Here is a 72089-nt window from a genome sequence, read left to right as displayed (position 1 = left end):
CCTTTCCCATCAGTTATGGGGAATATCGATTTGAGGTTCCCCCAACACAAGTCCTTCCTCTCTCGCACTAAGCTCCTCTCAACATCGCCAGAGTTGCGGGTGTCAACTGCCTTACTCCATCAAGAAAATTCTTTCACTGATGTCCCTTTAGTGCAACCTTCACTTTCTGCAGGCACCTGTCCACCCCAGTATGTTTGGTTATTTTGGACAATGAGAGTACACGGGGACACAGGATCTCTGTAACCATCTTCACAAAGTCTCAGTCCCCAAGTTGTTCTCTTGCTCTCATTCTGCCTTGGGCATTACTGGATGTCTCAACAGGTAATCCTCTGGGTTGTTGGCTCCAGGGCAGTAGGTCACCTCGAAGTAGTACTGATGGAATTGGACTCCCTATCTCTCTATTCTCGGAGATCCATTGTGGTCTGTTTCTGCAAATAGCATCACTAGGGGCTTGTGATCAGTTACTACTTGAAACTTTTGCCCGCAGAGAGAGAGGTGGAAATGTTTGCAGGCCCATCCAATGCCGTCAGCAATTGGGATCCACTCGCCTTTCTTTTTCATCTGTAAGCGTACTGCTACTAGCCCTACAGAGCTCACATCTACTATCAGCTCACTTCTTCTGGCTGGATCAAAGTACGCCATGATAAAGTTGTGCAGAAGGGCTTCCTTGACAACACAAAATGCCTTTGCAGCTTTGCTATTCCATTCCTATTTGACATCTTTATTTGTGAGAGCCCTCAGAGGTTCAGAGAGTGTGGGAGCTAGGGAATGAAGTGGTTGCAATAATTGCCCATCCCAAGAAAACTGTGCACTTCTGAAGGGCTTCCTGGGATAGCAACGGTCTTGATGCCCTTGATTTTCTTGGGATCTACCTGGAGTCCTTCTGTCATGAACCTATACCTCAAACATTCTATTTTGTGTATGTAGAACAGGCATTTGCACCTGTGGTGGGTCAATCCACAAAGTGCCTATGAGTCATGTGTGATGGTCCTCTAGGGTGCTGGAGAAGATGACAATGTCATCACTGACATTGATCACACCCACCAAACCAGATTGTGTCTCTATAATAGTGGCCTGAAAGACCTCATCTGATGAGGACACTCCGAAGATGAGTCACTTGAACCGGTGAAGCCCTATATATGTGGAGAATATACTTATGTACCGGCTCAACTCCTCCAATGAAAGTTGATTGTAACCAGAGTTTAGATCCAATTTGGAGAACCATTTTGCACTGTTTTAATTAGCCACAATCTCACTGATGGTAGGGGTTATATGCCACTTCTCAAAATGGCCTTGTTGGGCAGTCTCATATCAATGCAAAGTCTTATTGCCCCAAGCTATTTGGGTTTTGGGGCAATAACCATTGGGAATAGCGTGAGTGTTGGGCCAGTTACCTTCTCATTTACACTCTCTCCTTCTAGATGGTCCAATTCTATCTCCACTTGTGACTTTAGAGGAAACAGCACTCATCGGTGATGCAGGTTACCAGCCTCATGGGTTCATGGATGTGAAGTTTCACTTCCACTCCCTTCAGGCACCCCACCTCTTGAAACCGTTGTGGGAACTCAGAGAGTATATTGTCTGCATGAGATTGATGGATGACTTGCTTGGCGAAATACACTAGCTTCAAGTTTTTGGCAGTGTGAAGCCCTAGCAGGGTTCCGGTGCTGCTCTAAGTCACATGAAATTTGGTCCTCATCCTCGCATCACCACTGGACACTTCCACTTCAATGACCCCTTGCAGCGGAATTGGATCTGTGACTCTGTACATGTATATTCACTATCAACAGGAGAGGAAGGGCATGAGTAGGCACTCCTGTACCCCAATCAAATATATATAAACAACAAAGGAGTGACTGTGATGCAGTAAAAATTAATGTTAAACTAGTGAGGGTAAAATGTTAGCACCGCTGTGTGATGCACGTGTGATCAATGCTCACACACGTGCATGCACACAACGGGACAATCTCAGTCTCCCTAAGTGAGCCCAGTGGGTTGTCTTCAGTAGAAGAAAACCAGAGGGCTAGCTGGTCACCCGATGTCAGGAGGAGGGGAAAAAGAACCTTTCTTGTTTGAAGGACCCTCACTCACCACTAGTTGGTGACATGCTTCATCATTGGGTCCCCGCTGGGGTGACCGAATGTCTCCCCAGCGTGCTACGACGCCTGGTTACAGCGGAGCAGGATGTGGTGAGTGCAAACAGTGCCCAAATTAGGAGGTGACTAAACGTGAGGTGCAAATGTGTTTAATTAAAAAAATGCAGAGGTTGTGCCTTTACAAAAATCTTTAATAATGGCCAGCTTGCATTAGTTAAAAACAAAGTGAGCGGACTCCTCTGGTTCTTAGTTAAGGAACCGGAATCCTAATCAAAGACAGGAATTGGTCAACATGTTTCTGCTGTTAGGATGCGTTTTGCTCAGCATTCGTCAGGACCTACAAAAAAGTCCTCTGGGGAGGTACTCTCCCGAGAGGCTCTAAATGTGAAAAATATATACAGTGAAATTTATCCGGATATTCTCCGTGATTTACCCACTACACAGTTTGGTGGGGATATGTAAAAAAACTGCCTGGGGGACATGGTAACGCCCCTTCGGAAATGACAGCGTGGGATTGCTTCACGCAGCGTTAATTTCAACCTCCGCGGCTCCCCTTGGTGCACCTAATCTGTCGGCGGCTGTCTTCCGGGAGTGCGAGTGTACATGTATATCCTGGCCTATGTTGGGAGAGTCACCGGTCAGAGGTTCAGCTTCTAGATCTGTTGGAAGTCACTAACATTGGGGCCTATTAGGATGGCGGACGGACCAGCGTCCGTCCGCCACCCCCGAGGTGGAGGGACCGCCCGCAGGGGCAGCGGCGGTCCCTCAGTGCGAATTAGGATATGACCGCCACCCTGGCGGTCATATCCTGCATATTTAACATTGCGGCGGATGCTGCTTTAAGCAGCACCCACCGCAAGGTTAAATATGCATGCTTTACATTTGTATGCAAAATACGGCAGGCACCGCGCGGAAACCCACATGGGAAATCACTTTGATACCTGTCTTCCCACAAAAAAACTCACATTGCGTGATTCAATTTCCTTCACGCTTTTTCAATCACAGCTGGATTTAGCGCCCCCTCCAGGTTTTTCTCCACACAAACTCTGTCCAAACAATACATGCTCCTGCAAGATTGCTCTTCATGGCTTGCAAATCATGTTGCATCAAATGTAACAGGGATACACCAGACTGCTTTATCAAGTAATTTTACCCAGATGAAGTACCAACATGTCCGGGCAGCATCTTTGTGCCACTTTCTTCATAAGCCATGCAACAACGCTCCGCAGCGCATCCCTCTCTTCTCCCACCAATGAAGCTCTTGGTGGCTGCTGCGCAGGCCCAGGCTATGGCCGTTTACCTGCCTGTCCGTGTACTTCGAAGCCCAATGTACAAGCTAGTGCCCGACAATCCAGGAAACTGTTGTGGCTCCCAGGCCCCCAACACAACCTACGAAGAAAACGAGTGTTAATACAAACTGCCCCACAAAATACACCAAAACCGTAACTGGTCCTCCCTGTTTCAGACTGTACTCATTGTCGCACATAGCGCTCGAAGAAGCGAGATCTCCACCTCCCAATATGCCGTATCCTATGCCAGGACCATCACAAGCGCGCCGCCCCTGTAGCCGCCCCAATGCGAAAGGAACGTGTAATGTACCTAGGGGGATCCTTGCCCAAAAGCCTCAACGCCATGAGCAACACCGCCAGGAACTGATACGCTGTCACACGCTTTTTGGAATCATGACAGAAAAGCTCACCAGATATACTCCGTGCCTGCTGACAGAAACCCTTCCACTCCATCACGGGGCACGTCCTTCCACAACCTGTCTCGTTCAGCCAGACCCACTCACCCCTATCCACTTGGTCCATTTTTAGAGCAACCCAAACGTTTCCCCTCCAGTCGTACGTCATCATACACTCTTCCCTTCTCCCTCATGCACCCTGTTGAGATATAAAATTATATATGCATTCATGATTGGCCCACTATATACCATATAACCGCATATACGTATGAATAACAGCATAGACCTATTGATATGGTCAGGGCCACTTTGTTTCATTTCCCTTCGTACATGTACTGTTTCCCAGAAGTCACATGGTTTAGCTCATGGTACGAAACCATGCTAAATTACTCAGTCTGCATCTCTGATCTTTTGTGTATAGCTCAGGGAAACCCAAGGTCACACCTGCCCTTCTTGTGGGACGCGTACATTCTAGCAGAGCCCGTTCCTGTACTCCCTGGGTTTTAGATAGATGAGAGGGCGCCTCACTGACCTGCCCCCAGAATAGCTTCAGCTTAGCTACCAACAATTAGTGGTGCCTTATATGGGTTTTCCTGCTGGCTTACTGACAACTTATGTTCTTCCTTCTAGGGTGTTAACCTGAATGTGTGAAAACGTATATATGCTTTGTATCACTTGTATTTCGTCAGTCTCCTCTGCGCACCTCCATGGGTCGTGTAGACCGAGGCTCCCCTGTCAGGGCTTTTATTTGATTGAATAAACGATTCGACCTTCTCCATTGCTGACTGCCTTATTATTCTTTTATGTTATATGTGGGCTATTGGTAAGTATAGTCCGGCTTTGTAAAATTTGATTCCTTCAGTTGGCAACTCCGCCGGGACTCCGCGATAGGGTCGTCCCCTCCTGTAAGCAGGAGCAGAAGGGACAGGGAGGAGTTCAGGCTGAGTGGGTGGACAAGAAGTATTTTGATCCGAAACACCCGCTAGTGGTTAGACAATTGGAGATTCCGCCCTCGAGCCCAGTGTCCCACCCAGCTGTTGAAGACCCTGTGCCGGAGTCCTACGGGCTTAACCCAAGAGAAGAACAGACTGTCGGTCTGTCTAGAAATCGGCAGTGGAGAAGTCGGGATCGGCCTGAGTGCACCAGGTGAGTGAGCCTTTTGATTAGATTTGGAAACGGACGCTTGGAAGGGTGTCCACTTGGAAATAGCAGTCTGCTTTTTGTTGGTGGTCGGGGAAGCCAGTCCACAAGGGAATCAGAAAGGGTCTGACTTTGCGGTCCAGGGGCTGCACGGGCAGACACCTCTTGGATTTGTTTGGTATTGAAAATAATACTTGGTGCCTTGCGGAGCACGGAGTGCTCGCTCAGCCAAATGCACTCCGGGGAAGCCCTGGAAGCAGCTGGGTAAGCTAGGGTTCTGGAGCTTCTTGCCCCGAAACACCGGCCCAACCAGAATGCGACCAGTGGAAATCTAGGGAGTGGGTTTGTGGTTTTCCTACCGAGTGGTTTATTTGTGATTGAATTTCGGAATGGTCTGGAATTCTTTTTGAATTGATTCCCCGAACGAGAGTCGACGGGCTCTGTACGTATCAAAAGACATGTCATTTGCATTTGAATTTGTATTGAGTTCATTTGTAACCCTGACGCACTTTGCAGCACTTTATATGGTTAAAGAATAGGAAGAGTCTAAGAGAGTGAATGGTGAAGAGGGCGCGCCCGCATGAAAGGAATGATTGAAACTTATAAATAAGAATTGTGATATCGTTATCATGCCTTTTTTCAGCAAAATATGTTTTGGGTGCTGCTGTTGGAGAGGTGCTCGGCTGGAAGAAAGACAGCCTGCCCCTCCCGAGAGAAGCCCCAGTTTTGATATGTACGCTAAACATGGTCTTACACCAATTTTGTTTAATACTTTATGGAACAAATATACGAGTGATAATACTGACTTGCAATGGCCTCTAACAGGGTCGTTTGAGGAGAAAAAGATTAATTATTTAGAAAAATAAAATGTTTATGAAGAAAAGTCGCCAATCGATGTTTGACTCCTTGAACCTATGGTTGAAGTAGGCTAAACGACGGCGAATAAGGAAAGAGAAACTGGGAAAGATTAAATCTGGGCAAACTGTAACCCAAAAAGCCATACGTTACGATAATGGAAAGGTGGAAGAAAATATTGCCCAAATGGACAGACAGTTCTGTTTGGAGACAGACAAGAGTTACATGGCCTGACCTGATACTGGAGATGAGATAGAGGATTTATTAGAAACCCATCTGCCTCCTCCTTATGCTCCACAGGATTTATATCCAGCAGTGCCCTTGGCCTGAATAGATCGCCCCTCCGCTGCGTTGGTCATTAAGGACCCTATGGGAGCAGCGGCTACGGCCCCGCCTGACAGGTCTGTACGGAGTGCGCTGCTTCCCCCTCCCTCACTCCGACCAACTACCTCACCCTTGATTTCGTTACAGCCTGACTAAGTCGTCCCTTCTATTTTACACCCAGTATTTCTCTCCCCTCTGGCTCGAAGCGCTATAGATCCTCGAGCTTTGGCTACCTTAGATACTACGCCTAAGCGTCTTGGGTCTGATTTGAGTGACCAACGGATTTTTACTAGATCTTCGTTAGGTATGGAAGAAAGGAAGGCTATAGTAAATCAGGCATCCCAATGGATGCGGAATGCCATTTATACAATGGAGGATATTTGGAGCATTATGAAAGATTTTGAACCCGTTGCCCAGCAACTGGCTTTAGAAAATATGGCGATCCGATTGATTTCGTTATGGGAACAGTTTATTATTATTATTTTTTTTTTTACATTTGTATGGCGCGCAGCTACCCAAGAAGGGTTTCCCGGTGCCTTTGGCATATGGAAGAACAAAGGTATATGCTGGGCATGGTTTTAGCACAGTTGTTTCTGGAAAATCCAGGTTTTTATATTTTTCCGGAAGCTGGCGTAGTTTTCCTCTTTCCGGATATGTAGGGGAAGTGTGTTCCACAGGATAGGCCCTCTGACAGAAAACGATCTTCCACCAGTTCTTTGCAATCTAAACCTGGGAACAGCAAAATTTGCTGCAGTTTGGGAGCGCAGGTTTCTTGTTGGTAGGTAGGGGGTAGCTAACGTTTGCAGATAGGTTGGTGCAGTGTTTTGAGGAAGGGTTCTCTCCTCAAATCTTGAGAGATATAAGAGATCGAGCCCATACATTTCAACTGCAGTCTGATGAAGTATATCAGAATGTAGCAATTCTTTTACAGTAACGAGAACGAATTCATCGGAAATGTGCTGATTGGGGAACACAGAATCCTATGAGAGAGGTACATCCTTTTTTCTTTCCAGAATTACCTGAAATAAAGGACAACGGGGGCAATGTAACTAGAGAAAGGGCAGACGCAAGGCTTCAGGAACAATGGGTTTATGCCCCTTGGAAACGAAGCGAGGTCCTTACATTAAAAGCCCAGCTCCCTGACCCTCGTAAGAATCCCACTGCTTATTATAAGGAATTGGCCGAGGCTGCCAATTCCGCCATTATGACTGTACCAGACAATGAGTTATTTTTTGGCCTTTTGATCCCGGTTGATATTTGGAGACAGATACATTATACTGATCACGCTCCCGAGCTAGGGGGAACATGGGATCAACTGAAGACTTGGGATAAGGAACGAAAGGCTGGAGAAAAACCGTGAGATGAAATTTTAGCAGTACCAGATAAAATTATTGCATACATGCAGACCCTCCTGCCTCCTAAGAAAATAGATTGGGATAAGTTAGCAGCATGTAAACAGAAGAAGGATGAGAGTGTGTTGGATTTCTTCACCAAGTTTGAGAAAACATTCATAGATTTTAGTGGGCAGGATTTATCCACAGATGGGGGAATACGACTGTTTGTAAATAGATTTGTGACAAATTTGTTACCAGAAATTATGTCTCGTCTCCAGGCAGCTGAGAGTACGTGGACTACGGCCACCCCGTCCGTGATCCTCAGTATGGCTCAGTATTATGAGCATCCAGAGAATGAAAGCAAGGAAAGGACTGAAAAGAAAACTAAAGATTTAAAGACTAGAGTCTTGTTGCAGCAAGTTAGTAGAGGACAGAATGCGGGACGAGGTGGGAGTGGTTCCTTCCAAAGGGGAATAACCGGCAGAGGAAGAGGAGGTCTCCCGAATATCGGCCTGAATCAATGCTCGTACTGTAAGCAGGAGGGGCTTTGGAGGGGGGACTGTCCTTTGTTGATGGAAAGAAACAGCCCCAGTAGGGGACGAGACGGGGCCGGGGAAATATTGATCGAAATAGCATGAGAAGGGAAGATGAGGGTTCCCGAAAGAACTATTTTGATAGTCCACAGAATAGGCAGTACTATAATGAGAATTATAGCGACAACGGGTATACGACGGACAAGATTATGCATGAGACAGCCAAGGACAGAGAGGGGGCCACATTACAGTACCAGTTGACCAAGAGGGACCTTATGTACCAGGGGAACTGTTGGGTGCATCAGGAAAATTCCTATTGGATACTGGAGCAATGAATAGTTCAGTTGCCCATACAATGGTCCCAGGGGCTGCCCTGTCTGGCCAAAATAATGTATCAGTAGGATTCTCTGGAATACCTGTGGCAAGCCCAGTTTCTAAGCCTTTGCCTTTCACTGTAGGTCCTATTTCTATTCAGTCACCTTTTCTGTTGACATCCAATTGTGGTGATAACCTTTTGGGTTTAGATATTTTAAAGAAATTACATGCTAGGATTTATTGTTCACCGGACGGTGTATATTTGACAATGCAGAAACCTTCTTTGACGGACGCTCAATATTTTGCGAAAAATGAGCGTCTTCCCCCTGAATTCTCTACATTTCCTCAGACTTTGTGGGCAACAGGCGACACTGATGTTGGTCTGTTAAAGATAGCCCCCATGTCCATTACCCTGAAACCAAATGCGCAGCTGCCTCGCATTCCACAGTATAAAATTTCACCTGAAGGTGAACGGGGTATGTTAAACATTATTCGCGACCTTATTCAAAAGGGGTTAGTAGAAGAAACAGCAGCGAATACCGATTTTACCGATTTTGAAGAAAGCCCCAGTTGATGATGCTCCAGATTATAAGAACACATATCGTTTTGTGATTGACCTTCGAGAGGTTAATAAAATAGCGGTTCCACAGTATCCAGTGGTACCCAATATAACTGCCATTTTGACTATGGTTCCTCCCACAGCTCAGTATTTCTCTGTAATAGATCTGAAGAATGCCTTCTTTAGCATCCCGATTCATCCAGATAGCAGGCATATCTACGGATTCTCATTGGCTGGCCGAAGTTTCAGATTTACACGCGCTTCCCAAGGCTATACTGAAAGTTCCAATATTTATAGCCAAGCTTTAAAAGCAGTTCTTGATGAATTAGTTCTACCAGCCGGAAATACTATTATTCAGTATGTAGATGATATACTAGTGGCCTCTGATACTAAAGAGGGATGCAAAGAGGCTACGGTGAAATTGTTACACCATTTGGCTAAGAAAGGAAATAAAGTGTCCCTTTCTAAATTTCAATATTGTCGACAGGAAGTGACCTACTTAGGCCATTTTCTGTCGAAAGCGGGAAGGCGATTAACTCCTGAACGAATATCTGTTATAACTAGGGCTCCCGGTTTTATGGTATTTATTTTTTTGCCATTTCCGTCTGTATTTATCCATATTTATTCTGTGGGCATTTTATCTGTATTTATCTACATTTATTTTTGCAACAAGCAAAAGACGATGCTACAGCTAGTATTTTTCCACATTTATTTAAATTGAACTCATGTTTATGATGAAAGCGCAGATCCCTGCTTAAATCTTACTTTAGGCTCCCGTTAAATGGCGTTGCTAGTTCATACGAGATGGAATGGGGTTTCCCAGCGCCTGCATACCCTAACGGTTGACCAGAAACACTCTAGAAATGTACCACTGATTGACTGTAAGACGAACTAACAGCTAGGTTCAGAAAGGGCGGATTTCCTCCTTCCCAAGCACATGGCAATGAATATGTTGTTCCAAATTCTGTGATAACAGTGATGGTTTGGAAGTCAGACATCTAGTGCTTATAGCGCAATGCGCCTCGCTTCTGCTATTTCTAGGATATTCAAGTATTATGTCTAGTTTCTCTTCCCCTTTTGCTCTGTGACGATGATGTGCTCTCCACCTGCTACCCTTGGGCACTTGGTTTTATCAAAATTAGTTCTGCCAGTTACTTGATGCCTTCTTGAACAGTGGCGCTCGTACCAGTGCCAAGGTTAGCCCTGCTATTGACCCAGAGTATGGAACATCTGTATCCTATAGTACAGTGGGTTGGTGCGCCTGTTGTGTACACCAAGTGGGAACTCAGGCCATGTGATCAATTTTTAGCAGGGCTACTCTGCCTTTCATCCTTCCAAGATGCCTGCTACTTTCATGTGGTTTACTTTGCTGAAAAATAACATACCAGCATGTTCCTTGGAGCTCTAACACTCCACAGGCTCTCAAAGGGTAACCCCCACCCCCACCTCCCCGTCCTGTGTGGCAGCCCGGTCTTTAAAAGACCATTCACACGTTAACGAGGCTTGTTGTTTTTCACCCCTTAGAGCTCCTGCAGCTACACTCTGCATATTGCAGAAAGTTCACAATTACAGTAGTGGAAACGGGACTGTTGGTGTGATGGGTGTCGTGGGAGATCGAATGAAGCCCCCTTACAATTACTATCTTGTCAAGGCATTCCGGAAATGGCACCTTCTCCTCCAGAAAGTGAGACTCCCCGATCTTAAATGCAGCTCTCCCCGCGATCAGAAGCAAACTTCTCCGCAATCAGAAGCAGGCTCCCACAATTAAACCTGCCATCTTCCAGGAAGGCCAGTGGTGAATTCACAATACACGCTGAAGTACGGCAAACAACAGTGGGCATTCAGGGAGACAGGAGGGGCCCCTGCCTGCCTCCATACTGGGATGAGAGGCACAGGGGACAAGCAGAACCAGGGTAGGGAAGGGCACAGCTGGCAAGTGGAGGCTGGAGTGCGAGGTGCACGAGGCTGACTGCTACGATGTGCACGAGGGCTTGCGAGAGGGTCTGGGAGAGTGGAGTAGAGGCCCAAGCACTTCCTACTCCTCGTTGACACCTGCCGCTGTGCCCTGCACTGCTGCCCTCACACACTGGATACGACCTCTCTTAGGTATATGTATTGTATCAGTCCAAACTTAAATACCATGTTGGTTCTTTCTCCCATCAACCCATGCTGAGTCGGACATATGCTGGAGTAAATGTGACTCTCATGATCTACTTCTCATGGGCAGTGCTACTTGGTTATGCTGTGTGTTCAGTTAGTAAGGTCATGGAAAGAAGAGTCTCAATCCACAGTCGCCATGAATTCACCTTGTTACCCAGAGTAAGAGAGAAGCTGTCAATGTGCAGTTCGGAGAGGCAATCTTCGATGAGCTTTGAGTGATGCGGTTACCTTATGGGTCTAAATTAAGTTTTCTGAGCGCGAGAAAGTTCAAATATATTAAATTGTGCAGCCTAGCAAGGTGTATTTAGATGTTCTACCTGTCTGTGTGCCATTAGCTGCGATAAAGGCAAATCGGTTGAGAAAATTACCTTTTAACATGTCTGTTTCAAGGACTGCTGTGAGCCTACGATGACCAACATGACTGAATCCTTCCAATAAATCAAGCGGGATGAGAAGGCGGATATCACTATTGTGAAACATGCGGGGATTGCCACCCAGAACAGTAATGGGTGCAGATTCAGTGCTGCAACATTAAGAAAACCTGACAGGAACCACTGGTATGGTGCTAGCAACTTACACTGGGGTGTGTCGAAGGTGGCCAGCCACACATTTTTCAATGACTTTATCTAAAAGAGATAGGACACAGGTCAGTAACTGGAAAGTTAATCTGCAATATAGCGAAAGTAGATCCCCCTCGGAGTGAAAATAAACTTGCTGTGCAAATGCACATTCATTTGGGCCTGGTTCCATGTGTTCGAGATTTCCAGATGCACATGTCACAATGGACGGATTGTACGCATACACAAATTCATAATTGCTTTGTGGAATACAGTGCTGCCCACTGAGCCCTGCTTTGTTCATGTTGTTTATTTTGGTATGATAGGTTAATCAGGATGGTATTTTAAGTATTTGATCTCTTCAACTAGAATACTTTTAAGTGCTGAAGTCTGCAGCCACTGTAACTTTCTATCAGTTATCCAATTATAGAACAACAGAGTAAATGGACACAACAGAGGCATGGTTTGCGGGACAAAGGTGATCTTTTCAGGGCTCACAAACGTATGTATTACAAAACATGCATATGGGATAGATGAGGATTACTGAATACAAGTCTAAAATGTCTTTTGGTTACAAAGAATGCAAAAGACGTGACACCATTTGCCCTCCTGGTATCGCTCCGTGCCCCCAGCACTCGACTTTGCGAATTGCCCAGGTTGAAAGTTTCCATAGTGTCATTTAGTTGGCCGTGACATCACTATGCCAGACAATGTGATGGCCAATGCCCATGCTGGGATTCTAGTGTGTCCTGGGGTCCCCTCTCTACTTACCCATGGTGCCCCCCCTTTTCCTTTCGAGCGATCTACACAAACACCGAGTCCAGAGAAAGAGACAGTTAATTACAGCCTAAATAGCCAAGAGTGTACATTAAAAAAAGCTGATAAGCGCTCCTGGACTGCTGCTGTCAGGGCTCCCTGGAAACAAATCACTCAGCAGGGGAGTACTTAGTGTGATTCAGATGGAAGAATAGTGTGCCGGAGAATCTGGAAAAGGTTTCAAATTTCTTTCTGCAGCCCCTGTGAACCTCAGACAAGGATAGACACATCGCTGTTTTGTCAGTATTTTTCCGTATCTATTTATAAATACAGACAAAGGAAAAAATGTTTTCCGTCTGTATTTATGTGTATAAATCCGTTTAAACAGAAAACCGGGAGCCCTAGTTATAACTAACATGTCTGTACCTCGTACTCAACGTGATGTTCGTGCTTTTCTTGGAATAACCTCTTACTATCGTCAATGGATTCCTAACTATTCACTTCTCTTTAAACCCTTGTTGCATTTGACAACCAAAGATGTGCATGAACCCCTGCCCTGGATGGATGAATGTCAAGAAGCCTTTGAATCTTTAAAGTCTGCTCTTTGTTCTGCACCTGTGTTGGGAACTCCAGATTATCGAAAGCCTTTTTCACTTTATGTGCATAAGGTAGACGGTTGTTCATTATCAGTGTTAACACAGACGTTTGGTGGAAAACTGAGACCCTGTGCATTTTTCTCTTCAGTTTTGGATATTGTTGCACGTGCCCTCCCAAGCTGTCTGAGGGCCACTGCTGCAGTTGCACTGGCCATCCGACAGGCAGAAGGAATAGTCCTTAACACTGATCTCACAGTCATGGTACCGCATGCTGTGGATATCCTTTTGAATAGAACCAAGACCCAGCACCTCACGAGTGCCAGATTGACAGGATATGAATTGACATTGTTTGCCCCTCACATTACTATTAAAAGATGCACCACTTTGAATCCCTCCACGTTAATGCCTCTCCCTGAGACAGATGAAAGAGTTGATGTCCATGATTGTGTATTTAGAACAGAAGAAGAAACAAAGAGGCGTGTAGATTTAACTGACACCCCTTTACTTGAACCAGACGGGGAATTGTGTGTGGATGGCTCTTGTTTTAAGTTACCAGATGGCACAGCCGCATATGCCATTACCACTTTGAAGACGGTAGTGTAAACCGCAAGGATTTCACACCACTCAGTCCAATCAGCTGAACTAATAGCTTTGTTGAGAGCCTGTGAACTGAGTGAAGGTCTGAGGGTGAATATTTTTACAGACAGCCAGTACGCCTTTGGCGTTGCTCATAGTTTTGGAGGCTGTGGAGGGAGCGGGGTTTCTTTACTACGCATGGCCAGAAAATTCAACATGGTCCCTTGATTGATCGATTGTTATTTACCTTAACTTTACCAAAGAAGTTAGCCATTATTAAATGCAGTGCACACAAAAAGGTTGTAGATTCTACTGGAAAGGGGAACGCCTTTGCCGATTCAGTAACAAAAGAAACAGCTCAGGCTAAAGGAAGTCCCATGTTTCTTAATACATCTGCCCGATGGCCCACCAAAACATCCTTTTTTGATAATACCATTGAAAGTGTGAAAGAATTACAGAAGGAAGCGACTGTTGAAGAGATGCAGAGGTGGGAACAGGAGATTGGGAAACTAGATGAAAATGGATGTTGGATAGATCGATCTGAGAGGCAGCGATGGTTGCTCCCCAATGCATTGGTATATGCAGTAGTCACCATGGCGCATGGCCCGGCCCATATCAGCGCTAAAGGAATTAGCGCAGTATTAGACCCAGTATGGAATAACCCCAACATTTCCAAAATAGCAGCCCACATTGTTAAATATTGCCCGGTGTGTTTACGACATAACCCTGGAGGTGGAGAATCTGTTTTGTGTGGCAATATTGCCCCGCCATCCTTGCCTTTTGAAGTCCTACAGATAGATTACATACAAATGGAACGTGTGAATAATTTGAAGTATGTATTGGTGGTGGTATGTGCTTTCAGTAAATGGGTCGAGGCTTACCCCACCAAAGATGCCACTGCAATTACTATTGCCAAGGTCCTAATCAAGGAAGTTTTCCCTAGATTTTGTTTGCCCCGAATTATCTGGTCGGACAACGAGCCCCATTTTAATGCCTTACCTGTACAAAGTGTTTGTGAAGGATTAAAAATAAGGCAAAACTTCCATGCTGCTAGACACCCACAATCAGCAGGCCTGGTCAAAAAATATAATGGCATTCTGAAGCTCAAGATGGCCAAAATCTGTGCAGACACTAGATTGAAGTGGCCCGATGCCCTCCCATTAGCTTTGCTATCCCTTAGAACGACTCCTCATTCTAGAACTAGCCTGTCTCCGTACAAAGTGATATTTGGCCGTCCCGCAAATGTGTGGGGAGTCCCTAGGCCCAGATCTTTTAGGTATATTGATTATCCGTTGATGACAGATTACCTTTATGCTTTGACTTAAGATCTGCGTTCTGTTCATCAACAGGTATTGGACACATTGCAGCCACTACCGGACCTCCATGGGTCGTGTAGACAGAGGCTCACCTGTCAGGGCTTGTATTTGATTGAATAAACGATTCGACCTTCTCCATTGCCTACTTGCTTATTATTCTTTTATGTTATATGTGGGCTATTGGTAAGTATAGCCCGGCCTTGTAAAATTTGATTCCTTCAACCCAACAATTCAGACACTCAGAAGGCCCCAAAAAACATCTATACCATACATAAACGGAACAACGCAACTTTGTGTTCACCATAACAACAATGTGGCCACTCCACCAACAACCCTTCCAAAAGCTCAAAAGTAATCGGCTCCCTAGGCGCCTAACTCCCCCCTGACTCCGCTCCCGACTCGAGAGTTTCAACATTCTGCTCAACAACTCACTCTTGGCTGGATCATAACCCATATACAACGTGCTGTAAAAAGAAATTCCCACCAGTCTGCCCCCAATCGTCATCGGAGACAACCCCCTGTCAATGCAATCCAAAACAAAATGAATAACTCCCTGTTCACAGTCCTGCAGAGACATGCGCCAGGTGTCACTGGTCCATCCCAGAAACGCTCTGAATTCAGACCACGCCAATCTGTATGTATGCCTTGTGGAGTCAGCTACGGATTTCTGAACGAGGCCCACCACTCTCACTCCCCCCAGGCCCAGATGACATCCGGCACCTTGGTCTTGCAAGCATCCGCTCCAGGTGCCAGCCGACTGAATCGCTGCGGCTGCAAACGAGTCAGTGCATTTGCAACATCATTGCTTGCACCGGGGACATGCTGCATGCTAAACATCACATTCAGTTGCAAGCATTGCAGCATCAAACTTTGCAGCAGGCGCAGTACTCGCAAGTCTCTTGCTTTCTGGTTATTCACTAAGTCCACTACTGTCCTGCTGTCCACATGAAACAACACTGACCTGTCCCTGAGGTCTGTGCCCCACACCTCTAATGCAACCAGCAGTTGAAAAAAATCTAAGAAAGCAAAACTCCTGGCCTGTTCTAGCCAATGTACCGGCCACCGTTCTGCGCACCTCCTCCCGTCAAACAAGATCCCAAAACTGGAAGCCCCTCCGTCGTCAGAGAAAAGTTGCACCGGCCAGACCATCTTGTCATCCACAAAGTCCAGTGACACACCATTGAAATCTGACAGAAACATCTGCCACACACGAAGGTCCGCCCTGACCCCAAATGAGATCCGGACCCTGTGATGTGGGAGTACCGCCCCCGACATGACCATGCTGAGGCTTCTGCAGAAAGTCCTACCAGCACGCACCACCCGGCACGCAAAGTTCACAAAATCCAGGAGTCACTGCACCAACCGCAAGTCAATCTTCCTCTCACCAATCTCGTGTAGTAGAAAAGCCAACATGTCTGTCACCTCCTGCTCCGGTAACCTGGCCACCCACGCTCTGAATCCAACTCAATGCTGGAGTTCTGGACTTTTTGGTTCCGTCCAGAGGTGTCAGGGAACAACACCCAAAGACCCCGGAGTTCCACCTGCCTTGGTGCACAAATGAACAGAAACACAGGCTTCTCGATGGTGGCGTCAAAGACCAAAGGTTTATTACTGCAGGGACACAGAAGTCACAGAAACCACGCATGGGCAGTGTCTAGGAGCCTGTTCGAATTGTACAAAGAGGGTTGCTCCTTATATACTAAATGTTGGCCTTCAGGCGAATTCTTCACATGTTAGTACATTCCCAAAACCTTTGTGTCATAAACAATAAATATTTGGCGTACACAGGAATCGTCGACAATATCTGATGTCAAAACATTACGAACGAGGGGTTCCCACTTTTCCATCATAATCTCATGTCAACTTTTCATTCAAGACCCGGACCGCCTCATCGTAAATTTCGTTACCTCCCCCTAATAAAGGCCCAGAAGGAAAGGAGCAGAGCCAGGTGCAGAAGATAGAAAAGCAGGATAAGGGATGTTTGTAGGTTGTAAATGGGCAAGGCTACCGGCTTCGGCCGCCTAATCGTGATCAGGACAATGGACACGAAGACCAGTTTAGCAGGACTGGCCTCAGGCAGAGGAGGCAGCCTTTGTCGAGTCATGCAGCTACAGCGTGATCTGGTTTAAGGTGCACGTGTCATGAAAGAGGTGAATCTCCGGCTAAGGCTACGTGTCCTTAATCGAAATGAAGTGATCAGAGGTTATTGCGTATGTGAGGGCAAGAAACACAAAATGGCGGCCATGATCTAAGATGGATGCCGTGGGTAGATCAGAAATGTGTTTATAAAAGGAGTGCTCTTGCTCGTAGCGTAGCGAAAACACCAGGATATGCTAAATGGATCATTTGCGGTTCGCTGATACCAATATTATGTATTTCCGACAATATTGAAAACACGGGTTCAAATCGTCACAGAACCTCAGACCCTCCTTTTGCCCTTACATAGGCAATTACTCAGTCTATGTCAGAGTCTAATTCTATGCTCATCAGGTCAGTGACATGCTGTTGTATCATCATCCTTTCTCGTGCCTTTTCTCCAAACGCAGGTGGTTTTCTAAGACAAGTTGCAGCACAAAGACTACACAGAGCAGGACCACACTGGATAATCAGGCAGCATGAGAATAGGAATACTAAGATGACACCAATGACCATTAGAACCTTCCATCCCCACGCTGAGATCAGAGTCCAAAACCACTCCATGAAGGACCAGTTTCCCTTGTCTACATGAATAGAGTCGGAAATCTTGTGTAGCTTAGAGATCGCCTCATAGACTGTTGGAGCATTATTAGGAATAAAGACACAGCAGCTCGATTGGATCATTCTGCATACCCCACCTCGATCTGCAAGTATAACGTCTAGAACCATACGGTTCTGCAACGTCATGAGTCTATCCGCCTGAAGCTCAGCTGTCAAATTGCTAAGGGCACCAGCAGTTTCTGTAATAGTAGATTCAACTACCCGTGTTAGCTGACGTATGTTTCTACTATTGGCCATAGGCCCCCAGAACGGAAGGAAGCCTTTGAAGAAGTCTCCAGCTTCCTGACCAGCAGTATCTTCCTTGCTGAAGACACCTCTCGCTACTCTGGTTCTGTGGTAATCAGATGAAGCAGTGTATGTCGGAGGCAACAATCGAGCAATATAGCATGATCCTGAAAAGTCGGCAGGCAACCATGTATAAGCTCTATCTCGACAGATGAAGTAGGTACCCCTAGCAGTAAGAAAGGCAGGGGAAGAGTTAGCCGGAAACACGTAAGTCTCTACGCACTCACTCCTCCCTAGCTGAGCTCTCGGATTTCTCCCATTCCCTTGCAAACAGACCTGACCTCGGTGAGGTACGACCCAGATTGGAGTTGAGCTTTTGCGCTGGCTTTCTCCCAAACTAAGGCGATACTCTGAAGTATTCCAACTTAAATATACTCGCAATTCGTCTCTAGGGTAAGATGGAGTATTATTGACGTCCTTAATCATGTCAATAATTCCCTGGACTAAAGCTTTGTTGGCAGAGTTATATTTAGTGGAACGTGGTGGACGTGGAGGATAGGTTTCAAGGGCATAAGCAAAGATGGTTTGAAGGGCCTGAAATGATCCATTGTAGCTGAAAGGCAAAACCAGATAGGGAATACCTTTATCCATAGTGTGGGGTATCAAGCCACACACCCAGCAGTCTGTAGTGTTAACTACCAGTTGGTGTTGGTGCAAGAGCTGTACAAAAGTGTTGTTAATGAACTCTGAGCGTCGGGCTTGCTCATGTTCGGGAAACGAATGAAAAGAGTGTATAGAAGAAACAGTAGAAGTAGCAGGATCAAGGGGAGGTACTGTAGTAACTGGCACAAAAATCAAATTTATACTGAAAACGATTCCACCCACCAACGTTATCAAAACCATCAAGAATGTAATGGCACATTGCATTAAAAAGCATTTGCTGTGAAGGATTCTGCAAAGTCTGTTTCTGCGAACATAAATCACATTTTCTCGTTGCAGCGCAGGAAGCTCCATCTTCTACAATCCGCTCGCGACCACTGATGATGTGTACGTAGATGAAAATGCCTCTATCAGCCCTGGGAGTTCCCAGAACCAACAGAAAGATCGACCTTGTGTCAGACCCCTGCAGATTCAACTAGGCACACAGCCACGACCCTACGGCTACCCAGACGGCAAGGCAATTTTAAAAACAATAAAACAATAGCAAACTTCCTGGCTGAAGGCAAAAGTTCAGAATTTCAAAATATCACAATGGGCAGTTGCCTGCTTTATTTGTCCATTTTACGGTTTCGTAAATTGTATCTTTGCTTCGCAGGTACTGTCTGATCGGCAAATAGCGTTTCACTGGTAGCTGTTGTAGTGTTCAGGTTCGCAGATGACAGAGTTCTTTCTGATGCAGGGGACAAATGTTCAGAGTTCAAAGGAGTCTTTTCAGGAGGAAAGTCAGAGCTTGGAGTATCAGTGATCAATTCGGCATCGCTGAAAGGGATGAACTTTGGCGTGCTTTCAAATTCGGAGGAACCAATTCCCTTCTTCACCCAGTCGTCGTAAGGAAGTGGCAAAGGTACACGCTTTACGTGGGATGCATGCACCCAATGCTTGCGACCAGCCACACGAACTGCTGTTCTCGTTGCAAGCAGGACTTGGAATGGGCCGACGTATCTCGGCTGAAGGTTCTTCGTCCTCGCGAAATTCCTGATAACCACAAGATCTCCTGGTTTCAGCTGATGCCCTGGACTCTCCGGAGGCTTTGGTAAAGCATCGAAAACCTGTTGGTGAATAAGACTCAATTTAGCAGTCAAGTCGTAAAGGTAGTCTATCAACATAGGATATTCTAGAGAACAAAACTCCTTAGGCCTCGGCACACCCCAAATATTTGCCGGACGGCCAAACACTATCTCATAAGGGCTAAGCCCCACTCTAGAATGTACAGTTGCTCTCGTTGATAACAAAGCCAAAGGAAGTGCGTCTGGCCAGGCTAAACCTGTGGATGCTTGTATTTTAGCTAGTTTCAGCTTAAGGGTGCCATTGTAACCCTCCACTAAACCAGCAGACTGGGGATGGTTCGCACTGTGGAACTTTTGTTTCAGACCTAGGCCAGCACACACACTCTGCATAACTTTCCCTATAAACTCACTTCCGTTATCTGACCATACAATCCGTGGCATTCCAAATCTAGGGAAATATTCTTTGAGAAGAATTTTGGCAGTTGATAGGGCAGTATTGTCCTTTAGTGGATATGCTTCGATCCATCTGGAAAAAGCACAGACTACCACCAGGACATATTTCAAATTATTACAGCGATCCATGTGAATGAAGTCTAACTGAATCACTTCAAAGGGGCAGGAAGGAGGAGCGAAGTGACCAGCTGGAGTTGGAGTTCCCTTGCCAGGATTATGCATCAGGCATACCATACAATTTTTCACCACTCTCTCTGCACACTTACTGATTCCATCATTCTTCCAGACTGGAGCCAACATCTTACAGATTCCTTTAGAACTTATATGCGCTACTCCATGCGCCATTGTCACCACTGCAAGCACATACGCGTCAGGCAACATCCAACGCTGCTGTTCCGTCAAATCAATCCAACACCCATTCGAATCTAACTTGCCCGTACTTTCTCTCCATACACGTTTTTCCTCCTCAGTTGCTTCTTTCTGAATCTCTTTCACACTTTCCATAGTATCCTCACACATTCCAGAGTCAGCAATCCATCTTGCAGACGTAGCAACATACATTCTGCTCATCGTGTCTCTAGCTGTCTGTTTAGCAGTTTCATCAGCAAAAGCATTCCCGCGACCAACATCATCCGTGATTGCTTTATGAGCACTGCACTTTACAATCGCAACTTCAGTCGGTAAGGTTAGAGATTCCAACAAGTCGTTAACTAACTGACCATGCTGAATCTTAGTCCCATGGGACGTAATGAAACCTCTTTCTCTCCACAAACGGCCAAAACTATGGGCCACGCCAAATGCGTACTGACTATCTGTAAAGACATTCAGTCTCTTTCCCTTAGCTAAAACACACGCTCTTGTTAGAGCTATTAATTCTGCAGCTTGGGCAGAATTCTGACTCACTCTTGCAGTCTCCACAATCGTCTTCAAAGTCGTTACTGCGTAAGCAGCAGTCACATCACCGTTCTCCAATTTAAAGCATGACCCGTCCACATACAGCGTACCATCTGGATCGGATAACGGAGTATCCTTTAAGTCAATACGTCCTTTTGTCTCTTCCTCCGTTTTAAAACAACAATCATGTGGCTCGGAATCACTTGACTCTTGATCAATCGGCAACAGCGTTGCTGGATTCAATACATTACATCTTTTGATCTGAATATGACTTGCTAGTAACGTCAGCTCGTAACCAGATAGTCTCGCACTGGTAAGGTGTTGTGTCTTCGTTCGGTTCATGAGTGTATCCACCGCATGAGGAACCATGACCACTAGCATGTTGTTCATCACCAAACCAGCAGATTGTCGAATGGAAGCCGCAGCTGCCGCTGTAGCTCTCAAACAACTAGGCAACGCTCTAGCTACCGGATCTAGTGTTGATGAAAAATACGCACAAGGGCGTTGTTTATCACCAAACGTCTGTGTCAGAACACTCAACGCGCAACCTTCTCTCTCGTGAACGTAGAGCGTGAATGGCTTACTGTAATCAGGTGTACCCAATACAGGAGCTGAACAAAGTGCATTTCGTAATTCAGAAAAACTCTCCTGACATTCATCAGACCATGGCACCGGACTCGGAACATTTTTCCCAGTCAAAGCTACCAACGGTTTTGCTAAAAGAGAAAAATTTGGGATCCACTGCCTACAGTAAGAGGTAATACCTAGGAAGGCACGTACTTCTCTCTGTGTGCGTGGAACACTCATTTGCGTAATTGCTTTTATTCTCTCTGGGGTCAACTTCCTTCCCTCCTTTGACAAGAGATGACCTAGGTAGGTCACTTCTTGGCAGCAGTATTGCATTTTCGAAGGTGACACCTTGTGATTCAAATTAGACAAATGATGCAATAACGAAATCGTAGCTGCTTTGCAAGTTTCCTTATCATCAGCAGCCACTAAAAGATCGTCTACATACTGTACTAGAGCAGAACCTGGAGGAAGGACAAAGGAATCTAACTGGCTTTTTAATGCTTGACTGTAAATAGATGGGCTCTCACAATAGCCTTGTGGAGCGCGTTTAAATCTGAAACTTCAACCTCTTAGACAGAAGCCAAAAATATCTCTGCTTTCCTCGGCTATCGGAATGCTGAAAAAGGCGTTCTTCAAGTCGATGACTGAGAACCAAGTGGCTGTAGCAGGAATTAATGTTAGCAAGGCAGTAATGTCTGGGACCACAGGAAATTGCGGAACTACAATCTTATTAACTTCTCTGAGGTCAATAACAAACCTATACACTGGAGGTTTTGTAGGATCAGTTTGTTTCAAAATCGGTAGTACAGGACTGTTACAGACATTTCCTCTAGTTTCTTCAACCACACCTTTCTACGCTCACCTTCACTAGATATTTTGTATTGCGGAATTCTTGGAAATTTTACATTCGCTTTCAAAGTTACTACATATGGTGGTATTTCCAAAAGGCCTACATCGTTAGGACCAGTCGCCCAAAGAGTATCAGGGAGTGAACGCAGCTCTGGCGGGAGTGCATCCATTGACAAGTACATCGGAGAGGTGATATTTTTACCCAGTGTAAGCTGTACTCCTTCCGGAGAACAATATAATGTCGCATATAGTCGTTTTAACAAGTCTAAACCAAGCGGATTTTCATTACAACCTGTCGTCAAAATCAGGGGTGCTTTTAATTGACACGGTCCAACAGAAATAGACAAAGGACCAGATATCGGGTTGTAAACAGGGGCGCCTGAAAAACCTACAGAGACATTAGTTGAGCCGGACAAAGGTGCGCCAGGGAGTTTCGCATGAATGATAGAACTTTTTGCGGCACCAGTATCCAACAGAAACGGTTCGACTACACCTGATGTTGCTACTGCGACATAAGGCCCACTCTGATCCACTGGAACTGATACTACTCCCTCTCTCTGTCCATGGCTGTCCTAGTACCCATTTTGCTGAAATCCCTCATCCACTTCACAATAATCTTCAACAAGATATTGTTGAGATCTATTTTGCTGAGTAGACTGTCCATTTCGTTGATCAAAGTGATTGGAAGGACGATCATTCGTTTGTGGAGGCATAGCACCTCGCCCTCGACCTCTAGAATTTTGCACAAAACCACCACGACCTCTCTGAGCTGCTGCTGCATTATTTTGCGCTAAGATCGGACATTCATTCTTGTAGTGACCCTCTTTCTTACAGTATGCACACTGGTTCCACTGATATTGAGGTCTCGATGTACTATAATCTGTCCTTTGATACGAACCCTGTTGCGTATTAGTCTGATTTATGCGAGGCGGATACGCCTGTTGCAAAAGAACTTTAGTTTTTAAGTCTTTCGTTTTCTTGTCTGATTTCTCCTTTTCCTCTTTATCCCTATTTTCGTAGTACTGTGCAGTTGCAAGTATTTGCGCAGTTGTGGAAACAGCCCACGCACTCTCTGAATCCTTTAATTTATTGCATAACTCAGGTAACAAATTATGCACAAATTTATCGACAAACAGTCTTTGTCCTCCTTCTGTGCTCATATCCTGACCACTATGATCTACAAAAGTCTCTTCGAACCTTGTGAAAAAGTCGGAGACACTTTCGTCTTTCTTCTGCCTGCATGCGGACAACTTGTCCCAATTAACACGCAATGCGGGCATCAGAGTTTTCATTAGATCTATTATCCTACCTGGAAGATTAGCAATTAGGGGTTCAGGCTTTGCACCACCTACTTGCTGACCATCCGCTGCAACAATAGCTGCCCAATCACCACCTAGGGCAACTGGATGATTCTCTCTACGAATTTTAGCCCAAACTGGTTGCGGAACTACGTTCCCAAATAACATATCAATGTCTGCTAAGTTCATTATACAAGCCTCAACTGTCTGTGTTAATTCCTTATAGTATCCAGCAGGATTCTTACGCGGATCTGGTAAGGCCTGCTTTACTGCTAGCACTTCAGCTCGCTTCCACGGAATGTGAATCCACACCCTTTGGAATTGCGCTGGAGCAGCTACAATACCATTATTCTGATCAGCTTGCACCGCTTCGCGCCAAATTGGAGGAACCTCCCTCATTGGATATTGGCGACTTAGCTTCGTCTTGCTTTTCTCTAAATCTCTTGGTGAACGAAGTGATGGGTCATTCCTATAACTTAAAATCAGTTCCATCGCTTCTTCTATATTTTCACCTACTATCATTCCTGCAGCAAACTCTTTCTGAACCTTAATTAAATCTTCTAAATTTGATTCAACATCATCTTCTTCTATCTCCTCACGTAACAACGAGCACATCTCATCAAAGACATACCGTTGTGTTGGTTCTTTCCACTGCATAAATGTTTCTAGCACATCTCTCGTACTATATCTCCTACTCTTCGAAATCCATCTGAGAGCCGTGGAATCTAAAATTCCCCGTTCTTCAGTACTCGGAAGCTGACTACGTCTTTGAACAGAGTCAGAAGTAGGAGTCTTGATTAAAGTTTTATAGAAAGGAGACAGAATGTTAGATACAGAATCAGTGATTCTTCGACGAACAGAAAGTGGAGTCAACACACTAGCAGACGCAGAGAACACAGTAGAGGTAGGAACAGATAACGGAACAGTAGAAGTATCGAGAAAGATAGTTTGTGGAACAGTAGGTGTAAGCGAGACAGATACAGGTATAGAAGTCGGCAACCCAGGAGGAGGAGGAGCCGTAGGAACATTCACATTGACCACAGGAGGTACAGGAGCTTGATTCTGAGGGGCAGGAGCAGGAATACCAGGTTGTCCAGCAACCGGCAATTGAACATTTGGCACAAATTGGGCCGTAGCACCTTGTGCATACGGTGGAGGTGACCGTAACAAATAAGACAACAGAGGATCGTTTTCAGAGTCCTCTAGTATCTTAGCTGTTTTCGATGGCAAGGCAGGATAGCACTTGTCAATCGCTAAATTATGCTCTCTAATGGCCACCTCTATGGCCTTCTCTGACTCGTTAACTTGCAGCTGCTTAGCCGCTTGCTCCAGAGTCAACTCTTCTTGCTCTTTTTGTTCTTTCTTTAACCTTTTCATTTCTCTCTGTTTGGATTCTTTTCGCCAGTAACGGAAAGAATCAAACATTGCCGGCCGGGCTTTCTTCCTAAACAATTTCGCTTCTAAATTGTCGAGAATTTCGGGTTCAAAACTACCATGCAGTGGCCAACTAAGGACACCATCTTTCTCAGTGTATCGGACCCACACCTCATTATAAGATATAGGACCCACACCATGTTTACAATACAAGTCATATAGGGGAGTCCCAATCGGAGGAACCAGACATGAGTCCTCCAATCGTGAGTCACTGTTGCAACTAAAACAAGACAACATACAGTTTCTCCGACTTACCATTTTTCAGTTCGGAACACAAAACAAACAAAACACGAAACAGATATGTGCACTTGAACCAAGAACTTAGGCCTACCAAAACGAACTGATGTATCGATACCCAAACTAAACCAAATAGATTATCGTAACCAGAACAACCAGTGATAATCTTACGAAACCAAACCAAACCAAGAACCAAAAAGGATTTTAACAACCCTCACGAAGTAACCAGCTAGCTATCACTAAATACTTAACTGAGGCACTGAAGACGTCACCAAGGAGAAACCCGTCACGTTTCGCTGTACTAAGGACTGCACCTCGGGTCCAAGACAGGGCGACGGTCAAGGCAACGGCCCACTGCAGCCGTCCTGAACGGGAACCCTCGTGGAAGAGAACTTCGGGCCACTTTTGCGATATGCCGGGATCGATGAAGTGGGGCGCCTCCCTCAGGAATCTTCTCACGAAGCTTCTCGAACTCTTCAGGCTTTTGGACCGGTACCGAATGACGTCGCCCCACGTTGGGCGCCAATTGGAGTTCTGGACTTTTTGGTTCCGTCCAGAGGTGTCAGGGAACAACACCCAAAGACCCCGGAGTTCCACCTGCCTTGGTGCACAAATGAACAGAAACACGGGCTTCTCGATGGTGGCGTCAAAGACCAAAGGTTTATTACTGCAGGGACACAGAAGTCACAGAAACCACGCATGGGCAGTGTCTAGGAGCCTGTTCGAATTGTACAAAGAGGGTTGCTCCTTATATACTAAATTTTGGCCTTCAGGCGAATACTTCACATGTTAGTACATTCCCAAAACCTTTGTGTCATAAACAATAAATATTTGGCGTACACAGGAATCGTCGACAATATCTGATGTCAAAACATTACGAACGAGGGGTTCCCACTTTTCCATCATAATCTCATGTCAACTTTTCATTCAAGACCCGGACCGCCTCATCGTAAATTTCGTTACCTCCCCCTAATAAAGGCCCAGAAGGAAAGGAGCAGAGCCAGGTGCAGAAGATAGAAAAGCAGGATAAGGGATGTTTGTAGGTTGTAAATGGGCAAGGCTACCGGCTTCGGCCGCCTAATCGTGATCAGGACAATGGACACGAAGACCAGTTTAGCAGGACTGGCCTCAGGCAGAGGAGGCAGCCTTTGTCGAGTCATGCAGCTACAGCGTGATCTGGTTTAAGGTGCACGTGTCATGAAAGAGGTGAATCTCCGGCTAAGGCTACGTGTCCTTAATCGAAATGAAGTGATCAGAGGTTATTGCGTATGTGAGGGCAAGAAACACAAAATGGCGGCCATGATCTAAGATGGATGCCGTGGGTAGATCAGAAATGTGTTTATAAAAGGAGTGCTCTTGCTCGTAGCATAGCGAAAACACCAGGATATGCTAAATGGATCATTTGCGGTTCGCTGATACCAATATTATGTATTTCCGACAATATTGAAAACACGGGTTCAAATCGTCACGGAACCTCAATGCCTAAAAATGTCTAACTCCAGCTATGCCCATCTGTTTTCTCCGGGACAAATGGAACCCAGAAACCCTGTGCCAGAACCTGGAATTGCCCAAGAGCTCTCTCCCACTCACCAGACCGTGCTGTCCCGATGAACAGAAAATCGTCCAGGTAAAGTGAGACCACTCGATGACCACTCCGGTCTGTGAAGACCTACTGCAAAAAGGAGCTGGAAGCCTCAAATAACGCACAAGAAATGGCACAACCCATAGGCAGAAACTTTTCTACAAAGATGGTACCCTCAAACTGCATTCCCAACTGCAAGAAGTCTGCCGGGAGTATGGGTAGGAGGCGAAAAGCTGACATAATGTCACACTTGGCCAATTTGGCGCCCTGCCCGCACACCCGCACCAAACTGACTGCATCATCCACGAAAGCATACAAAACCCTGGAATCTTCTTCGGCAATTAAATCATTCACAGACCCCCCCCTCCGGCCAGGACAAATGATGGATCTGCCTGAACTCCCCTAGCTCTTTCTTGGGCACCACTCCCAAAGGCGATATGATCAGGTCAGGAACAGGCCAGTGGACAAAAGGGCCAACTATCCTGCCTTCCGCCACCTCCTTTTGCAACTTCGCTGCCACAACACCTGGCAATTCTTTTGCAGACCTCAAATTCTCCGCCCATCTCTGTTACCACATGCCCTGATAACCTAACCAAAAACCCTAAGTGAAACCCCAATGGATCCTCAGTGCGGCCTCCCTGTCAGGATATCGTGAGAGCCACGGACCCATGGCCCCCACCCTAACTGGTGTAGGATCCCTTAAGCCCAGTTTGCCTTTGGTGATTCGCCACTGCTCTAAGGGAGTGGCCAGAGTGAAACATAGAGCACTCATGCTTACATTTACAGTGATGCAGCGTGCAGAAACCCTTGTTGAAGTTCCAACATGCACCTGTACTACCTCCGTGGGCTTGGGAGACTGACCTGTAGACCCAGAGTAACCACTCTGCCCACCAGCTCCGGAGTACGAGCTCTGCCCTCCCACCCCAGTCTGGGCAAGACGAGACTGAAAAGGTCGGGGAGTGCCTGACAAGCCACTGGCCGTGTGCGTGGACGCTGACGACTGAGTGGAGGACATCCACTGCATCCCGAGCTCCTGGTCGACCTCTCCCCCACGGCTTATCAGGATTGGCACTGATCCTAGCCCTAAATTCCTCATAGTAACTGAGCCAAGCAAACCCCCCGAAATGCATCAGCGCTTTTTGAATGATGTTCATGTATTTAAGCAATGTGATAGCACGGTCTAAGTGTTTCTCACAGTATATGCTTGCGTAAATCAAGAAGGCCGAAGTCCGCTTCTCCATGTTGACAGGCACCCACGGCCGCCTCGTCAACTCCCATTCCTCTTCCTCAGAGCCCTCCTTGGCCTGTATCTCCCTATGTAGTAGCTTGAAAACATTCACATACTCGTGTTTCCAAATGCTGGACTTGATTTATTCAGACAAAGGTGACCCTAGCGCCATCGCCAACCCCATATACGGTAGTTTCTTACAGTGTTTGTCTTCACCCTTGTCATCCTTGCCCTCCTGGCCGTCAGTCTTGTATGTCTGGATGCCTGCACCTACCATGTGCTTAACACCCCCCACCAGCTCCACTGCCGCCTTAGCAGGCACTCCTGGGTCCCTCACAGACCTCTCCCCCACACCCACCGACTGGCAGGCTTTCTTCCGCCATATTTATTGCCTGCATCCCATGCCACCCACCAGGCACCCTCACCTGATAGATTTGTGGGCACCTCCCGGTCCATTCTTCGAGCGCCAGCGGATTTCTGGCTCATCTTCTTGGTACCACTGGTTCTGGCTTGTGCGGCCTGTAAGACACCATACTTTCCCTTTGCCACCTGTGGCCGCCCCTACTCTCCGCTGTCACACAATTTGCCCTCTTCCAGGTCATCACTCTCCTTATCATAATCCAGCTGTTTTTCTTGCGCAACTTCAACCGGCATTTCCAACACATCTTGCACCACTCTCTTCAGACCTTTCCCTTTCACACTAGGTACAAAATAACACTCTGGCGCCGCTGATGCATGCTCCCTCGATGGAGGGCACTGCCGCGGACCCCCTGCTGCTTCCACCTGGCATCCAGGGGCCGTCTTGCGCCCCGCCGGCCCACCCATGCCTCTGCCAGCCTCCACCGCTGGCTTGTGCCCCCCACGGTCTGTTAGAACCTGAGGGGACCCCAGCGCCGCCAGGTCTCTGTGCCGTCGTGGCCGTCCCTATTCCTGATGTGGAACCCCCTGCATCCACCCAGACCCACTTGACTCGGTGTTCCTTGGCCCCTCGTCCATACCCAGGACCTGTGCTCTCCATCGCAAAGGGGGCTGGGGCCTCGTTCCCCCAGACCCCGCCCCCAAACCCCACCTCCCTGTCTGCACATAAAACCTGCCACCTCAATTCAGTTTCTTGGATGATGCGACGTTGGTCGTGTATCCTCTCCTCTAGTGACATCTCTTGCCACCTAGGCAACGTGGGGAGGGAAAGTTCCCCAACAGGACCCCAAGCCCCAGCTCCAGAAGGGCTCGGCATGCTGTTCCTGGCTCTGTCCCCTGCCTCAGCTTTCCCCAGGCCTTGCCCCCCCCCCTGACACCCTTCTTAGGTGGCAGGTCCCAACCCACCCCCATTGGAGAGATCAATGGGCGCCTCTGCCCTTAACAACTCCCCCTCCCCTTCCGAGTCCCCACCTAAGAGGATTAGCTGAAAATCCTCAGCTGTGCTCTCCTACAGTTCCGAGCTCTCCTCCCCCCTTCATCCTCCTCTAGTGGGTTTGCGCCAACTTCAAACCACCCTGCTCTGTTGGCAATAACCTGGAAAATCCCCATGTGCAGCTACGGAGGCCGCCGCCTCTGCTACGAGCTGTTGTGTGGGCACACTCCCGCCCCTCCCCCCAGGTCCAAAGGGCACCAGGAGAGCAATCGCGTCTCCCTGCAAATGCGAGGGCAGGTTCTTACGCCACCCCGCGATTCCCTGTCCCTGTTGTCATCAGGCCCCAGCACCGCCCAGACATACCTCAACGCAGTGGCGGGGCCTCGTCCTGGCACGCCACCACCACAGTAGCAACCCCCGCTGACGCCAATCAAGGCGTACCGGTCATCCCGACCCACGCCGCCTCCAGCACTCCAGGCCGCAGGAGATCCGTTCTTCCTGCACGGCCCAGAGTCTGCAACACAGCGCGGCCCTCCTCCGCGCCTGGCTCTGCCATCGTCTCCCAGCAAAGCGTTGCTCCCCTGCAGACACAATCCCGCCACACCGCCGCAATCACTCTGCACCAGGACACCAGCAGCAAACGCCAAGAACCGCCTCAACCGCCAAGTTGAGCCTAACCCTAACTCTCCTAACTACAATCAAATTAAAATCTAATGACCCTTCCCTAGCGGCGCTGAGGACAGGAAGGGACTGAAAATCCTCCCCTGCCCTCTTTAAACCCTACCTAAAACCCCACCCCTAACCCTACATTCAGCCTTGTCCTCTGTCTCGTGCGAACACCTCGGGAGAAGACTGGTCTGCTGACCCTACTTCCCTTGGGGGCCGCATTCGCACACTGATTCCCCGTCACCGCTCCCCACTGAAGCGGGTCATTTGTGCACCACAGTCGGCTTCAGAAATTGCATCAGTGCTATCTACAGGTCGCAAGGCCGATGAGCAGGGTGGTTAGCAGCCGGCGAGGTCCCTCTGCCCTTGCGATGGTTGTGACCTGCCTTGTTTCCAGTGTCAGATCCCTGCTGCCCCACATATCGAGGCCCATTCGGACACCGACGGAGCCGTCTTCCAGGACTCATGTCTGCTGCAGCTTGACGTCGAGGGGTCAGGTGCCCTATATGTAGTCCCTCTGGCTGCGCTCAGCCCTTAAGATGCATGTGACGCACGTAGGGGCAGATTTACAAGTCGCTTGCGCCACTTTTGCGTCATTTGTAACATAGAAAAAGTGCTGCAAAAGTGGCGCACAGGGCTTGTAAATCTGCCCCGTAGTGCCTATTGTGGCCGGGTGGTTGACTACCCCTTCCTCATTCCATCTCTGTAGCTCTCACCTTTCCATTCTCCTTTCACAGAAAGCTTTGAAATGGAGTTACAGCAACATAAAGAGCTAAATACACAATCAGCATAACATGTGCGTGTGTTACTGTCTCTCAGATCGTCTACGTGTCTTCGCATATGATGCTGAAGGTCAGTGTGCCTTGATGTTTTTAGGGATGATGTAATGTCTGCATATTTGTAAATATGCAGTTTCTGTATCAATACATGTGTGGATATTAGGGTGACCAACTGGCATGGGTGCAAATTCAGGACGGTGAGTGTAAAAATTCAGGACAAAGGGTCAAAATTCAGGACAAAAATTCAGGACAAAGGGTAAAAATTCAGGACAAAACTTCGGGACAAAAGGTACGTTTGAAAGAGATATCGGAGGAGGTTGCACTATAGTATATAAGTAATCCCATCTATATCGAAACATATTCATCCATTTGCAAACCTATCCATCATGTCTTCTTCCTTCCATCCAACCCTCCATCCACACTTTCACTCATCCATCCATCCACACTTTCACCCTATCCATCTGTACACTCATCCATCCTGTCTTCCACCCATCAATCCATCCAGCCATTAACCCTTTCAAACCATCCAGTCATTGTGTCACTTACTCATCCATTGACCCAGTCACTAATTTTACCACCCATTCACCTTTTCAGTCATCCATCCTTCCTCCTATTCTCTCTCCATTGACCCTTTCACTTAGCCATCCTTCCTTCCATCCACCCATCTTTCTACTCATCCACTTATGAATACATCCATTAACCCTATCACTCATCCATCCTTTCACTCATTTATCCACCCATTCACTCGCCCATCATCCACCCTTTCACTCATCCATCCATTCACCCTTTAATTCATCCATTCACCCTTTCACTAATGCATCATCCATCCCTTCACTCACTCACCCGCCCACCTTTTCATATTAATTATGAGCTGAGTCTTTATCTGCAGAGTTGCATACAGAAGAGGCCCATCAAGAATTTCACCCTTGTTGTAGTTCCTAAGGCAAGTTCTAGGATAGGCCATGGGACGGATATACCCCTCACCCTCAATCTAAAATGGCGAGCTTCTTCTCCGGATATTGATGAACGGAGAAATTGAGCAGGGAGGTTGAGTTCAGTAACTTGCAGGCAATAAACACGACCCCTTAATCGGCCACAATGGACTGAGAGACTCCTAAAGTTCCAACCAGGCACAGGCTGGCTGCTGGCCGCCTTCAGTACGTGCCGGGGTCCACCTCAGATGCTTACCCCTTTATTGACCGGTGAAAGTCGAGGTGGAGAGCCATAAGGAGTCCTGGGTCAAAGGTATGGGTGCCAGTTGCACAGCAGACTTCTCTATGTATGCGGTGGGGTAGGAGCAACGCAACCGCCATAGCAGTGCTTCCGAAGACCTGCTAAAGCCGGGAAATATCCCAAGCCTTGGAGCCTAAGTGCGGCTCGACCTTCTGTTGGCCATTCGTTGTACAGTGTATATACATGAATAGCCATATGAGCTATAAATTAAACACATGTGAGAGGAGGGCTAAGGAGAGATGAGGGGCACCATGGTGGGTGGTGGTCGGGGAATACATAAAGAAGGTCATGGAAGGGGCACCAACAAAGATTGATGCCTGGGCTCCACTAATGCACATAGTTTAGAGTTCGACAGTTCTTCCAGAGCCTTTGTAGCAACCACCTATAACGTTTTTGTGATACACAGTTACACGAAAACTACGCCTCATTGTTTAAAAAAAGTTTGCCATTAGCAAACAAATACAGAACAGAGACATTTTAAGGCAAGGCCAAAGTGTGCAACTTCCAAGGACAACCAGCTATAAAGCCCGCTCCCTCCCCTAGGAAGAGGATATATTTCTATAATATTTATGTCTATTTATCACAACGTACGCCCCTCTCCTGTGTAGTTTTAAGGCTTATTGGGCCCCAAGGGAACACATTTATCAGCTGTTTCTGCATGATTCAGTTTCTAAAACTTTAACATAGCTTAATATTATTGTACATTAAGTAAGCTTCAATTTTCAGAAATGGTTATTAAAATTCACAAATGTTCCGAACAGGGGGGCTGTAAACATGTCATGCACAGGGCCACGCAAATCATTAAGATGACAATGCTACAGGGCAATACCTATCAACGGTGGATCAGGAGCATCGACACCGGGTCCATTGCACAACAATTACTGCTGCCTTTTACAGTGCAAACAGACAGCGGGGGACATTATCATTGCTTGCACTGGGGCCCAGTGCTCTCGTGTTGCACCACCGCACAGAGACCATATTTGAGCTGTCATTTAATCTATTTAATGTGTCGTGCAATGAAAATTTCTTGAAGAATAGCCAGAACTGCAGGAAAACTAAAAAAAATGCATTAGGCTCGGATTCAGACATTAACAGTCCCGCAGCCTCCCATCCAGCCAAAGGAGCCTTGAGGCCTGGTCCCTTTAGAACGCGTTTTACCGAGTCTACAGGTCAGGGGTCGAGTAAGTGTCCCGAAAAATGTTAAAAGGGAAAGTCAAAACGTGCTTTGCGCGTTTCAGAAGTACCGGGGCTGGTTACCTTAAAGATGCTCTCATTGGCCCTGAATCAGGGCTAATGAGAGCACTCCTGCACGTCACGTGCAGTGTACCTGCGAGCTCTAGGGTTGGCTGATGTCTTTCAAGCCAATCCTAAATCGCTTTGCTTGGTCTCCACAGCAAACGGTTGGGATTAGAAAGGAACATGATTGGCTATGTCTATGACCTAACAGCTGTTAAAACTACGGACAAACGGCGTCCGTTAAAGAAACCTTCACGGACAACGGACAGACGGCCGAAATTACGGACTGTCCGTGAAATTTACGGACGGTTTCTCTGTGTCTGAATGCGCTTTACAAAACTCAACCAATTGCGTGTTATCAGTGCTTGACTTTAGTTCTGATTAGTGCCCATGAAAAGGATCAAAATGGAAAGGAATGAACGTGAAATTGAGGCATGCCATTTTGCTTTATGACTGAAGGTGGCAGTATATCCTTGAAAATGACAAGAGGCTGCTTTTATTTGCTCGGAAACTCTTTGAAGTAGTCAGCATTTGAATGCACCACATTAAACAACATCACAGTCACTCGATCAAATTAAAGCATGGCCCTCTAATCCACAATATCAGTCAGTCTGAATAAAGTATCATGTTTACTATCATCTGACAACTAGTTGTCAACGTTTGATTTATCGTTTGATTTTCATTTCTTCTAGAGTATCCATCCTGCCACCATAGTATCTCTTAGGATAAAACCCCCGAGTTCCGAAGAATGACTATTGAGCCATGATAAGCTACTGACAGTGAACAAACATATTGTTTTGATTCTTACTTTAAGGACAAGAATGAAAGTCTGTTTTCGGTTTTCTCTTTCTTTGGCCTAAGCAAAAAACACGAATTCCCTAAAACTCTCATTACAGGATATGTGTAATTTTCATCAACAGAAGATTCTAGAAGAAAATGCATCACTTCGAGACTTTTTCTGATCGAACCAGTCTCGAGTCAGTGTTTTGTAGGATTTCTTTGTGCAAAGAATGCCCTTTATTAGAAACTGTCACAAAAGATGGCAGAAAACCTTTTTTGTTTTAAAAGCATAATTTCACACATTTTAATGTAATTTCACGAAATAATTAAGGCGATTTTTCACCCCCTCATCTTTCCCTATGTTATGCAAAACAATAGATGTAAGAACGATCCTTCCCACAACCTACATCTCGTAGGGAAAAAAGTCTATCATGGGTAAAACTATTTGAAGCTCCACTCAGCAGTGGGCAGAACACAAATACGACTGCATGCGCCAAGTCCTTGTTCCACGGCTGCATACAAGATTGTATTTGATAGTTTTTATCATTTCCAAGGCATCTTGAAGAAGCTGTGGCATGTGTTATACACCTTAGGGCTTATTTACAAACCCAACGCATTCACTTTTCTTGACGCACAGGCGGTGCAATGGGCTTGAACATATTTACAAGGTGTGACTTTGCATGAACTGGTAAATATGGGCCCTTTCAGGCATTACTCTGTGTGAAAGGGGTGGTCCATGGGTGTAGCTTTGGGTGTTTCCATGCAACATCCATGGAAAGTCTCCCATCCTGCACAGAAACAATCCTCCCTGCAGCACAGGCACCCTTGCAAAATGAGGTATGGGGGCCTGTGTTGGCACACAGCAGCCAATTGTGCGCCAGTGCTGGGGAAAACACAGGGATGCCTTAGATTGTTGTTACTATGACACATCCCTGTGATTTGAAAATGACATGGTACAGTGCAGCTAAATGGCTTGCAGTGCCATGCTTAGTCATTTTCTTGTAGACGAGGCCCCTTGTAATGAGTTTCCTCAAACAGAGGGCGCTCCTAGGGGGGTTTAGGTTGTACGATCCTGAGGACCAGATTTATGAATATTTTGCGTTGGGGTTGCGTCACTTTTTTGATGCTGACCCAACGCAAAATATATTTCCGGATTGATTAAGCCATGCAAAGCCTCATTTAAAGAAAAAAAGTAACGTAATGCATCGCAAAGCGCTTCCTTGCATTATTTCCCATCAATGAGGCTTTTTCAAGCTGATGTGTATGAATTAATGGAAAACGAAAACTGAGAAACCACATCAGAAGAAACAAAGTAATCGAAACACCAATTTTAAGGAAAGTCAATATTAAAGAAATAGAAAAAATAAAAAAATAAAAGAAACATTTTAAAGGAAAACATTCTAAGGAAAAATCCAATATTACATTAAACTTGGATGGAAATTAGGACTGCTGTGGGGCTTTTAGGTTCAGGAATAAGTAATGTTTCGTTTGATGGGGTAATAGTTGGAATTTGATCAGGGAATATTTTGGGTTTGGAGAAGGGTGGAGTATAGGGGCAGTGGGGGAGTTTTAGGGTTCATGAATAGACAGAGTTTAGGGCTGGTGAGGGTTTTTAATCTTCAATTTCGGGTAGCCGCTGCAGTGGTGTGGAGTGTTTAGGGTTTAGGATGGAGAGGAGTTTAGGGTGGTGAGGGGTTTTAAGGAATCAGGGATGGGTGGAGTTTAGATGGAGGGATGAGTAGCTTAAAGTGCTGAGGAGTTTTATGGGTTATGGATGGCTAGTGTTAAAGGCAGTGAGTGTTTTTAAGAGTTCAGGAATGGGTGGAGTTTGGGTCTACTGATCTGTTTTAAGGGATATGCAATGTGTGAGGTTTAGGCATTGAAAAGGGGTTTTAAGGTTCAGGAGGGGGTGAAGTTAGAGGTAGTGGGTGATTTTATGGTTCAGAGATAGTGGATGTTTGGAGTAGAAATGGCTTTTAGGCTTCAGGGGTGAGTGCAGTTTAGGCATGGTGAGAGGTGTCAGAGGCTAGGGATGATGTTTAAGAATTGTAAGAGGTCAGTGATTTAAAAGCATCTGAAGTAATTATTTGACATTGTAAAATATATAAATATGAAATAATGTCCACTGAAGTAAAGCACTGAAATAAATATCTCAGAAAAAAACTGAAAGAAAGACCTTCAGCAATTACGCTGAATAAATAAGCATTCAAAATATAATTGGGACACTATAAATTGGTTTCTACAAAAAGGTAAATGTCATTCATTCTGAAAATTTCCATTAAACAGTTTAGATGAAATGGATTCTCAGTAATTGTATTCTATGAAACAGTTTTTCTATAAAATCACATACATCCGTTCCAATCATCCACACATGGATTTTTATGCAAACTCAGATTTAGTAAACTCTGTAAACGTGGGTTGGAACCAAAATGGTGCGATAACTCGATCCAGGCATAATAGGGAGAAATAGCTATCTTTCTCCTCATTACTTCCTCCCCTTTTTGCTTCCTCCTTCAATTTGGGCTGCCTTTTGCAGCATGCATACAAGGACGAATAAGCATCTAAGGATTGTTTTTGTGCACAAAAAAATCCTGGCCGAAAATCAGGCCCCTTTGCCTCATGGCGCAAGTTAGCCTGTGTTGGGGTTGGGAAGCCACAAGTGTACCAGAGCTTAGAGAGAGCTGAAAAGTGACATCCGTCAGTCAGTAAGAAAACTTTATTTGGTTAATTACAACCTTAAAAGTATACCCTATACATAAAATTACTGTTAAAACTTGAACAAGATCATATTAAAAACATGGCATTTGTACTTCCTGTAAAATAGTACATTCCTTCGTACTAAATACAAAAATACCCCAAGGGGTAATTAAGTCAGGTAATTTCCATCAGCATCAAATCAATTCCAAAGGTTCCAAATCATAACGTTAACCTTTACATGTACAGGCTCATCCTCCCCCCATGAGCGCCGCCTAAGATATTTACTCTGAACACTTTAGAAACAACTTGACTTTACACAAAAATTTCCCCATAGCACAAGCAATATCTAGATACCTCATTTCAGCTATAAAGCTAGCAGCTTGCATCCTATTTCTGATCCTGTATTTTTTAAAAATCGGACATAAAATTTCTTTTCGTAAATCTAAAAACATCATACAATCTAGTAAAATGTGTACAATATCGCAGTGGGTACCCAACCCGCAAGTACAGGTTCCATTATTATTCAACATAAAATTTTTGGCTTCCTTGTTCCCATAGCAGGGGTTTATCCCCATTCGCACTTTTAGGACCTCACGTCTTAGGCGGTAGCTGGGCAATCTGTCTAAATAGGGGTACTGTTGGTTAAGTTCCCAGGCCAGGGTCATATATGACACCGAAACTTTCTGCGAGAGATACTCTCTATCATATGTGTGGGACGTCTCGGCTCCCAGTGACCTCAGTTCCTTCCTAGCTATATGTGGATGACTCAGTTCCGGGCATAGTTTTAAACCCAACACACCATAGGCTTCACTTAGTGCGGCTCTTGTTTCTTTCGCCCAGGTCAGTTCGCTAGCGACAATTTCACTTTTACACCACTGTGAAATTTTTAAGTGCTCTCCAGACCCTAGGCGCTGCCAAAAGCGGATTAGTGCCATACAGGCAGTTACTGCCCAGGAGGTAATTCCCAGCTCCAGTCTTGCAGCATGTACCATAGAAGATTTAGGCAAAGAGAACAGGTTTTTTAAAATATTTCCCTCCTCTTTATCCCACCCTTTTTTCCCACTTAAATAGAGCACTTCTGCCCCATACAGGAATTGGGGGGGGACCATTGCTAGGTAGGCTTTTATGACCGGCCTATCTGAATTTTCCCCGTACACACTATTAAATCTTTTTAGCCCCTTCACAGAGGCAGATGCCCTCATTTTGAGAGCCTCCAGATGGGTATACCATTTAAGGTTACTCATAAACCAGATTCCCAGGTATCTGTATTCGTTCACCCTTTCGAGTGGCTTTGTATCCAGATACCACAGGAAGCTAGTTTTACTCCTACCGAAGCATAAAATTTTAGTTTTATCCATGTTCACTATTAACTTTTTATTCCGGCAGTATTCATTGAACATGTTTAATTTCCTCTGGAGGCCTATCTGTGTCAGGTCCATAATCACTAAATCGTCCACGTATAGTAGGCACGAAACATGATTTCCTCCCAATTTTGGACTCGCCCCTTTAACCTCACTTAGTTTTGCTGGTAGGTCGGCCAAAAACAGAGAAAAAAGCAGTGGGGCGAGTACGCAACCCTGCCTCAAGCCATTTCCAATCTGGATCTTCCCAGACAATCCACCCTCCTCGTCCAAGATTATCTGGGCCCAGTTTTCTGTGTGTAAGGCTTTTATAATGGCCAAAAGGTCTCCGTGTAGATTATATCCTTCCAAGGTTGCCCATAACTGCTCCCTACCCACAAGATCGAAAGCCGCGCGGAAGTCCACAAAACAGCAGAATAAATTACCCCTCTGTTCTATCGACTTCCGCGCGATGGCCCAGAGAGCAAAGCAGTGGTCCACCGTCGAATGCCCTTCTTTGAACCCACCCTGTTCTGGGGGTACTAACTGGTTATCCTCTGCCCAATCCTTTAGCAGGCCTAGGATTACCTTGGAGAATACCTTTTCCCCAATATCGAGGAGATTTATTAGGCGGTAATTTTTTGGGGAATTTACATCGCCTTTTTTATGAACAGGTCTAATGATTGCCCCTTTCCAACTTTCTGGCATGATACCAGTCTTTAATATCCCCTGAAACATATTTGAAAAAAACTCAGCCCACCATTCTGAGTTAGTTTTTATGATAATTGCTGGTAAATTGTCTGGTCCGGCCGCTCGGGTTAGGTTTAAGCCAGCTATTACATTCCTAATATTTCCTGAGGTGAAATGCACTAGTATGTCATCCCTCACTTCTGGCCAGCTTGATGAAATTATTCCCCTTTGCTCGGCCACTTTCCATATATTTCCCCTAGATAGGCTACCCACTTGGCCTCTGGGACGGAGCACAGCATGGATCCCGCCACCTCACCCGTGCATTCCTTAATCAGTTTCCAGAATCCTTTAACATTTTTTTCTTCAATAGTCTCGAGTAAGCTCATCCAACATTTTTCCTTAAATAACCTTTTTTTATATCTAATGGTCGTCTTATATTTTAATCTTAGGTTTTTTAGTTCTGATGATGAAATATCATTATTATTACCCCTAAGGCCTCTTTCGTGTTTCCTGATAACAGCCTTTAAATACCGACATTCATCATCAAACCAAGGATTATTAGTTGGGGGATCCCTAACTCTGCTTTTTTTCTCATACTTTCCCTGTTTGATTTTTATCCTAAGGCATTCCACCATTTGACTTATTGTATCCTCATACCAGGATAAAGCCTCCCCTGGTAGGGGGTTTTCTAACCCAACTAATAATTGGAGAGCTCTCAGTTTCTTTAGAAATTCCTCACTAATCCGGGTTGTAAGCCGCTTTGGGTAATCCACGTCAATTTGTAGCACCCTCTGTCTCGGCGGGTCCCTGTTTATCCGTAATTCCATCAGCAGTGGGAAATGGTCACTACCCTCCACCCCAAGTACTTCAAAGTGGTTTATTAAGTAGAAGCACCAAGCCTGAATAAATACATAATCTATGGGGCACAACTGCTGCCCTATCTTAAAAGTACATTTAGCGGGTCGATCCGTTTCTTTCCTTCCGTTAGCACAGATCAGGCCCATAGCTCCCAACAGCTGCCCAAGCTTTACATCTTGGGTAGAGCTATCACTGTAAGAGAAATTTGCAAATTCTATGTTATAGGCTCTTAGCACGTCACTCTGCCATGAGTCAATTTTATGGGGGTTTAATCTATGATTGAAGTCGCCCAATATTAAGAGCACATCTTTAGGATATATGTCATACAATCCTTCCAAATCCTTCTTTAAGCAATCCAGCTCCACGTTATACTCTTTTAATTTCCCTTTCTGTATGTACACATTGATTATGCATAGCCCTCCCCCACCTGCAAAACTGTTTGATATCAATACTCTGCTGCCTAATGCCCAATTACATTTAAGTTGGAGTGATTGTATGTCTTTTGCTATCCTTGTTGACACAAGGGTCATCAGGCCGCCTGATGGCCTACCTACTTGATTCTTTTTTGCAGGCCTTACATGATGTGCAAAGCCTTCGGTAGCTGGGGTTTCGTCGCACAGCCAAGTCTCCTGGAAACATGCAATGTCAGACTTCCCAAGGATATTTTTAAAACCTTCTTCTAACACTATTCTTTTGTATCCATTTACGTTCCAGGACACAATAGATAGGTTGTGCGACGACCCAGTTTCCTAGTCATTGCTGCTCAGATACCCCTCTTCCTCATGGCCCATATATGCCAGTTCTCTGTATCTAAAAAAAGTGACATATCTTTGTAAATATGGCTCTGTTCAGCTCCCTCCCTTTTACTCAACATAGAGCAACAACTTGTCTGGTTGCGTTGTGCGAAAGATGAGTAAATCTCCTTCTGAGTTTCTACCTTTGTCTCTGAGGTCATACCTCTATTTTAAATGCTGTACCTGACCCTGAAAAAACATTTTCTCAATTCATCTATTATTTAGGTCTTACTTCTCTTGATTGATTCTTTGTAAGCAATTGTTAGTTCCAGCATTTGCCATGCGCTCTCTGAAACCTTGACTGATATCCTCAACTCCTGGTTTATCATTACTAAAGCTAATGTGGGGGCTCCAATCATGTGAAGTACTGCAGAATAATGCAAGAATGCGTAGGTGGGGGATGCTTGTAGGGCCAATGATGTTGGTGCAATTTTGTATGGCTGTACAATAACTTAACTTCCATAGTCTTATGGTGATTAGTGTGCCTTCTCCTTCATAGAATAGTGTAACTCAAGCTTCCTATTCTTATGTCCATTAGTGTATTTCCTCTTTCATGGTGCAGTGTGACTCAATCGCCACATTCTTTTGGTGATTAGTGTATGCCAACGGATTAGAAAACGGGAAAAACAGAGAGCAATTATGGCGAACCCACGAAGACCTAATAAGCAGCCTGGAGTTAGACCTATTTGTCAAAGGAGCAGGCAAATCTAAGGGGACACACAAAAAGTCCTGGTATAATGCCACTTGCCCGGACTCAAAACGAGAACTCCTACTCGCAATAAAGGCGCGTGGATGCCGGGAGATGATACAAGCCAAAAGACGGGCCTATAAGACATTGTTGGCTAATGCTAAGGCAGAATGGGACCAAAAGCACTGGGAGGAACATTCTGGTGCACTAGCCACTAAAGTTTCTCGCAAATTTTGGCGGCTAGTCAATCACGGGTCAGAAGATCTCCCTTCTGCAATCGAACCCAACACTGCACCTCGTATATGGCAAGAGCACTACCAGTCCTTATATGCAATGGAGGAGGCGTCCCAGAGCACCCCCAATTGCACTATTCTGAGTAACTACGAGGGCGAACCCTTCACGGAAAAAGAAGTCATTGTTGCAATTGCAGGGTTGGCAGGAGGGAAAGCACCAGGGCTTGACAGGGTCCCAGGAGATCTTTTCAAGCAGGAGCCGGGGATATGGGCCCCGTATCTCCTGCTGATATTTAATGCTGTTCTCAAGGGTATGGAGGTCCCCGACACTTGGCTGGGCGCAGAGGTGGTCCCAATATTTAAAAAGGGTTCCCCTCTGCTCCCAGCCAGCTATCGTCCAATAAGCCTCATCGATGTTTCACAGAAGCTCTTCGGTAGGCTAATATTGGATCGGTTGCAGACCTGGTTGGAGGAAACAGATACCCTTAGCCCATATAAGGCAGGATTTAGGAGGGGGGTCTCCACAATCAACCAAATATTCAGATTAAACCTCATGTACTGGAGGACTGCACTTATCGAGGGCGGCACCTTGTACACGGTCTTCGTGGACCTACGTGCCGCCTTCGATTTAGTGCCAAGATCAAAACTGTGGGAGGTAATGGCAGAGCTAGGCGTCTACTACATCATAACAACTTTGCAAGGATCGGGTGTGGGAGAAGCGGCAATCTAACTGAAAGATTCCCCGTTCACAGAGGGGTGAGACAGGGCTGTGTGCTCGCACCGACCCTGTTCTGCCTCTTTGTGAACGGGGTAATCGCACACCTGACCGGGATCGCCAACACTGATGCCCCAAAATTGACTGGCAGCAGTGTGCCCGCAATCATGTTTGCGGATGACACCCTGCTGCTGTCTAAATCCCCGATGGGCATACAGAGGGTGCTCGATGGTTTTCTGGAGTTCTGCACAGAAAGGAGTCTTGAAATTAACCCGGAGAAAACGAAATTCATGATTTTAAATCCCAAGTCCTCCAAGCGCCCAAATCCCCTGCTTGGTGCAGTATGCTTGGAAAGGGTTCATACAATAGAGTATCTGGAGATAACCTTAAACCAAAACCTCACGTGGGGGGCTCACCAGACCAAAGCGAACATGAAGTTGGCCCAGAAAGTGGGTGGTGTTATGAGAATTGCGACTAAGTCAACATACCGCCCTCTGAGTCCCGCTATCCAAATATATAAAGCCCAGGCACGGGGGGGAGTAACCTATGGGGGAGAGATGTGGGGCCATTCCTTATCCTCCAACTTGCTGACCACAGAAAACAAATTTTTAAGGCAGCTGACCGCTCTCCCACCAAGTACCCCACTCCTGCCCCTGAGACTGGACCTGGGTTTGAGGACCATTACGGAGGAACTAGGGCTCAAACCTTTAACATTCTGGCGTCGCATCTGGAGTAGCCAAGATCTCACCTCCTACAGAACAGCGCTACAGGAATTCCTATCCTTACCTAATGCCACCAAGACCCCTTGATTAAATTATATTAAGAGAACTTGTGAGACCCTTGGACTACCAGAACTGTGGTCACAAGTACCAGGATCCCAAGGAAAGCGCTCTCTAGAGCATACTATGATAAAATGCTTCTCCGAGCCCTGGACGGTGCACGAGAGGGTTCTCTGACACATCGTTTTATTACAACCAAAGACTTATATCATCTTGAAAGTGTTTTGGACGGCATGACCCCTGTTTTAACAAGAAAATTATTTCTGCAATGGAGGTATGGGACCCTTCCTCTACTGTCTTTCACCAAAGCATGGTCTGGTCGGTCTCCTACAGAGATGTGCCCCGCATGTGCCCACACTAAGGAGAACAAAGTACATGTTGTTTTTTTCTGTCGAGCCTACCAAAAAAGCAGGAAATTTTGGCTCGTCCCCCTCCTTAAAAACCTGGGATTTAGAACATTCACACCTGCATTTAGAGTTCTAAAAACAGACTTACCTCCGCCAATTGTGTTTGCCCTAGCTAAATTTTTAACTACAATGTGGCATGTCCGAACCCGTTACATAAAGATGGCAGGAGACCCTTGAAAATTCCTTTCCCTTGGTCCACTGTCTCTCTTGTTTTAACATTTTTTAACTCATGTATTTAATACTAAATGATATATTGATATTTCGGAATTTTAAATGATGGGTTATATTGTATATCTTTTATGATCACCTGATCGAAATAAAGATTTGAAATGGAAATGGATTAGTGTATGTTGTCCTACTTGATGTAGTGTAACTCATGCTTCCTATTCTTATGGTGATTCAAGTACCTCCTCCTTTATGGTGTAGTGTAACCCAACCTTCCTATTCTTAGGGTGATTCGAGCTCTTCATTATTCATGGTGTAGTGTAACTCAAACTTCCTATTCTTATGGTGATTAGTGTACCTCCTCGTTCATCGTAGTGTAACTCAGCTTTCCTACACTTAAAGTGATTAAATGGGTATCCTCATCGCTCATGGTATTGTAACGCTAGCTTTTTTTTTGCATATTCTTTCAGTGTATCTTAGCAGGTTTGTAGGAGGAAACGTGTGTCCTTCCTATCAGGATGGACTTCAGTAGGCCTTTCAACCTCCATTTTTAATACAAAGTTGCATTCAATATGTCATAGCACTAAGGGCTCTCCCACCAGTGGATGAGGAGGGTGATTTTACATCCCCCAACTCTCAGGAAGTGTCCAGATCAATTGATGCTTTAGGAGGGCCATACAAGTGTGACCAGGGAGTGGTACTTTTATGTGCTGCCTTTCTCTTCAAGTTGGAGTTTGCCCAATAGTTTGATTATCTACAGGCGCTTCCCCTCAGCAATTTCCTTTATAGGTTCTGTTGCTGCTCTACTGCTGACAAGTGGACACTGCAAAGTGACCTAAATGCCCTGCTTTTGATGTGATAGTAGGCTGGTTGTATGGACGATTACAGGTAGAGACAGCCATTTTAGGCTTTTTTATGGTCATTTACTGAATTGCCTCTGTTTGAGTTACAATAGCAGTCAATATTCGTGCACACACGCTCAGTGCTAGCAGGATTTTTTTTTGGTATATGGTTTTTATTTTGTAATGTTTTTACATATGAACCATGATTATTTAGGGACTGATTAGGATGTTGTGTGGAAAGCCTCTCTGCAGACATTCGGATTCCCCTATGACCATGTTGGAACCCATCTGCCCTACCGATTACGATGTTCACAGTCAGAAGGGAAACCGTTTGGTCATTCCGAATCAGTTCCGACAGGCTCTTAGAGAATCCGTCAGTCGGAGCTGAATAGTACAGCTCTACGGACAAAATTTCCGACCGAGCAATTACGATGGCGGTTTCCAATAGCCTTTCTGGTCTGTCCGACATGATAAGGCTGTCAGAAATTGACTTTGGGTGCCCCAAGTAGGCCCCCTAATATCCTGAGGCCTCCAGTTTGGAGCCTAACATGTATCCAAGGGACCCCCCTGTAAAACCATGCATTGTGTGGGAGGCATCATGGGGTGCTTGTGACAGGGAGCAAGGTTTTCCACAAACACCCCTTTTCCCCTGTGGGAGCCTGTGTTGTCGGTCGGAATACGGGTTCCCATAGAAGTTAATGGAAGTCCGACCGAACAGAACCGCCGATCATGAGTCGGTCAGCACCGATTCCGAGGAGTCAGGCAGAAAGTTTCTGCAAGACATCATAATCGGCCCTTGAGTTGTTACTATCCTTTTAGAATTTCAATGTTCTGACAGATATTGCATATTTTGACAATTCTTCATTGTTTTGCACCTTGCAGGAGACTTGTGCTTCAATTATTGTATATTACAATACTTATAAAGCAGGATAGAGCATGGGTGCTGATCATTCACATTTTAGGAGCTTTGCTCCGACACAGTTCTGTTTTAGTTAATTTTTGCTGGAAGTATCAGGTGGTGCAGGCGGTACCATTATCCGATATGTGGGGAAAAGGTGTGCTAAAATATTATTATATCATAGTGTGAAACCATAGACGGTCATCTTATGTAGAGCTCGATGACAAATCTGTGCAAACTGTTTCTAGTATTACATGTTTCAAGCTCTTTCAATTGCTTTCCATAAAGGTATGCAGGAGTGTTGTAAATTATGCATGAAATTACATCCGGCTTTGATAGTGATCATCGAGCACACCACAAACTCTGACTTTGGGGTAAATGGCTGATTTTAGGGGGAGGTATTTAATGTTCGCACTCATCTAATATGGGACTGTCAGGTCAGAGAGCCAGTGTCCCAGTCCCTCCACTGATTTTCCCTGCCTGTGCACAGCATGCCAGGTGTGGAAGACATGGGGAGAGAAAAGGAAGACTGACCCCACCACACAGTTAGCAAAATTACAAAGTCTATCCTCAAATTTCAGCTCTCCATTTTAGTAGCTCCGTGGAGATTTTGTATAAACTCGCTAACAGGTTGTGACCTCTGGCAGATTGTTAATGATTTAATAATATAAGGTCAAACGCAGACGGGTTCTGCCCATTTATAGTTCCACAATTTCTATAGTATTGTATGGAAATTTTCCCTTTCTGAGAGGGGGGGGTCTAATTTACAACCTAATGATATCATGTATAACAAAGGTGAAAATTGGAGTAAATTGTGGGTCTCAAAATGTTGGTTTCTATAGTGATGTTTATAAATGTCAATTGAATTTAGTGTTAAAACTAAAACATATATTTAAAAAATAAATACATTTATATATACATATATTACATCTGTCTGTCTGTCTAGATAGACCATGTTTCCCTAGAAACTTCTTTTTTTCGACATGGCTATATCTTTGGCACCATTTGACGAATCTTAAAAATGTTCCCAAAAATTCTCCAGTTGAGTCTGTTATCCATGGAAAGTTTCCGGGTGATCTGTCAACCAGGGGCAGAGAAAAAGGGGATTCAAAAAAGTGTGTTTCCCATGTTAATTCACTTAGGCCCAGATGTAGGTAAAATAGATTTACCGAATTTTAATTACCGAATTCTACCGAATCGGTAATTAAAAATCGGTAAATCTTAGGGGTGGATATGTAGGAACATCCAGATGTTCCTTTTACCGAATCGGTAAATATCTGTATTTACCGATTCGGTAAATACCGACCGGTAATGCCCCATTCATTCCTATGGGCTTTGAAGCCCATAGGAATGAATGGGGCATTACCGGTCGGTATTTACCGAATCGGTAAATACCGATTTTGACAAGGGTGCAGGGGGTGTCACTTTGACACCCTCTAGCACCCCCAAAAAAGATTTGGGGGCCATGTGGCAGGCATACCTGCCCTAAGGGCAGGTCTGCCTGTCATATGGCACAGGTGTGCATGCACACATGTGCATGCACACCGGAATCGGTATTTTACCATGAAGTTGGATTTCATGGTAAAATACCGATTCTGTAAGGCTTGTGGGACTCAGAAGAGTGCCACCTACATCTCATTGTTACCGAATCGGTAAAAATACCGATTCGGTATTTTACAGATTCGGTAAATTTACCGATCGGTAAATTTACCGAATCTGTAAAATATGTGGCCCTACATACCATTTTGTGAATCTCGGTCGGTAACGGCCGAAAATACCGATTTTCGGCCGTTACCGACCGACCTACATCCGGGCCTTTGAGCCTGATTACAACTCATGAGGCCGCAGCAATGGCGATCTTCCGACTGCTCTATTTCAACTAGGGTCGTCAGAGCACCATTGCACCGCCACAACCACCTGGTGGTGGCGTGATGTTCTTGAGATATCAATATGCTTGGCGGGACTGCACCGATCCCGCCAAGCATATTAAGAGTTTCCTCTCCGCCTCAGTTTTCATTGCCGTTCCTCAAGAAGGGGGGAACATGCTTTGCCTCCCTGTGTGCATGCAACCCAGTACCTGCATGGCATGGACTGTACCAGACCATGCTGAGCAAGTACTGCCTTTAAAGTTCCCATTGCAGTGCCTATTTCATAGGCATCGCCGTTGGAACACCAAAGAACTACCTACCAGTGACTGAAAAGTCAGAATCTGGTGGGCGGTGTGCACATGGGTTTGGCAGTGCAGAAGCGGGAGGGTCCTGCCCGCACACCACCAAACTCCTAATTAGTCCCATAGAGGTTTTATACATGCCTACAGCCTGAACCTCTGGACAGAATTACACCAAAATTGTCGAAAAGGGTTTTTTTGTCAAGAAAGCATGATTTTTGTTATTTGGTGTAGATCTGTTCAGTAGTTTTTAAGACATTAAAGCAAATCCAAAATTCATAATGAAGGTTAATGCATCCTTGATCTATTGGAAAGCAATCTGATCTGGGCTGACTGTGATGAATGATTTTGTTCTTGTCTCCTGGTAAGAGCAGAGTCAATGATACTCCTTTTTAATTACCCTGAGAATGCAAATGCCCAAAATCATTTCCAAGTTCTGCCCGTTTGGCCACACTCCATTTTCTTTAGTGGCGTGCAAAGGTCCTCCATCCTTTTCCCACATTGATGGGCAAATTAACAAAAGCCCCTCAAGGGCATTTTCAGCTGATTTTGGTTGCATGTTATTGAAGTAGAGGAATACAAGGACATCTCCACCAAACAAAGAGGCATTTACTTCATTTAGTTAAGTGGAAGTATCCCTGTTTGGTGGAGATTCACCTCTTTGTAATCTTCTTGTCTTCTCTTGCTGAGGATTCATGTTTTCACATATTTGTGGATGAAGACGCTCAAGGAACAACACATTGGGAAAATTACATGCACACCTTGTGGTCCTTTATGCAGCTGTAGTGGAGAATGCAAAAATACCAGTTGATGGACAGAATGCAGAACAATGTCATATATTCACCCCAGTACAGAGATCTGGGCCTAAATCCATCGTTCTTTTGCACTCCACACCACCCCAGTTCAGATATCGCCATATACAAATCAGCCTTGACCCTGTGCCTCATGGAAACAGTCCAGCCCGAACTGCCAAGCCATGTCTTTCCTGGACCGGAATCAAGCATCCTAGGACCTGTTTCTGGCTATCAGCCGTCTTCAGCCAGGATAGCTTGACTCCAGTGGTGTGGATAGCATGGAACTCACATCTGAGCATACCCATCCCACACGGGGTGACAAATGCAAAAATACCAGTTGATGGACAGAATGCAGAACAATGTCATACATTCACCCCAGTACAGAGATCTGGGCCTAAATCCATTGATCTTTTGCACTCCACACCACCCCAGTTCAGACATGGCCATATGCAAATCAGCCTTGACCCTGTGCCTCATGGGAACAGTCCTGCCCAAACTGCCAAGCCATGTCTTTCCTGGACCGGAATCAAGCATCCTAGGACCGGTTTCTTGCTATCAGCCGTCTTCAGCCAGGATAGCTTGACTCCAGTGGTGTGGAGAGCATATGGCAATGTCTGAACTGGGGTGGTGTGGAGTGCAAAAGAACGATGGATTTAGTCCCAGATCTCTGTACTGGGGTGAATGTATGACATTGTTCTGCATTCTGTCCCTCAGCCATGTCAGAGTCAGGAGGGCTCTGTGCAATCATCTACTCGCTTCATCCGCATCAGAGTCTGTTATTAAAATAGAAAACCTGTTGTGACTTAGTTATGCCCCCGATGCATGCGCAGAACCTCAGTCTGACTTCACACACCAGAGTTTGATGACATGCTTGCTCTCAGTGTGGCTTCCTCCTCTCTCCTGGTGTGCTGGTCCAGTGTGTAGTGCACCATGCTGGTGCTACTGGTGCCTGTCCCGGCTTGACAGGCACTGGGTGGCCGGTACAGTACTGAGCCCCCGACTAACCCCCTCGGGCCGTCTTAAATAATATAACCGCCTGGGCAGTGATGACTCCGTTTTAGAACCTGCTCACTGCTGCCATTGGCTTGACTGTGTTGTCGTGGCCTGGGCTACAGCCTGCCTTTTAACCAAGGGTGCTAGAGCTGTGAGTGCTCCCATCAAGGAGGCAGGTCACAGGTGGAGGCTGGAGCAGGGCTGCTGAATGCAGTGTTGTGGGTGACATGACAACAGCGATATTTCCAGGGCCAAACAGCCGCAGAGTGTAGACTGCAGAGAGAGCCACCTCCACAAAAAAGGTGAGTGCATGCATGTTCCTATAGCCTATGGTTTTGTCTGTTTATATGCACTACACACCAAGTTTGGCATTCCACCCGTTTGCGAAATTCCCCTGAATTTGGCGGAGTTTTCTGGTAACTCTGCAAGCTTCACCCAGGGTTAGTAAAAAGTTTAAAGCAATGTAGAAATCATTAAAAAAACAAAGGTTACAGGGACGGTGTAGTTAGGAAATAGAGTTTTAAAAAAGCCTTAGCAATTTACTGAAAAAAACAAAGGTTACAAGGAAGTTATAGTTAGGCTTAGATTTCACTGGCACAAAACCATTGAAATTCAGCTATTATATTTACCTTAGTTAACTATAACTTACGTTCCTGCAATACATTTTTATGACCTCACATATTATATCATTCAAGACATGATCAGTGACATCACTGATGACATCAATATGTACTGTGGTACTATTGAGAAATCTATATTGCAATACAATATCTCAAAAACAGATCTAACTAACTTGAAATACCTTAAAACATATAAATTAGTTACACTGCTTACCTAAACGACATAAAATAATCATGTGAGGACTATAATATGTAATCCTGTCACATTGTAACAAAATGCGACTGATGGTGTTCGCCGAACGGAAAAAACAAAAGTGTATGTGAGATACATTGCATTTAAGTACATTTCAGGACCCCTCCTTTTTTCTTTGGACCACGTTGGCTAACACCACAAAACTTTGACTCCTGCCACAATGAAATGGGTGGAACAGATATACAAAACTTTGCGGACATTCACCAAACGGGTCCATAATTGTTAAGGGAAAAACATTTTTGAACTCCATAGGTCAATGATATCTACAATCTATAAAGAAAAAAGGTAACATACTACGTCTGAAATAAAGTGGTAATAGCTTGTTGATAACAATAAAACGTAATAATTATATGTAACGCCATAAGTCAGCAAAACGCTGACCCATTCTAATGGAAATTTGTGATAACAAATATATGCCTGATTTTTGCCTTTGTTAAATACATCCATGAACTGATCATATACCCAGTTGTGAGACCCATGCACTGTTGTATATCCTGAATTAAGCATGTACACCATGGTACCCCAGTATGTTTTATATAACGTCTGCTTTAAACATTACTTACACTATTCAGATATACAACTAGCAAATGTACATTTACATATTCACATATCAAGTCATAAACTTTATTCGGCAGGTCAGCCATGAAAGACCAACATATAAATAAGCTTCTGTACAATCTTTACAATCAAGTTCATATAGTAGAAAAATTAGCCTAACAAATAAAACCTCAACTATATAAATATAAAACGTTCTCAAAACTAAGCATTGCAGGAGACCAACGGGGGGCTCACCTTGCTACTTTGTTGCCGCCACCACCGAGAGTCAGTCGGAACCCGCATTTCGCCGCCGCCGCCCCGGGACCACAACTCCCGGCAGCCCCAGCGGTGCGGCGCACAACACACGTGGCTAGCAGCGCCAGGAGGCGTTTAAAACCAGCGCGTAGCCCAGCAGAGAGGGGGAGCATTGCAGGAGACCACCGGGGGGCTCACCTTGCTACTTTGTTGCTGCCACCGCCGAGAGTCAGTCAGAACACGCATTGCGCCGCTGCCGCCCTGGGACCACAACTCCCGACAGTCCCAGCGGTGTGGCGCACAACACACGCGGCTAGCGTCGCCAGGAGGTGTTTGAAACGAGCGCATAGCCCGGCAGAGAGGGGGAGCATTGCAGGAGACCACCGGGGGACTCGCCTTGCTACTTTGTTGCCGCTACCGCCGAGAGTCAGTCGGAACCCCCATTGTGCCACTGCCGCCCCGGGACCACAACTCCTGGCAGCCCCGGCGGCGCGGCGCACAACACACCCGGCTAGCAGCGCCAGGAGGCGTTCAAAACCAGCGCATAGCCTGGCAGAGAGGGGGAGCATTGCAGGGGACCATCGGGGGGCTCACCTTGCTACTTTGTTGCCGCCACCGCCTAGAGTCAGTCGGAACCCACATTGCACCGCCGCCACCCCGGGACCACAACTCCCGGCAGCCCCAGTGGCGCGGCGCACAACACACGCGGCTAGCAGCGCCAGGAGGCGTTTAAAACCAGCGCATAGCCCCGCGTCGCGGGATGTGCACATGCGTCGCCAGGAGAAGCCCGGGACAATGGCGGGACAGTCTGTGGCAGTCCGGGGCAGAACGAGGCTGGGCTGGGCCATAGACTCTGGATGTTGCCGACGCCATCAACCACTACACTGTGAGACTTTGTGATTTATCACTATTAGTGCTTTTAAAAAGTTTTCTGTGCCGCCAGGAACTGGCGCTGATATAATCTTATTTTATTGTGCAATTCATGATAGCTTTCGGACATTAATAGTAGTCTTGTCTTAGTTATATTTTTCTTTTCTAATTATGTCTAAATTGAAATATGTGGAAACCCCACCAGTATTGGCTACACTACATAATTACCTAGTGATGGTGGTCAGTAAAATTAATAATGATAGGCGATTATCTCTAGGGTTAGGTAGTCCCCCCTTGTCTCCCATTCTGCCAGCCTCATTAGTCCCACCAGTATCAGATGATAGTAATGGTCTTAATAATCCTGATGCTACCGACAAGGAAGTGCCAGAACAACCAGTGTCTAACCAAGTTGTGCTGGATGACTCCCCTAATACCTCGGTACAGTGTTCCCCGGCCCCTGCCCCTAGAGTGGTTAGAGCTTGCAGGAAAGTTCAAATTAAACGAGGGGGAACCCGCAACACTAAACAAAGAGGAGTTACCCCTCCCAAAAATATTACTGAGGATGGGGAGTCTATGATTAAAGTCGGCTCAGTTACATTGGACATTGGGCAATTTAATCTTTTGGTCAGTGCCATCGATTCTAAGATAGAAGGGATCATCAAACCCCTAGTGGCTAAACTGGACCAGATTTCTGCTGAGATGATAAAATTAGGGGGCCTTTTGGACACCCATATGGCCTCAGTGAGAAGCTCTAAGGCCCCATTGTGCCACCAGGAACTGGCGCTGATATAATCTTATTTTATTGTGCAATTCATGATAGCTTTCGGACATTAATAGTAGTCTTGTCTTAGTTATATTTTTCTTTTCTAATTATGTCTAAATTGAAATATGTGGAAACCCCACCAGTATTGGCTACACTAGATAATTACCTAGTGAAGGTGGTCAGTAAAATTAATAATGATAGGCGATTATCTCTAGGGTTAGGTAGTCCCCCCTTGTCTCCCATTCTGCCAGCCTCATTAGTCCCACCAGTATCAGATGATAGTAATGGTCTTAATAATCCTGATGCTACCGACAAGGAAGTGCCAGAACAACCAGTGTCCAACCAAGTTGTGCTGGATGACTCCCCTAATACCTCGGTACAGTGTTCCCCGGCCCCTGCCCCTAGAGTGGTTAGAGCTTGCAGGAAAGTTCAAATTAAACAAGGGGGAACCCGCAACACTAAAAAAAGAGCAGTTACCCCTCCCAAAAATATTAGTGAGGATGGGGAGTCTATGATTAAAGTCGGCTCAGTTACATTGGACATTGGGCACTTTAATCTTTTGGTCAGTGCCATCGATTCTAAGATAGAAGGGATTATCAAACCCCTAGTGGCTAAACTGGACCAGATTTCTTCTGAGATGATAAAATTAGGGGGCCTTTTGGACACCCAGATGGCCTCAGTGAGAAGCTCTAAGGCCCCAGCTGAGAGCACTAGTGTTAAGGTTAGTAAAGCCTCAGCGAGAAGTTCTAAGGTCCCAGCAGAGAGCATTAGCGTTAGTGTTAGTAAAGCTGCTCCATCTGAGGGGAGACCATGCGTCAATGAGATAGTTACGCAGAATGCCTCTTTTACGGCCTGTTTGGATAAGCAGGCCGTAAAATCAGACGAGATTAAAGCGGGATGGACTGAAGTAAAGAGAAGGCGCTCTATTAACCTCCCTCCTGATTGTGCACCATATGTGGTGGTTTTAACTAATGTACCGCCCACTGAAACCCATACGAGCCAGAGCCAGCAGGAATCTCATGAATCGCTAAAAAATAAAACTGTTTCTTGGCTGCATAGACAATGTGGGTTTCCAACTGCTTACTCTGATCAGGTGTTGACTACTAGAAGGGTCAACTGGATAGGGAACTCAAGGAAGAATTGCAGGGGCGATTGCGTTATTGTTAATTTTAAGTACCCACAACACGCCGCCACTGTTTTGCTCAGAGCAGCTTCCCTACCGACCCCTGACAATAGTGTGTGCGTGCGCTCACTTGGCTTTTTCTATAGCCACCTTAACAAAGTTCCATATGACAATAAAAGTACCAGGCTCTATCCACCTTCTCATAGGCCACATTTTGATATCCCGATTCAAAATCGATTCCATGCTCTAAACTCCTTGGATGCAAATGACTGACTTGCCCAGGACGACCAGTGCAAACTTGGTGAGACCCGAAGAGTTCAGTTATACAAGACAGTTGATAATATTATAGCACCAGAGTTAAATGTGGTGGCCGATTTAAGTCTGTCCACCAAGAGTGGGGCCCAGAGCCATGGAAACCAAAATGAGGGAGATGGCATTAACGTTCTTTTGATGTCAGATGGCACAGGAATAAGGGGTAAAGGGATAACAATCGTCAGTTGGAAAGTTGCAGGATTAAAATCTAAGGGGAATGTTCTAGGTTGGTCGAATTTTATTAACACCTACGACATTCTCTGTTTCCAAGAAACGTGGTGCAGGGAAGATGTCAGTTATGAGGGATTTGTTTCTTAAAATTTGCCAGCGCAGGGTACTGGACCAGGGAGAGCGAAAGGTGGTCTACTGATATTAGTATCTATTCTTCGCCCAATAGTAATAAAAAAGTATATAACTGTGGGAGATCATGTTCAGATTCTTTGGCTTCTTGAGGACAAAGGTCGTAATATCCTACTGTTAAATTACTATAATAATATTTTTGATAATACTGGGGTGAAAGTAGTAACAGACCTGCCAGTGCCATTGAAAATGTATGTTTAGAAGGGAATGTTACTTTTGATTTCATTTGGGTAGATGATTTTAATATCAAATTATGTAAACTGTCAACACAAAAGGTCTGTAGGGTCACAAATAATGCTGGATGGGATGATTTGCATTTTGGACATAACAGCTATAGAGAAGCACTAGCACTACACAAATTCATGGGCTGTTATGACCTGGAAATTTTGGACCACTTGAAAGATGTAAATGGCCAAACCATTCCGACTTTTAAAAACCGGCACTCTAGCTCTGTTTTTGACCATGTGATTGTTTCCGCCGATATTATCTCGTGTTGTGCTCCCCCCAGAATCGAAGTAACCTCATTAAGTGATCACAATTATATCATCCTGGACACTATTTTTTGGGGTGGTAGCTTGGTTAAAGTAGGAATTACAATCACAAATGTTGAGCCACACAGACATAATGGAGTTAGATTAAGATGGGCATGGGATAAGGCCCATGACTTAATCAGTTCTATAGTGAAGGATAGTTTGGTAGATATTATCTTCATCCTTGAAAATAGCGCTGATTATGAGAAGATTTTAACCTCTTTCCTTGGTATTAATAATTCTATCAATGCCAGGTTCACTAAACATAATAGCGGTCAGCGTAGAAACGAACAAGGTTGGTTTGATCACTTATGCACTACCTCATTATCTAAACTTAAACAGGGGCTTGCAAAAAAGCCCAGGGACACCGCTTCAATTATCAAATTAAGAGCGGACTATAAGCTTGCACTGAAACAGAGGAAGAGTGAGTTACAGCAGCAGGCCTGGGAATCCCTTAATCAAGCAGCGGAGTTATCCAATAGTACTCTGTTTTGGGCGACGGTCAATTCTCCTTTCCTTAAAGATGAAAAGATACCAGAGTTGACCTCTAATGTCCCGAGTGAAGGGTGGGTCGCTCACTTTTCTAACATCTTTGATACCAATGATAGTGTAGATACCAACCCTAGCAGGTGGATTGTTTTACCGTTGAATATAACAGCTGGTGAGGTTGAACTTGGCATACGTGCAAGTAAGGTGGGCAAAGCCAAGGCCCTGACCGGGTGCCGATTTATATATACAAGGCAGCACCTGAGATGTGGGGACCTCTCCTGGCTAAAGTCTTTATTGCAGCTGGGTGTATTGAGGCCCCCAAAACCTGGGGAGAATCTATCATTGTCCCGATTCATAAAAAGGGCAGTAGGTCTGATGTGAAGAATTATCGTCCCATTTCTCTTCTTGACTTCCAGTTAAGATCATGAGTAGAGTCATGCTTGTCAGGTTAGAGGAATGGGTCGAGCGAGAGGGCATACTGGCTGACAGCCAGTATGGCTTTAGGAAGGGCAGGGGTACACTCGATCAGTGCATCAATCTTGATTTACTGATCGGGAAATATACTGAAGCAAAACCTGGCTCACTTTACCTCTGCTTTGCTGACCTAAGTAGTGCCTTTGACATGGTAGACCACTCTATCTCATGGCCAACCTTGCTACAGTTGGGAGCTCCTGAGGGCATAATCTTCTTTCTCACCAGGTTGTATGGGAACCTACAAACATGTGTGTGCTTCGGTGCTAAAGGCGAATGCACTCCAAAATTTGGTGTTAAAAGAGGGATTAGGCAGGGCTGTGTATTGGCCCCCCTCCTTTTTATATTATTTATTAATGGAATCAATGCCATCCTGAAAAAGATTAAGGCAGATGCCCCCCAGATCAAAGGCATCCCTGTACCGGTGTTATTATACGCCGACGACGCCGTTCTACTTTCTTGAACCCCCTTGGGATTACACCATTTGATTGACAGTTTTTCTTCCTTTATCAAGGATAGAAAACTAGTTATCAACAAGGGGAAAACACACACTATGACCTGCGGGGTTAAAAATAAATCTTTAAATGCCTTTTTTATTGATAGTGAAAAGGTGCAGCAGGTAGACAAATTCTGTTACCTTGATATCACCTTCTCCAAAGACAGTAAATGGACCGAAGAATTCAACAATATCTGGAACAAAATGGCCAAAAATTCCTACGGAGTTTTTAGATTTGCTGCTACGGTTGGGGACCGACGAACCAGGGATATGCTTAAGATCTATCAAGCAAGATGTGTTTCCATCGCATTATATGGGGCGGGTGTATGGGGCCACAGTTGCGACTATAATTTCCAAATAGAGGAAAATTCTTTCTTAAAAAAGCTTCTGTGTCTACCAACTTCGGCTCCAACTGAGTTAATTCACGAAGAATTAGATATAAACTATTTAACTGATCTGTTATCCCTAAGGCCACTTATGATCTGGCGTTCTATTTGGCTTAAGGCGGAAAAGTCTTTTAAAAGGTCTATAATCGAGGATTGCTTATCATAGGATAAACATCTTAAGATACCTTGGGTAAAATATGTTGTTGGTTGTTTTTCCGATATATTTAACTTGAATATTTTGCTTGATCCAAGTGCAGCATCTAGGATACCCAAAGCTGAGCTGAAAAGTAATTTCTTGGCTTTTAGGGCGAGGAAGCGGGCATCAACCTATGGATCCTTGACCACTGTTGTGCTCTACACCAGATATAGCATGGTAGAAGGTTTTCCTTTGTATTTATCCATGGTGACTAGGCCATCTCATAAGTTTGTACTCACTAGACATAGATTCGGTATGGCACACCATTTGGTGGCCCTCCCGACCCTCAAGAAACATCCGTCGGGGCCATGCATGTGTGATGGCGTTTCTACTCAGAGCACTTTTCACTTTTTACTGTTCTGAAAACTGTACTCGAATTTACGTACTGCATTCTTGAAACCAATGTTCATAAAATATGGTGTACGTACAGTTAACCAGGCAATGATTTTAATTTTCAATCTGCAATCAACCGATATCTGTTTTTATACAGCCACGTTTTTAAATTACTGTGTTAATGCCAGGAAAAGTATGTGTTTTTAATGACTCATGTCTGCAATATTGTTTGTAAACTCTTTTAGATATTGATGTATTTGCTATTATTATGTTAGATATTGATGTATTTGCTATTATTGTTTTTTACCTTTGTGCTTTTATGGTCATTTGACATGTGCCGAATAAAGCTTCATGAATTGAATTGACTCCTGCCACAATGAAATGGGTGGAACAGATATACAAAATTTTGCGGAGATTCACCAAACGGGTCCATAATTGTTAAGGGAGAAACATTTTTAAACTCCATAGGTCAATGATATCTACACATCTATAAAGAAAAAAGGTAACATACTACCTCTGAAATAAAGTGGTAAAAGCTTGTTGATAACAATAAAACGTAATAATTATATGTAACGCCATAAGTCAGCAAAACGCTGACCCATTCTAATGGAAATTTGTGATAACAAATATATGCCTCATTTTTACCTTTGTTAAATACAGCCATGAACTAATCATGTTCCCAGTTGTGAGTCTCATGCACTGTGGTATATCCTGAATTTAGCATGTACACCATGGTACCCCCGTATGTTTTATATAACGTCTGCTTTAAACATTACTTACACTATTCAGATATACAACCACCAAATGTACATTTACATATTCACATATCAAGTCATAAACTTTATTCGGCAGGTCAGCCATGAAAGACCAACATATAAATAAACTTTTGTACAATCTATACAATCAAGTTCATATAGTAGAAAAATTAGCCTAACAAATAAAACCTCAACTATATAAATATAAAACGTTCTCAAAACTAAACATACAATAAAATTTTCCAGAAACCAAAATAAAATTGAGAAAAGTTCTAACAACAAACTAGTTAATACTATCTCTTTCGAATAGTTAGCGACCCTCTAATATAACCAATCACAGAGTAGCAAACCCTTGGCAAGTGTAATCGCTGTAGGTGTATGAAGCCATTCTTATATGAGGTAAACTGGGTGCAGAACAGAAGATAAAAAGTGAGTTTTCACAGGTTTGTAGAGAGAGCAAAAAAGCGTAAACTGCAATGTGCTTTGCTGAGCGACGTTATCACAAGGGCAGGCTGGCAGGGTTTCAATCCATGCATCTTGGCGCAGGAAGGAAAAAAAATGCAAAGACCCCATTGGTAGCCTAGTCAGGTAAAATCTGTATTGGGCATTTTTTACATAAGTAAGATAAAATTCCAGCTCTTGCCTGGGTGACAAAGAATTGTAATATATCCAATGACGGCAACTGAAGTGCCTTGTGCCTATGAGTGAAAAGTGCATGTTCTTAAGAAAATGACTTTTTCCGGGCTCTGGCCTTATGAGAAATTAAATAAGGAGTGTTAAAAAGCTCTGGAGCTCCCAATTTGATGAAGGTACTCTTGGCATCAATTAGCCCTGGAATGTTGTCTGGTTTATCCAAGGCTAGGCAATCCAAAATAATACATTTAGAGAGCCTGAGCTCAGAGGATTGCCACATTTCAACCTAAAATAACAGTGGGGTAAGCCAATGAGGATCCTCCAAGTATTCAATTTTATTTATTATGTTTTGGCTCTCAAAAGAGGGCCACATAAAATTTACAAGATAAAAGCAAAAGACAAGTACATATCAAAATTATGACATTTAAGAAGCATATTTAAATACAAAAGTAACATACAATGACAGATCTACAACAGGTCGCAATGTCAAACATCTCCAGAGGCATATTAATAAATAGCTAAAAAACCTTTAAAAAAGTTAAAAATATGGAAACAGAACATTTCATTAGGAGGCCAATAAAGTGCTTGGAGAAAGCCATTCAAAGTGGAAATGCCCAGACGGATACAAATAGGTTTTAACCATCTGAGACGCAATTTACGGAGCGCAGGGCAGATCAATAAAACATGCATACAATCCTGGGTACTCAATTTACATAAATTGCACATAGAAGAAGAACCGTACCATTTGGATAAAAGTAGATTTAAAGGTACTAGGTCGTAACGTAGAAGAAACCAAAATCTACGAATACCATGCGGCAGGTTCCATGTAACATATGGTTGGGCCACCTTCATCACATAGGAATTAAGGAGAAGGTCTACCTTCCTTTTTTCATAGATTAACTTTTTATCAGACTGAAAACATAGTTCCCACGAGGCCTGTTTTAAAACGAGTTTTAACTGTAAGGGAGAATACAAAAACAAAGTGTTTTCATCTAATTTTAGAAGGGTTACGGCTTTTCTAAAATTCCTTACAAGTTGTGAAAACTCTTTAAAATTACCCAATAATTCACTTCTGAGGAGAGCTCTCATCGTCCCTAGTTCAGCTCTAGCCAGGCAGGCCTCCCATCTTACTAGGGCACATAGTCCCTGTACCCAGCTGCTCCTGAGACCGAAATCGAGCCTACAGGCGGCCAAAGAGCACGCAGTATTTAGAGAAGAAAGGGATCTTAAGAGTTTCCCCTCAATCTTATGGCAAAAGTCCAAATATTTCACCTCTATAAGTTCTATACCATACAGTATTGTTGCGGGGATTTTAGACCTATACACCTCCAATAAACACGAAAAGTGTCTTTTCCCCGTAGCCTGATAGAGGGAATTTAAACCTTTGCCATGGGCGAGGGCTTTGCGTGAACTATGCTCAATATGAGGCCTCTCACTCAAAGTAGCCGTGATAATTTTCCCCAGGAAGGTATAGGAGTTAACAACCTCCAGTTTTTGGCCGCCGATATACCATCCAAAATTTACAGATCGGCACTTCTTCTTACCGGCTATACACATGACTTTACTTTTGGATATATTAATCTTCATGCAGTGGGCAGCAGCGAAGACATGAAGGGCATGTAGCCGATTTGTAAGTCCTTTGGGGGTCAGATCTAAAATAAGGACGTCATCGGCATACATCAAACAGGATATTGGAGTCCCCCCCACCACCGGGGCAATACCCTCTCTGGCAGACAAGGCGGCGGGTAGGTCTACAGTATATAAGGAGAACAAAAGGGGGGCCAGTAAACAGCCTTGTTTAAGGCCATTCAAGGACGGAATTTGGTGGGAGAGCCCCGTTTCCCCCCCTTGCAAGACACTACACCAAGTCTCTGTATGGAGAGTCCAGACCAGCTCCAATAGGTAAGCTGGAACACCAAGAGCTGCCAATTTTCTCCCGAGCGTTCTACGATCTACTTTATCGAACGCTGTGGAGAAATCGATAAAAGCCGCATACACCACCCCCCCTCTCACCTGCACGTATTTATCAGTAACCACATGGAGAGCGGTGAGGTTATCTAAAGTACCATGCCCCCTACGGAAGCCAGTTTGTTCAAAAGGCAAGATATTGTTTTCCTCGACCCAATCGGAGAGGGAATTTAAAAGACATTTCGCAAAGACCTTTCCAATAGAGTCGAGGAGAGCTATCAGACGATAATTGCTGGGGCTATCCCTAGTTCCCTTCTTAAAAATAGGGACCAAGATACTTCCCCTCCAGGAGGCAGGTACCGTTTTAGACAGAAAACAGGCTTTAAACAGTGGATACAGGATTTTACTCCACCTTAAAGGATCCTGCTTCAGAACTGTCATGGGGAGTTCGTCAGGACCCATTGCCCCAGAGGCACGCATATTTTTTATAGCCCTCTCAATTTCTTCCTCTGTGGGATAATTAATGAGTCCTTCGGGTGTTGCATCTAGGGCAATATCTTCACCTGTAATACCATTCCCTGCATAAAGGTTCCGAATATAAGTAATCCATACCTCTTCAGCTATAGGGATGGGGCAAGGGCTTATTCTGGTACCACATCCCTTCCCAATTATTGCCCAAAATTCTCTAATCCTACCATGAACAACTGATTCCCTCAAGTTGATCCAAACAGTATCATCCTTTTCCTTTTTTATTTTCGCCTTTAGTCTGCATCTCTTTCTTTTTAGCCTAGAAATTTCTTTTTCTCGTTCCATAACTCTATCTAGGTATTGCTCACGGACTAGTTTATTTATTTCCTTGTTCAGGATGCGCAGTATACTAGGCACCACTACCCCTTTTCTAGGGCGAGAAGTCTTTTTTACATGTAAAATAATGTTTCGCATGAATTTTTCAAAATTGATTATTCCTAGCCCACGCCACTCATTTAATTCTATTAAAGTTTCACATAATATATCCTGTACCCCATTAATGGCGGAAGGGTTCCAGAAGCACCTTCCAGTGGAAGCGTGGAAGGCAGCATCACTGCCGTTAAGTGACCATGGCGCAGTGGGGATGGGATTTAGAGAAATAGTTATGAGCAATATACTATGGTCGCTCAGAGATGTAGGAATAATCTTAAGATCCTGAATATAAGGAAACAAGCCATAGTCCGAGATTGCATAATCCAAGATAGAAGACCCAAAAGGAGACTTATGTGTGAATTTGGCAGGCACATCAGACAGGAATCTCCCATTTAATATAAGTCCCTCAACGACCGCTAGTTCTTTTAGCAGAATCTTCCCTCTTTTGTTAGTCACTAACTTATCTGGGAAGAGTGGTTGGGGAACAAAATGCGCCTCTTCTTTAGATTTATTTCTAAAAAGTTTCAGACTAGCATTGGAAATTTTGCAGTTCAAATCTCCTACGAGAATAATTTCCGGAGGGGATGAAACATTTTTTATTTGGTCAATATATCGAAATACCTGCTTCAATATGAGATTAAAACGCTCTTCTGGGGGAATATACACATTAAGGATAACAATGGGTGTCTTTATACAATTACTAAACAGATTTGCAATAGTTATAGCGTGAAAAAATTTACTTGGGTCGGTATAATGGGAAAATCTCCACTGCAATTTATTTGATAATAGACAAGCAATTCCCCCCCTAGCGTGACCTTTCTTGGAAGGGGCAGCTGGCACTTCCAAAACATAGAAATCCTTCGAAACATCCAGCATATTAATACACCAGGTTTCCTGTATACAAATCACATTTGCTCCAAAAGAGAATAAAAGGTCAAATTTCTCTGGGCTACTGTGAATCCCTGCCGCATTCCAAGAAATAATTTTCAATGGGGTGTTAAAGATGATGAAACAATTTGGGGTTATCTGTGGTCTTAGTAGATAAAGCACTGTGAAACCAATTCCATCGATTATTATCCTCTATGAGGGAGGAATTCTGAGGCAGAGGGAGTGGCTTTACCTGAGAGACCGAACGTTTCCCCTTAGAGACCCAAATCTTCAGGTCTCTAAGAGGGGAGGCTACCCCATTTTGTTTATCGCCCCTTAGTGCCATCCCAAGGGAAGGGTTTGTATTACCAAGGTTAAAAATAGGGAGAACATCAATACCTGTGCGTTGAAAATTCTCAGCTTGCTGTAATATCAAATTTACAATGATAGGTGAATAAAATTTAACCCTTATACTCAGTATCCTGTCTCCACCAGACAAAGAGACTAGCTCAATGTCCCTAGATTGAATAGGGCGAAGACTTTCAATCTCGCTAAAACGCTTAAGTAACCATGCTCTGTTTAGGGGTAGGTCTGCATCAAATAAAGGTAAAAAGTCTAACACAAGAGTGTCCACATGAGCCTTTTGAGTTTTTTGGATGGCGCGCAGGAAGAGAGCGGCCTCCAACCTCTGGGGCAGGAGAGAAAGAAGAGGCCAAAGGGTTAAGGGGCCCAAGTTGATGTAGGATTGGGGCTCTTGTCGCAGTCAATGGAGAAGAACTCGGAAGAGGGCCCTCCATTTGCGGCAAAACTTCAAAAGACAATGGTGGGCACAATTCACTTTCCACCTTTAAAGATGTAGAAGTAGGATCCAAGTCTATTTCTTCATTCTCCAATGCAACCAGAGAGTTTTGGAAAATTATCCGGCGTTGTCTTTTCTTCCTTTATTTTCGGATTGGTTTCCTTTTATTCCCTTTATTATTTCTATGTTTACCGTTTTTTACCTTTACCTCTTGTTTATCTTCGGAAAGTTCTTTTTTATTTTCAGACATAAAGATAGGGAATAAATCTTGTACCACTTTAGAGCCGGAAGTGGATTTATTTTCTTCCTCAATCTCTAGAACGGAGTTCTTAACACAATTAGGCACTGCGGTTAAAGGCTGAACTATAGTATGAATTTCACGAACTATTGCTGCAGCCTTTATGTCAGAATCCACCATGGGCGCATTTATTTTCCCCTTTGAAGAACTGGGTTCAGCCTTGGAGGGGGAAACACTCCTCGTATCTGGCGATTTTTGTAACAATGTCTTCAGTATTCGGGTAACCGAATCCAGGATACAATCCGAGCTGCCTACAAATTTCCCCAGGAGAAAGAGAATGGAGGCTAGTAATTGTTCCAAAGCAATCATGGATTCTGATATCGGTTTTTCCCTGGCTTCCGCTGGACGACAGATACCAGAAAGATTGAGACCCGGGCTCCTGGAAACATTTAACAGATCGGACATGTCCTGTCCGTTTAACGAAGGGGTGCTACTATATAGCATTAGCCCAGAGGGAGTGGCACCCCCAGAGGGCTTAATAGGATCCTGTGTCTCCAAATTAGCTGTATTTACATAGCGGCTGCAAAGTTCAAGATCAATGGATAACGATGAGGAATCCCCACCCAACCTATCATTCAAAGTAAGAGCTTGAGGCATAGGTGGTTGGTTCTCTAGTTTTCCTTCAGATACAAGAACTCCGAGATTACTCTCCCCTTCCCCTTCAGGATGTACAGGGCAGGGATTCACCGCTGCTGCTGTTTGCGGTGGCGCGGTCAGCAAGGATGAAGACAAAGAGTTTGTAACACCTTGAGTATGGTCCTCCTGAACCGCGGTGCGGAGGGCTTCCTTTACAGCAGAATTAGACTTCTTATCCGTAGGAATGTCCCATAGCTCAAAGAGTTGGCATTGACCCTTCAACGGGGGATTATTCACAGATTTATTTCTTGTGCGGATGGTATCTATTTTCGCACCAGGTTTTCCTCCCACTAACCTTCCAGAACGTAGTTTTTTAGACATATTCTGCAGACTTATCACACAAATCAATGTTATACAAGTAATTTAGCAACAGAAGAATAGTCACAAAATAGTGCAATGGTCATAAGAAAATAAATATAGTTCTGGAGATGCAGCAGTAACTGACCGGTAGAAGATGGCGAGGAAGCGACGTAGTAATTTCACTAAATGTTCCTTCCTCTAACTGCCAGACGTATATGATATGAATAGCGACTAAGACAAAGAAAGTAACAGGGCCCAGCCCAGCCTACCTCAGCCACTGAGGGCCACAGAGGGCCCGCCCTTTGCCCGGGCTTCGCCCGGCGTCCCGCGAGACGGGGGTGTCGCCGTATTTCTGCGCCTCCTGGCGCGAAACTGACGCGGCCGGTGCTGCTAGGGCTGCTGGGAAACGTAGTTTTCTTGCCCCTGCACCGCGCTCCACTCGCCTCTGCAGATGAGGGTTCAGAGAGCGGGAGGCGGGCGGGCAAAGACGCTGTTCCGATGGTCCCAGCTGCAGCGTTTCACACAAGAAACAATCCAGGCAAGGTTGCGCAATAACACCCCCTCGACCGGGGTGTCGCCATATTTCTGCGCCTCCTGGCGCGAAACTGACGGTGCCGGTGCCGCTAGGGCTGCTGGGAAACGTAGTTTTCTTGCCCCTGCACCGCGCTCCACTCGCCTCTGCAGATGAGGGTTCAGAGAGCGGGAGGCGGGCGGGCAAAGACGCTGTTCCGATGGTCCCAGCTGCAGCGTTTCACACAAGAAACAATCCAGGCAAGGTTGCGCAATAACACCCCCTCGACCGGGGTGTCGCCGTATTTCTGCGCCTCCTGGCGCGAAACTGACGCGGCCAGTGCCGCTAGGGCTGCTGGGAAACGTAGTTTTCTTGCCCCTGCACCGCGCTCCACTCGCCTCTGCAGATGAGGGTTCAGAGAGCGGGAGGCGGGCGGGCAAAGACGCTGTTCCGATGGTCCCAGCTGCAGCGTTTCACACAAGAAACAATCCAGGCAAGGTTGCGCAATAACACCCCCTCGACCGGGGTGTCGCCGTATTTCTGCGCCTCCTGGCGCGAAACTGACGCGGCCGGTGCCGCTAGGGCTGCTGGGAAACATAGTTTTCTTGCCCCTGCACCGCGCTCCACTCGCCTCTGCAGATGAGGGTTCAGAGAGCGGGAGGCGGGCGGGCAAAGACGCTGTTCCGATGGTCCCAGCTGCAGCGTTTCACACAAGAAACAATCGAGGCAAGGTTGCGCAATAACACCTCCAAGTAATTTAAGCCCACTTCTGAGTGACAAAAAGATGGGTGAGCCCGGAAGCATCATAAGTAATCTACGCAGAAAATGATTTCCTACTTTGTGAGATACTGTTACGATAACCCCACACACCTGCCTCATAGATAGCAGTTGAGTGACATTTAGCTTTATACAGGGTTATCAGCTTCCTCACAGGCATATGAACTAGTTTGGATGCTAAACAAAAGACAGTTTCTGCTGATCTAGTCAGTTGCTGTGCAGTCAACTTTACCAATGATTACCAATTTAATTGTGAGTCAAAAGGTATAACTTAGTAATTAAAACTCTCTCATTTTGAAGCAGGGGTATCCTATATAAAAATGGGTCTTGGTTTTAGTTCCCTTTGGCCCACAAACCATTGTAAGGGACTTGTGTTGGTTGACCTTCAAATTTAAGATAGTCATGAATTCGGTGAAAGTGCCCAGTGCTCTCTGAAGACTAATTGCAGACCGATCCAAGATGGCGGAGTGAGGATTGACCCCAGCAGCTCACCCGGAGCCTCCCCTCTCACTCTTCACAAGGAGATGCGATAACCACGGAAAAGAAGAGCGGAATTAAAAAAATAAAGAACTGAGCTGATACCAATGTGAGGAAGCTGTGCTACACCGGTGGAAAAAGTCAGCGACGGTAGTTCTGTACCGATGCGCTGTGCCGAGGGAAGATTAACGACGGTAGCTCTAAGCCGATGCTCTGAATCTAACAATGATGTGAGGGGCTGTACTGTGCCGAGGAAGAAATCAGCGACGCTTTAAGCAGATACTAACGCGGGGAATTATGCTGCGCTGTGACGAGGGAAAAAATCAGAGATGGCAGCCCTGTATCGATGCTCTATCTTACCGTTACAGCTGAGTTTCTTCGGCAGACGACTTTCGGTCTGCTCAAGGGCTCTGGGCTCAGCTCATCGGGACTTGCACGCCTGAGCCGCTTGAGTCGGCGGATTTCGAGTCTTTGGAGACAGAGAAGAATGTCACCAAAGAATCCCCCAAGAGCTACGAGGAGTAGCAAAAATACAGCAAGCAAAACGGCGCCTCCTCCTCCTTTACCCGCGCAGGCACCGCTACAGCCAAGTCCATCAAATTTGACAACAGCAGCGGCGTCTGCTGCTCCCTCGACTCCACAGACTCCAGGCATGTCAGAGAATACCCCTCAGGAGGTGCTTGCCCTTGCAGCCTCAATTGCGTCAAATGCCCCAACTGCTAGCAAGGAAGGGGAGAAAAAGAAGAAAATAAAACTTCCCGCACTTGCAGAATCCACAGAAACGATTGAAGTCTCAGATATGATGGGAGGCCAACAACAGAAAGATAGCAGCGCTACAAAGCAGGTACTGAAAAAATCTAATATTTCCTCTGTAATGATTGGGAAAAAGATTGTGCAAACGGGGGAGACCTCTGCTAAAATTACTGCTAAAGATAACACCAAAGATAATATAATGACAAGAAAAAGGGCAGATGAGGAAGATTCGGCAGATGTACCCCGGATAATAGTGAACAGAGAACTAACTACCTTAAATGGGGTTCAGGACATATATATGATAGCAGTAACAGAAACAGAAACATTAAGAAAATCAAGCTCTAGTCCGTGTCCGTGTACAGATCTCCAAAATGCTTCTGGCGGGGTAGATATCAATTTAACAGGCTTAGTAACCAATGCTGATCAAGGAACTATGGCTATGGCCTCTATAACAGATTCAGCGGAAGGCGGGCTAGTGGGAGATCTAGCAACAGTACTGACAGACTTTACTGAACAAAGCTCTTTTGAAGATTACGACGCTGAAACAGAAGATGAGTCAGGGGAGAAGGAGAAGGAGAATAATGCCGGCATAACTACAAAATTAAAAACTAAGAAAGGGCGCAAACAAAGAAACAAATTTAAGGCAAAAAAAAAAAAGTATTAAACCTGGCTTACTGACAAACAGCCCTATGATAAATAACAGCCAGTCCTCGACAAAAACTTTACAGGACAAAAGCTCGCTAATAAGATGGATTGTGGCAAAAGGGCTAGTAAAAAACATGACTCAAAGATTATCAGGCAAGTCCTACAGAATTATCCTCCAATAAAATTACACAAAGAATTACTAGTGATGTTATTAATGGAAACAATGGGGAAAATGGTCCCTCAACTACCTCACCAGAACTATCTAATACGCCACCTAATATAGCATCAGATACTCTTTCCAAACAAATGCCAATATCAATGTTGCATGAATCACAAGATTCTACCATAGATATTCCAGCAATAGAGGGGGAGGCGTCTGAGTCACAAATACACTTCCTAGCCACAATGGATACAAAAACAAAGACAACAGCGAATGTTACTCTTCCTACTTCTCCTGTGAACTCCTCTTATGAACTTTTATCTCCTCATAATATCTTGGAGAATAACAGCCATATAACTGCCCCTGAAGAGGAACCAAACTCACAAGACTCAACTGACGCCTCCCCATTGGATATAATACTTCAGCTATTAAGTAATCAACGGGCTGAGGCTCAGGAACACTATCTACAGTTGAGAGAAGATAATAACAAAGTTCAGGCAGCCCTACAAGAACTGACTGGAAAGCTTGGAGGGATCTCACAAGATATCGTGGAATTACAGCAAAGAGTTGCCGATGTGGAAGAAACAAGTGCTAAAACTGTATCCTCATCCGATAAACATGAAACACAGATTGTGACCTTACAACAAAAAGTGGAAGATTTGGAGAATAGACAAAGACGCTCAAATCTAAGAATTTTTGGCATACCGGAGGGAACAGAAGGATCAGATCCGAGGGCCTACTTACTGGGGTTACTTCAGAAAGCCTTTCCAGACTTAGCGGACTGGGATTGGGATTCACAAATCCAAAGGGCACATCGCCTTCCTCTAATACAGAGAAACAGGGGGGGCCAGTTTCCGCGTCCCTTCTTGGTTTTTTTTGGCAATTTTTTACTTCGTCAGGCCATCTGGCAGAGAGCCCGCCCTAATACCCCGGTAATCATTGGTGCAATCTTGATTTTTGTCCGCTCTGACCTTAGTAAGGACACTATGGACAGACGGTGGTTGCTACGTAAGCTGATAGATCCAATTAAATCAAGTGACGCCCAAGTTTTTCTCCAGGAACCAGCACGCCTAAAGGTAATAAAAGGGAGCCGTACCTACTTTTTTACGGACATAAAAGAAGCAGAAGCATATTTAGCCGACACCACAGCTGGATCGAGCAAGACTAACTCCAAAAATTAAGAATTAAGAATTAACATAAACAGAAACATTGCAAAAAGAATCTTTCAGTTTTCATTAAGAACTTATTCATAAACAAATCTAGTTTCAACTGTCTAACTCTTTAATTTCACTTAATTTCACTTAGGTTAGGTGGTTATGTGCATCATAATATGCAAGACTAATTTCAGACTTATCTTCTTCTCAGTGGACTTATGGATCTATGGATTGTTTAAGGGACGAGAGGGTGGGAGGCTCCGGTGCTGACCTGCCAACCAGCTGCCCAACCAGCGGCAGCAGATGCGGAGGGATGGCTCTACTCCGGCTGGGGTGGGAGCTAGGGGGGAGGGGGTGGTGGGAGGGCGTTCTCCGCACCCTGGGGGGTTGAGGGTGGGGGAGGTAAAAATAAAAAATAAAGACTATTTGCAGACCTAGTCATGAGGAAGGCATTGTCCATGTATAGAAGGGTTAGGATAAACTGAATTCCCGACCTCAGGAAATTGAATTTCTTCTGTAGCAAATGGCCTTCAAGGCCTTTAGTATATATAAGAAACAAAAACGGAACAAGGATACAGCCCCGACAAACTCCTTGATTACAGTAGATAGACAGTTTTACATTACTTCATTGGCCAAAGCTGAAGACCAATGAAGAAGGTTTAGGAGGGTGATAAGGGGTTTTTCAACCCCGAGATTTTCAAGAATGACCCATAGTTTGAAGTGGTTTACTATATCAAATGGACAAAACAAGTCAATAAATGCTAAATGTAGAGAGCCTTTCATGGCCCTGATTTGCTTGCCAATTATTAAGGAAAGATTCAGAAATTGTTCGACCATACCTAAGCCATGCCTGAAGCCATATTGTACCTCGGATGAGATATTATAAAAATGTGCCTAGTCCTCCAGTTTCGCTAAAATGCTGCTGGCTAGGATCTTTACAGTAGAATCCAATAGAGATATTGGGGTATAACAAGCTGACTTATTCTTATCTCCCTTTTTTGTAAATTGGTACGATAATGGCTTCTTTCCATGAGGAGGATAAAGGGTCTATAATCACAGTTCTGAATACATTCATAAGCAGAGGGTGCTATAAATCAATATTTTTTCTAAACAGGTCTGAAGGGACCCCTTCAGGGCCCAGTACTTTTCCTCATTGGCTATTCTTAGTAGTGGTGATGGTATAGCGAAACTGAAGAGCTAATTGCATATCTTTGGCAGAGAGTCTCTTATTGACCTGTTGTGTGCAAGAAAAATTAGAAGTATTAAAAACTTGCATAAAATGTACAACCCAAGACCCCACTGGTTTTAAACAATCTATATTCGAAGAAGGCCCTTCACAACCTCCCAAAAAGCCTTACATCCTTTGATTTCCCTGCTGATGTTAGGACAGACCATGCCAGATCTCTAAGCTCAGCCTTCCTGCCCCCCATGGTAGCTTTATAGGCTTTACGCCCTGCAATAATATTCTGCCTATTTTTTGGGACGTGGTTTAAGACAGCCTTCTAATGTTTGTGTACTTTCGAGCATGCTGTGTGAAACCTTCTGTGTGGGGGTGGAGTAGATGAGGAACATTTCTAGGTTAGAGATTGGGAGATTGCAAGGCAAACTGTGAGTAAACGCTCAATTATAAAAGAGGGATCAATTTCAGTTGATAGACACTTGTTTACTGCGCATGAGTTTTCAGTGACTACAGTCTCTAAAGACCTTATTGTGTCAAACCTATCCCATCTGATTTGGAGACCTTTGTTGGAAGAAAAAGGGAGAGGCACTACTTCCAAATTGACTACTGATTCAAGTTTATCCACTTTAAAATATACTACAAGATGGTTATGATCACTTAAAAAATTTGTAGTAATCAATCCTGAAACTAAAAAGCTGAAATTCACATTACTCATACACCTCCATACACAGTATTCTCACGACACTCACCACACTAAATTAAATATAATTTGCCCCTTCACAAGCACTACCTATATCCTTGCATATTACAGAAGCTAGAGCATGCAAAATGATTGCATTATTAGAAAAAGATATAACATCTGAAATTATATAATATGGCAGAACATAGTGCATTGTTCAATTAATGTAGTGTGGCGAGTGAGGTGTAAAAACTGTGTACAGAGGTACCCAAGTTATATGAATTTTAAGGTGGTGCATAAGTATAAATGTGAGTTATAAGTATGAGATATCAATTTGAAAGTGGTGCATAAATGATAAATTATATAACTATAACTTTAGATTGTTTAATGTTTGTGTAGTTTAAATTAGGTTTGCATAGCAAACATAAAAAATCTTTTTCTAACTATAACATATCTTTAAGCTTTGGTTATGTCTGTGAATACTGATGAAATTACGAGCTTTGTTGGTGCAGCTGGATAAATATAAATATATATATCAATAACTTTGGCGCCGATTGACCAATCTTCGTGAAATTTTCAAAACTTATGGCCCGCTCCGGTCTGCTCCTATCTTGAAAGTTTCAGGGTGATTCGGCAAACAGGAGCTGAGAAAAAAGGGGGTCCAAAAACATGTTTTCCCCATGCAATTTTCCATGGGAAACTTTATACACAGCTACAGCCCGAACTGCTGAACGGAATTACACTAAATTTGGCAAAAAGGTAGCCCTTGGTTCAGAAAGAACCCTTTTTGTTCAATGGTGTAAATCCGTTCAGCAGTTGCTGAGAAAATCAAAATGTGAAAAATGATATATCTAGAGGCGCGGAGGTTCTGCGCAACCTCCCGATCACGAGCTGCATTCTAATTGGCTGTCAACACTTCAAACCAGAAAGTGTTGGCAGCCATCTTGTGCCTCGGTAGAACTAAGGCACAAGAAAGGAGTAAAAGAAACGTGAAAAAAAGAAAAGGGGGCAGGGTAGAAACACCCTAACACCCTAGGCCTGTTCAGGAGGTCTCACAAGGACCCCCAGGGCCCAAAACATTTTTATTTATTTTTAAAAACCATCCGGAAAAACCCCAAAAATGAAGCCTGGGCTCCCGCACTTCGTTATTAATTAGCCCCCGGGTGGGCCAGGCTCCGGGGGCAATCTTCATATTGTAACGAGGGTCCCATAGTGGCCCCCAGCCTCGGGGACCGTCACCCCCGGGGCTTTTCAAAATATTGGCGGGGTGGCTCACTGCCCCCCCACAGCACCAGGGACAGCCACCACCCAGGGCTTGCATAATAAATGGGTGGGCGGGACTCAAAGGCTCCCCCAAGCCCCAGGGACCGCCACCCCAGAGGCTTTTATTAAATATTGGCAGGGAGGCAAATGGCCCCCCGCAGCCCCGGGGACTGCCAGCCCCCGGGGCTTTTAAAAAAAAGAAATAACACCCTGTGTGAGGGGTTCGAACACCCCACACGC

The sequence above is a fragment of the Lissotriton vulgaris genome, chromosome 11 (genome assembly GCF_964263255.1).
Source record: "Lissotriton vulgaris chromosome 11, aLisVul1.2, whole genome shotgun sequence".
Lineage (NCBI taxonomy): Eukaryota > Metazoa > Chordata > Amphibia > Caudata > Salamandridae > Lissotriton > Lissotriton vulgaris.
This window is presented reverse-complemented; position numbering follows the sequence as displayed.